The 72,089-nt window shown below is 43.9% G+C and overlaps 1 long non-coding RNA gene, 1 other non-coding gene and 1 pseudogene across 2 annotated transcripts; 1 reads left to right on the forward strand and 2 right to left on the reverse strand.

Annotated features, from left to right (window-relative positions):
* The first annotated feature begins 8,183 nt into the window (after window positions 1-8,183).
* Gm22978 lies at window positions 8,184-8,343 on the forward strand. Its single transcript, XR_003952482.1, has one exon. It is a non-coding gene; the product is annotated as a U1 spliceosomal RNA (small nuclear RNA).
* Window positions 8,344-19,920: 11,577 nt separating this feature from the next.
* Gm17830 (predicted gene, 17830) lies at window positions 19,921-28,402 on the reverse strand. The gene is made up of 5 exons (NR_033486.1): window positions 28,066-28,402; window positions 27,328-27,398; window positions 23,671-23,846; window positions 21,571-21,649; window positions 19,921-21,086 (listed from the first exon to the last, which is right to left on the reverse strand). It is a non-coding gene; the product is annotated as a predicted gene, 17830 (long non-coding RNA).
* Gm18067 (predicted gene, 18067) lies at window positions 46,209-46,939 on the reverse strand (annotated as a pseudogene).

Below are 72,089 nucleotides of genomic sequence, written 5' to 3' on the forward strand. Positions count from 1 at the left end.
GAATTTGAACTTCTTATTGAGCCACACAGTCCTGGCCAGGGGCATGGACTCTTGAGACTACAAGTCTCGAGGTGGCTCCAAGCAGAGGGAACAGGGTAGTTATAATGGTAAAAACCACACACTTCCTGCATCCTATTGGCATAGCCGTGATAGCTGGTAGCAGGCATGACAGGATACGTCCTGTCGTGACATAACTTTTAATAAGAACAGGGCACATTTGTGTCCCCATGGAATTTCTATTGGTCCGGGAGGAGAGCAGAAAGCCTTGCGGTTACAGAGGCGGAACAATGGCAGATGAGTTATGGGTCCTGCAGAAATACGACTCATACCTATGACCTCAGTTTTAGCCCGAGGTCGGATCAGGAATTAGCAAATATGCTTTTCTCACTTCAGTTTCAGAGCTGAATATTTTCTCCTATCTTGACTTCCGCCACACTGTTCATAGAAACTATTCCATCTTGAGTTCCACCATGCTATCCATGGAGGCTATCCCTTCTAGTGCTCTCCCTCATCAAGGCTTCATCATGACTGCCTATGGCTGTAAGCCTATAGCTCTCTTATCTCATCATGACTGCCTATGGCTATAAGCCTATTGCTCTCCTACCTCATCATGGGAGACCAACAGACGCATGCTTATTTGATCATGCAACATGTGTGGCTTTTAATCATTCACTATAAAAAATCCCACTAGCCCGGATCCTTGTCTTTGTGGAACTCACATTCTCCTGGAGAGACAGACAATAAACACAGACGTCATCTGTGCTTAGAGGCCTTATTCACTGAATGTGCCCCTTATCCATCATTCTATCACATGGACTATATCACCAGAGCCAGACTCACCCTCTTTCTTCCTTCTCAGAAACAGTACTTGAGTTTGAGGTCCAACCCTAGCCACTTCAGCCCTCCAGGGCAAGAGGAAAGCTATGCAGATGAATCAACAGAATATGACCTATGGAAGCAGCTCCACAGAGTAAGAACCAGATGGACCCAAGACCCAGTCCCAGCCCTGTGACCCTGGATAAAGTATCTATCAATATTCTGATGCATAATATTAAAGGAAAAATTAAGATTAAAATCGTAAACCCAAAATGATCACAATTTAAATTTAACTCGTTACTTACTAAGGGAACCAGTAAGATATGACAACAGTTGAAGAAAGAGTTGAAAGACAAGTAGATCCGGGCTCTGAGTAGCTAGTTCCTCCACCTGAAGCAGTAGTATCTGGAGGAGCAGAACCAGTTAAGCCCTTGAAGCAGAAGCTCCAGATGCCAGGTATGGATCTACAGATCTAGTGTTTGCCCTGCGTGGTTTTGGTCTTGCTTTGGTCCAATCTTTCCTCCCCATGGCCCCATTCCTCCCTCTTGACATGGTACTATGCCACTGTATTCTGGAAACACACGACTAAACATTTCACAGGCTGTCATAATTAAGAGACTGTCTTGAGTCTCATTTAAGAAGCTTCAGACCATGGTGTGTTTAAGTGTACCTCTTTCTATATATATATCTCTATCTCTATCTTCCTCCTCCTCCTCCTCTTCTTCTTCTCCTCTTCTTCTTCTTCTTCTTCTTCTTCTTCTTCTTCTTCTTCTTCTTCTTCTTCTTCTTCTTCTTCTTCTTCTTCTTCTTCTTCTTCTCCTCCTCCTCCTCCTCCTCCTCCTCCTCCTCCTCCTCCTCTTCCTCCTCCTCCTCCATGTCTCTGCCTTTGTCTCTCTGTGTCTGTCTCTCTGTCTTTCTCTGTCTGTGTATGTGTGTGTGCCTGTCTCTCTCTGTTCCTCTCCATGTCTCTGCCTCTGTCTCTCTCTGTGTCTGTGTCTCTCTGCCTTTATCGCTCTCTGTCTCTGTGTATGTGTGTGTCTGTCTCTGTTCCTCTCCATGCCTCTGTCTCTGTCTCTCTCTGTGTCTGTGTCTGTGTCTCTGTCTCTCTCGCTCTCTCTCTTTGTGTGTGTGTGTGTGTGTGTGTGTGTGTGTACCATTTTATTCAGAAGCTTGCAGGGAGGAAGAGTATCAAGGGATCAACCCAATTTGATTTCCTTGGCAGGGCAGATCTTAAAGCTAGACTTTGGCACTATTAAAGACCACGAGGACTTTTGAAGTTAGACTAAATGCATTTTGTGGAATGAGCTGAGTCTAGGGAAGCCAGGGTGGAATGCTGTTGGGTGAATGTGAAATGTCTCTCACAGGCTTACTTTGAACACTTGGTTCCCAGTGGTGATGATGTTTGGGAAGGGCTGTACACCTTAGGGAGGTGGAGCCTTGTGGGGATGGAGGGCATCTAAGGAAATGCATTTGTAAGGCTGCAGATGCTCTTCAGTAAACCTGAGGGAGAGAAGACTTCTCATTGGAACTGCCTTCCAGTTGTGCAGAGAGCTCCTGAGAAGCAGTTTGCATAGGTCTTCACTCACACTGGGATGTGCTCTCTGCAAATAGAGCTCTCTCTGAGCCACCCATGGTCTTGCAAGGTACCCCAATAAATTCATTGGTTCGCCAAGCTAGTCTGGAGTATAATAACTTTTTTTTGGTCTGTTGTAGGTGTCCATATAGAATGAACACACTCCCCCTGCCCCCCGCCATTTCTCTAGAAAGTAACACAAAAACAGGAGATCAAGAACACAGGAATAAATTCAGGGCTATCTGCAGAGGTGTTCACTAACTCCTGGGTAATGTTTCACTGTACCTTCATTTGCATTTTGAAAAACAAAAGTCATTTGCATTACTATCAGTTTTCTTTGAGACTCACAGAGTTGTAAAATAGCCCAAAGACAGTGTGGGGTCCAGGTCCCAGCAGACCCGGGGAGCCTGGCAGGCACTGCAGGATGAATGCTCTGCAATCCTGCTTTCATTTCAAAGTCTTTTACAAAAGTTTATGATTGAAGCACAGTCCTCTTTGCATTGGAGAAAATAAAACACTTCGCTCAGTTTTCGGCCTCTCCTGGGCATAGACATTTAGGAAATTCTTAGCTTGTTCTTTCAGTATGATCAAGTCACAGGAAAACATTGCCTTTCGACAGATGCTGCTGAAGAGGTGTGGAGAGAAGGGCTCTGTGTCCAGAGATGACCGTGTCCACATCTGATGAGGAGGGTCCTTGCGGTGGAAGAAGTCCCCACTTCTGATCCTGTTTCTTGTTCCAGCAGCATTCACTTCAGAATACATCTTTAGGTCACAGGTCCCACAGCACATGTCTGTCATTTGATGGCTTCTGGCTATGGCCACTCCAGGATCAGGATCATTCACTCACACACACGCGCACACACACACACACACACACACACACACACACAAACGTGTGTGTGTGTGTGTGTGTGTACGTGTGTGTGTGTGTGTGTGTGTGTGTGTGTGTGTGTGTTATGTGTATCCACATGGATGCAGTGCCTGCTGAGGTCAGAAGAGGGCGCTGGAGACCCTGCAGCCACAGCAACAGGTGATTGGGAGCTGGAGGTGGTGCTGAGAACTGACCTCAGGTCCTCTACAAGAGCAGTGTGTGCTCTCAACCACGGATCCAGCCCTCCAGCTCTTATTTATTTATGTATTTATGTATGTTGTTATTTATTTTTAATTATGTATATGCAAGTGTTTCTGTGAGTGGTAGGGATGCACATGTGTTTTGGGGTGAGGTGGAAGCCGGAAGAAAGCACCGATTCTGACTACAGGGGGTTGTGAGATGGATGATGTGAGCACTGAGAACCAAATTCAAGTCCTCCAGAAGAGCAGTAGTCACTCTGATCCCCTGAGGCACCTCTGCAGCCCCACCCCATTATGAGGTGAACTTCCCAGTCTTTTCCCAACTCTTCTCTTATAGAGCTGTTGTCTGGGTGCTGAAGGACCATGGCTTCTCCCAAAAGACAGAACCTAGAACCAGTCCAAGGCAGTGGGAAAAGCTGGACCAGCCACCTGTAGTCACTGCAGCGTCTACACTGTCCCCCCTCTTATCCCAGAGTCTCAAGGTCTTCCTCCTCTGGGCCCCCATGTGTTCTCTCCTTCCCCACTAGAGCAGAATATCTCAGAATGCCCAAGCTCCCCAGGCTAGCCCTCACCTCGTACTTCCTGTTTGACTTAGCTGCTATCGGGTAAGTCAGATCACACGGCTTTCCACCCAGGACAGCCCAGTGGTTTCCAATTGTACATAGAATTTTCCAGAACAGGAGGATGTGTATCCTCTGTGTTCACCATCGTTGGAGAATGAAGTGTAACTTTTTATTTCAAACCTTATTGTTAATGATGGTTCTTAAAAGCCGTAACCTCACATTTAACCCACCACCTACCACTAGTAGTAGTAGAAAAGAAAAGATACAGGGGAAGTGGACTTGTTTCAAAAGGCTCTTTGGAACAACTCCCGTCTACATTGTCAGTTTACAGGTTAGCAGCGGCAGCTCCATCCACGCTCAAACACTTCACAGATACACACAAGCAGTCCAGTTCAATAGAGTAGGGATAACAAGCGTAAATCAGCAGTGGTGGCATGACCTAGCAGAGACAGCCAGGCCTCGGCCTCAGCACAAGTCAGCAGGAGGGACCCCGAAAGGCTCTCAGTTGTACCTTTCTCAGTGAAGCAAACATCAGCAGAGATGGGAGACCAAGAAGTGTTGCATAGCTAGCTGTACCAGCAACCCAAACTCAGCTTCTGCCATTGTCTGTGAAGTCCTATTTATATCCTCCAAACATCACGTGTCCTCCACGGGTCTTGCCTCGGCATGTGCATCTGTCTCAGCTGACATCATTCTACCAATTAGCCCAAGTCCCTAGAAGTAGCAAGAAACTGCAGCATACCACTGGAAGTTTCTTGGCGTGTTTCTCTCTATGGAGTCCCAACAAATACACCTCAACTATGCAGTGTAAGGGGGACCAATATGTCTGTGTTGTTAGCAAAGAATCCTCCATCACATGTCCTTTCACATGCTTGCTTTAGCAGAACATTCTCTCTCCTGTGTCTGCTTCAGTGAAATGTTCCTTCACGAGTCTGCCTTAGCCTTTCACACCCGTGTCCACTTCAGGAAAACATTCCTTCATGTGTTTGCCCCAGCAAAACACCCTCCAACTGACTTTCCAACGAACCCTTAAGTGTCTACTTCAATAGAGGGAGGGAGAAGTTGAACTACGGTATAGCTCCAAGCAAAACCACAGCCATCTCCAGAAGTATGTTGGACCACATACTTCAGGGAAACCCCCCACTTAGAGGTCTTTTCCAGCCACATCCACCCCCACCATCACAGACAGGAAGGTCTTTTCTCTCCTGACCCCCTCCTCATCGCTGATAAAGCCATGCCACACCAGTAGACAAGACAATGTGGCCATTGTCTTATAAAGTCTGATTTCCCATCTTTGCATCAATTAAATATTTCCACGTTCCCATCTACCAGCTTGACGAACAATATTAGTTCAATGTATTAAGGGGAAAGTAATTAAATATTTGTTCTGGGGTAATTGTATATAAATTGCATGACAATTGAGTTGGTGGTATAATTAGTGAACCTTAATTGGAGGCTCTTTTACAATCAATGTTTAATTTACTAACAACTGTTTTGGCTTAAATGTGAATTAAATGCCTGTCATTGGCCATCCACGTCCATGGCTTTCAGACCCAGCCCTCTCCCTGAATGGCTGCTGGTGAAAACTTCTCTGTTGTCAGTCAGTGTGGGGACCTCCAGTGAGTGCTGAAGCCTCTGGGGAACTTATATCTTGCAACGTAGGAGTGCTAGGCAGAATGGTGGTGACTAATGTCTATTGAGAATCTACTATGGTCAGGATGCTGTTCTAAGCATAAGTGGGTCATGCACTGTACCTGGGTAGTTCATTTTGGTCTAACCCTATAACAAGATGGCTGCTTTATCATCTTCATTTTATAATGGAGAAAACTAAAGCCCAAAAGGAAGGGGACTCAGTTTCATAGTCCATTGGGTCAATCAGTAAGGCCTATCTACTCTTATTTTCTCATTGTAATTTCAGGCCCCAGTTCCTTAGCTATTCAAATCCTTCCATGAGTTATCCTATTTGGTCCAATATCCTCTTTACTGTCGACTTCCTGGATCTGACCTTTCCTCATTTGTCCCACTTCATGACACAGATATATCAGTCATATACTATACTATATTGCTATAACAAACAGTCCTGAGATGTAGATGGTTTACATTTGAGGTCTATTTCCCCATGATGTTCTACATCCATCAGGCAGTTATAGCAGTTGTAAATAGTTATTATGTCCTGATTGCTGGACATTCCAACTATGTACTTGAGCCTCTGTTCTAAGCTGTCTTCATTGGATGAACCAGGTTGGCAGAGGGAGCCAACTGTGTCAGATTCAGTGTCTCTAGAAGGAGATCTGGCTCTGAAAACTTTCTCTTGGAAGCATAGAAGTTTCTCTGGCTCACATTTGGTGTATGATAGCAAGTATTGTATTAAAGGACCACAGCATTAGGAAGTTTGAGGAATACTGACTTAGAGAGAAGCATGTCTAGTCCAAGGATGTCTGTTGATCTCAGGACAAAACAAGCCCACCCAACACAACAGCAGCATCACTTGCACCTGGATCTATACCTGTACCTGCACCTGCACCTGCTTCTACACCTACATCTGGACCTCCACCTGCACCTGCACCTGCACCTGCACCTGCTCCTGCTCCTGCACCTGCACCTGCACCTGCACCTGCACCTGCACCTGCACCTGCACCTGCACCTGGACATCCATCAGCACCTGCTGCTGCATCTACTCACCAGGATAAGTGTGAGGAAGAACACACAGAAAGAGACGACTGCAACATAAGCCACCTGTTTGTAGCTTTCCCCCCAACCTTCACTGTAACCAGAACAATAATTATTACTAGCGTCTCCCGAGTTCATTCATTATTTCACTTCCCTCCTACAAACCACCCATTTCCCTACTTTCTTTTTTAAATCTCCTTCATAACTGTTCTCCAATCGCTTCTGTTTTTCCTTCCTGTCTCCCTATCTTATCTTTCCTTATTAAGAATACTCTGGAAGGTACACAGTAGGTACTCAATTGTAGTTCTTTAAATCGGTGAGTCTGAACGAGAGAATGAATTTTCCTCAAAAGGCTCAAGTTCTGCATTCATATGTGATTCTATAAAGTTTCCACTTCCAGAGTGTTCTGATAAGGCAGAGACACAAACTCAACGGCAGTAGTTGTGCGAGTGATTTTCTACCTAATTGACACACTAAATGTAGATAAATCACCAGGAGCAGATGGCATTCACCAGAGGGAAGTAGAGGAACTCAAGGGTGAAATTGGGGGATTGTTGGCCAAATATGTAAGTGTTCATTACAAAGGGATGTGATGGCCCAGCAAGCTAGAGAGAGAGGCAAGCTATGCCTCCCATGGGGCCTTGGGGGCACTGCTGACCAGAATGGCGAGATGGGAAGCCAGGCCAGCTGACCAAGTTTAGAATAAAGAGGACCACCTCACAACAAAACACTATTTGGGGGGGGGGGAGCTTTTTGGTTGCATAGGGAAAACATTCCTGCTTCAGTAGTCTAGAGTTCTCTATGGGGCATAGTCAGAGACAAAGACGAGGCAGGGGCAGACATGAGTCTAAACTTTCAGATTTATCTACCAAAAGAAGTTCACACACACACACACACACACACACACACACACACACATACACACCCACACACATACACACAAACACACACACACACCCGGAACCAAAAATCAAATCATCCTAGGCTAGCTGTCTTTGAAGAAACTCTCATTTAAGATAGGCAAGAATATATAGCTAATGGTAATTTATAACCACAAAGATTGCTTTGACTTCTCAAGGACACTTCAAGAAGATTACTTTTGTGCTAGATGGCCACGCAATCAGACTGCTCTCATAGTGTTTCATCTTTGATCAGAGAAAAGTTATTTTAGTGTTTGTGTGTGTGTTTAGTTCCCACGGAGGCAGAGAGGGCATCAACTCCTCCAGAGCTAGAGTTACAGGCAGACGTGAGCTAACTGATATAGGTGCTAGGAATCAAGGCAGGATCCTCTGTGAAAACAGCTGTTGCTGGCCTATTTCCCCATATCTCTCCCCCCCCCCCAAGAGGGTGAAAGTTAATACAGAAACATGTAACTGGTCAGCATGCTGAGAAGTACCCAGTGAGTGTTCTAACTTAAACAAGGTATCCATAACCCCCTTACAAAACCCGTACAAACATCACAGGAGTGGTGATAGAAAGACTGTGAGAGCCTACTTTCCTGGCACGGGAGATACCATGATCATGAAGGTGGCTATCCAAGGGCAAGACTATCCATTGCCCTCCAGATGTGCTGACCCCTGCAATTTCTGCAAATGTCAGAAACTTGCATGCATAATTTGTGGTAGTAGAGAGCTGCTTTCATGATCTCCCCCACTCCAAACGAAAGCCTCTATGAGCCAGAAGGAGGACTGTGAAACACTGTGTTCTGGGTATGATCTGGGGATGATATGGCCCCTGCAATCATGAGACACACAGCATCTGTGGCTAGTTGTATAAGATATGTATGTGCATATATTGAGTCATTGCTCACACCAGAACTACAAAATAATATGAAATAAATAACTCTTTAAAAAATATCTTTAGGCTTTATTCCAATCTCCAACTCCAGCAGGCATCCTCAGCCATCCCAAAAATTACTCGTGCTAGGGAAGCAGGTAGACTGCCTGCAGATCTTCACCTCTCCTTTTGCTCCTCCAGATCCAACTTCTTATTCTCACCCTCAGCTCTGTAGCTGAACACATGCTGCAGTCCCCCTTTCTTTTCTGACCCCATCCCCAATGGTTCAAAAAGATCTCCACCAACCATTATTCCACCAAATCATGCCAGTATCCCAGCCTCTAAAACCAGTAAGCATTCCCTGGGAACACACCAGCTGAACAGGCCAGGGAAACAGGGCCACCACAGAAAACTTCATACCAGGCAACACACAGCCATCACATTCTCTTTAAATCCAGACAGGAAAAAGAAACCAAGGAAAAAAACACCCACCCAACAAAGCCCAAGCCAGATACCAGTTCCTAGACCTGTAACCATACAAATCCCAGATGCCTAGCACTAGAATAAAAACACAATCGATAACAACCAGGTCGATATGTCTCAACTAGAGCCCAGAAACCTGACCACAGCAAACCCTGACTATTTCAACAGAGCTGAGGCATAAGAAAAAGACCTTAGAACAGCCTGTATGAAGATTATAAAGGTTCTTGAAGAGGATGTGAATCGATCCCTTAAAGACATCCAGGGAAATGGAAGCAGACAGTAAGAAGAAATAAAGAAATCCATTGAAGAAATGCAGGAAAACACAGACATTGGAATAAAACTGATCAAGACCTGAAAATGAAAATAGAATCAATAAACAAACCCCAAATTGAGGGAATTCTAGAAGAAGAAGAAAAAAAAGGATTTCAAATAGAAACTAGGGAAGCAAGCTTTACCAACAGAATACAAGTGATAAAAGAGCAAATCTCAGGCATTGACGATAATTCAGAGAAATGGATACACTGGTCAAAGAACGTGTTGGATAAAAAACAAAAAACAAAAAAATACCCTGGCACAAAACACCCAGGAAATCTGGGATACTATGAAAAGACAAAAATCTAAGAATGATAGAAACAGAGGAAGGAGAAAAACCAGTTTAATATCCCCAGAAAAAAAATTTAACAAAATCATAGAAGAAAATTTTCTAACCTAGAGAAGAAGATGCATATAAATGTAGAAGAAACAGAACACCAAATAGACTAGGCAAGAAAAGAAAGTCCCCTCACTACAGAACAAAAAAAAGAAGAGGAATATTAAAAGCTACAAGGGGAAAAGGCCAAGTAACATATAAAGGCAAACCTACCAGAATCACACTTGACTTCTCAGTGGAGACTCTAAAAACCAGAAGGACCAGGACAGATTAGCTGTGGACTCTTAAGAGAGCACAGATACAAGCCCAGACTATTATACTCACCCAAACACTCAATCACCATAGGTAGAGAAAATAAGATGTTCCATGCTAAATCCAAATTTAAGCAATATTTATCTACGGATCCAGCCCTACAAAAGGTGGTAGAAGGAAAACTCCAACCTAAGAATGGTAACTATGAAAAGAAAGGGAATAAATAAGCTCAGACAAGAAAAATTAAAAGAAGGGAAACACACACACACGCACACACCATCACCACCACCAAAAACAACAAAATAATACGCATCAGCAATAAATGGTCACTGATATCATTCAATTTAAATGGTCTCAATTCCCCAATGAAAAGACACAGACTAACAGAATAGATACAAAGACAGGAATCATTCTTCTGCTTTATCAAAAAAACACACCTCAACGTCAAAGATAGTTAGTTATCACTTCAGAGTAAAGGATTGGAAAAAGATATTCCAAGCAAATGGACCTAAGAGACAAGCTGGTGTGGCCACTTTAATATCTAACAGACTATACTTTAAACCAAAACCAATCAGGAGAGATAGGGAAGGATACTACATACTCAAATAAAAAATCCACTAAGAGGACATTTTAATTCTTAACATCTATGCCCCAAACACAAGAGCATCCAAGCTTGTAAAACAAATACTACTACAGTTCAAATCACACATTGGCTTTCACATACTGGTAGTGGGAGAGTTTGATACAGTAGACCAGTCATCTAGACATTGACTAGGTAGAGAAAAGCTGGAGCTAACAGAGGTTGTAAACCAAATGGATTTAACATATGTCTATAGAACATTTCACCCAAACACAAGAGAATATATCGTCTTCTCTACACCACATAGAACTTTCTCCAAAACTGACCATATGCTCAAACACAGAAAGCAAGAGACAACAAATGCAAGAAAATTGAAATGACTCCTGTGTCCTATCTGACCACCAGGGATTAGAGCTAAATATTATCAACAACAGAATCAACAGGAAGCTTACAGATTCATGGTTCGATAATGAAAATCAGTAAATATAATTAAACTGAAAGAAAAAAAACCCATGATCCATCCTATTACATACAGAAAAAGCCTATGACAAAAATCTAACACCCCTTCATCATAAAAGTACTGTAGAGGTTAGGGGTCCAAGGGATTACCTAAACATAATAAAGAGAGTGTACAGCAAATCCACTAAAATCAGGAATAAGACAAGATTGCCTACTCTCTCTATATCTACTCAAAATAGTACTCAAAGTCTTAGCTAAAGCAATAAGACAACTGAAGGAAATCAAGGAGATAAAAATTGGAAAGGAAGAAGCCAAAGTATCTTTACTTTCAGATGATATAATAACATACATAAGTGTCTTAGTCAGGGTTTCTATCCCTGCACAAACATCATGACCAAGAAGCAAGTTGGGGAGGAAAGGGTCTATTCGGCTTACATTTCCATTCTGCTGTTGATCACCAAAGGACGCAGGATTGGAACTCAAGCAGGTCAGAAAGCAGGAGCTGGTGCAGAGGCCATGGAGGGATGTTCTTTACTGGCTTGCTCAGCTTGCTCTCTTATAGAACCCAAGACTACCAGCCCAGGGATGGTCCCACCCACAAGGGGCCCTTCCCCCTTGATCACTAATTGAAAAAATGCCTTACAGCTGGATCTCATGGAGGCATTTCCCCAACTGAATCGCCTTTCTCTGTGATAACTACAGCTGTGTCAAGTTGACACAAAACTAGCCAGTACAATAAGTGACCCAAAAATTCCACCAGGAAACTTCTACAGCTGACAAAAACTTTCAGCAAAGTGACTGGAATATAAAATTAACTAACAAAAATCAAATGGGAGGGAAACAACATCTTTTAAAATAGCATCAAATAATATTAAATATCTTGGGGACATTCTAACTAAGCTTGTATGATAAAATTTCAGGCCTTTGCAGAAAGAAGTTGAAGAAGATATCAGAAGATGGAAAGGTATTCAATGCTCATGAATTGGTAGGATTAACATAATAAAATTAACCCTATGAAAAGTAATCTATAGATAAATCAATTAAGTAAGTAAGTAAGTAAGTAAGTAAGTTTAATTCCCATCAAAATTTCAACACAATTCTTCACAGATCTTGAAAGGACAATTCCCAGCTTCATACAAAAACACAAAAACTCTAGAATAGTTAATACAATCCTGAATAACAACAACATCAACGACAATAATCTGCTTGGGGGGGGGGTCTCACTAGTCCCAATTTCAAGTTGCAATACAGAGCTTTTGCCATAAACATCACGGTGTTGGCATGAGAACAGATATGTTGATCAGTGGAACTGAATTGAAGAGCAAGACATAGATTCACACACCTATGGACACCTAATTTTTTTTTCTTCTAAACAAGAAATATACACTGCAAAAAAAAGCCAGCATCTTCAACAAATGGTGCTTGTCAAACTGGACAGCTGCATGTAGACAAACCCAAATCGTCTCATACTTATCAACCTGTGCGAAACTCAACTCCAAATGAGTCAATGAACTCAACATAAAACCAGATACACTGAACTTGATAGAAAAGAAAGTTAAAAAAAAAAAAAGCAAAGCCTTGAACATATCAGCACAGGAAAAGACTTTCTGAACAGAACACTGTCAACACAGGCTTTAAGATCAACAACTAATAAATGGGACCTCATGAAACTGAAAAGCTTTTGTATGGCAAAGGACGCTGTCATTTGGACAAGGCAGCAGCTGACAGAATGGGAAAAGATTTCCACAAAGTCAACATCTGATAAAGACTAATATACAAAATATATACAGAACTCAAGCAACTAGATATTAAAAAACAAATAATCCAGTTTTAAAAATGGGTTACGGATCTAAACAGAGAATTTTCAATAGAGAAAATTCAAATGGCTGAGAAACACTTAATGAAATGTTCAACATTCATAGCCTTCGGGGAAATGCAAATCAAAACTACTTTTGAGATGCCATCTTACCCCTGTCAGTATGGCTAATATCAATAACACTACTGACAGCTCATGTTGGCAAGGGTGTGGATAAGGAGAACATCTCTCCATTGCTGGTGAGAGTGTAAACTTGTACTATGGAAATCAATATGGCAGTTCCTCAGAAAACTGGGAAGATTTCTACCAGCTATACTGCTCTTGGGCATATACCCATAAGACACACTATCCTACCACAAGGACACTTGCTCACCATGGTCACTGCTGCTCTATACTCATAATAGCCAGACATGGGAAACAACCTTGATATCCCTCAACAGAAGAATGGATAAAGAATTTACACTTACACAATGGAGTATTACTCAACAGTTAGATAATGACATCATGAAACTTGCAGGCAAGTGTATATAACTAGAAAAAAAATCATCCTGAGTGAGGTGACCCAGACTCAGAAAGATAAATATAGTATGTATTCACTTACATGTGGATATAAGCCTTTAAATAAATGATAACAACCCACAGGCTCAAAGAAGTTAGGTATAGAGGAAGGAGATGCATGGGTCTCTCTGGGAGATGGAAATAGAATACATTTTCTGGGTGGACTCAGGATGGGGAAGGGGATGAAAATGGTAGGATTAGCTGGGGAGGGGAAGGGGGAATGGTGTTGAACCTGGATTTCAAGGAGAGACTTAAGGGACATTTGGGTGTGGTATAGAAACCTAGTACAGGGAAACTTCCTAAAATATAAGAAGGGCACCCCAGTGGAGTCTCCAAATCATGCAGGTCGTCTCCTATCACCAAATGAAGCTTCTAGTACTGGGACTGGGTTACATCCAATTGAAGTGCTGGCCAAATGAATCTCGTGGAAGTTCCCAAAACAACCCAGCCTAATGGCAAGACAATAGGTTGCTCTTCACAAACCAACACCAAGGCTCCATTGCTGAAGACAACACCTACACAGCTCACTAAACATGGAGCAAAATATGCTAAGGCAATAGTGGTGCAAAGCTTATGCAGGCAACCAACCAATGTCTGATGGACTTAAAGCCCATTCCACAAGATGGAACCCAATACCTGAGACTGATTGGGTGACCAACACCTGAAGACTAGATAGGCCAGAGACCTAGTACAAAACCAAATACTAAGAGAGAGAGAGAGAGAGAGAGAGAGAGAGAGAGAGAGAGAGAGAGAGAGAGAAACAGTAACAATAAAATGACTCCTAATGATAATTGTGTTATATTCATACATTGGTGATCTATTCAGCCATCTTGGGGGGGGGGGTTGTTCATCCTCCACCAGTTGGAAACAAATAGAGAGACCCACAGCCAAACATTTCACAAAGAAACAGACCTTGGAACACACAGCTCTAAATGGGATATGTCCATCAAATCCCTCCGCTCAGACCTCAGGGAACCCTTCAGGGAGTCTGAAGGAGTGTGGAAACCAGATGGGATGGAGGGCACAAGGAGATCAGGGTTCTCTAAAATCAACTGAGCAAGTCTCATCTGAACTTGCGGAGCCTGAAGCAGCATGCACAGGACCTGCACAGGTCTGCACCAGGTCCTCTTTGGACATAATATGCCTTTCCATTTAGTTTTTATTTATTCATTCATTTATTTATTTATTTTTGGTTTTTCGAGACAGGGTTTCTCTGTATAGCTCTGGCTGTCCTGGAACTCACTTTGTAGACCAGGCTGGTCTCGAACTCAGAAATCCTCCTGTCTCTGCCTCCTGAGTGCTGGGATTAAAAGTGTATGCCACCACACCTGGCTCCCATTTAGTATTTTTAATGGGACTCCTCAGTGTGTGAATGAGTGGGCCTGATTCTTATGCCCTCTCTTGGGGCTCTTCTCCTTCTGTTGGTTTTCCCTGTCCAACTTTGATGCGACGGGGTTGTTGTTTTATCTAATTGTATTTGGTGTTTTAAAAAAACGTTCAATGTCCTTAGCCATTAGGGAATTGCAAATTAAAATTAGTTTGATGTCCCCTCTTATCCCAATCACAATGGCTCTTATCAAGAAAGAAAGAAAAAAAAGAGCCATGCTAGCATTAAAAAAAAAAAGCTTAAGCAACCCTAAGTGACTGGGTCAAATTACATTTGGAGACAGATGTTTGAGACTGGTGCAGTGGCTAACCCCAACAAGGGGTAGAGGAGGAGGCGCCACGGAAGCTGCAGTGTGTGGTGATCCCCTCAGCCCTGCCAAGGGACTCTGATTCTCCAAGTCAATATTATCCTTTTGCACACACACACACACACACACACACACCCATCCTTTGCAAGTGCCACCTCCTCTCTTGCAATAGCTCCTCCTTTTTAAAACGAAGCCTGGCTCAATCCCATTCATTTTCACATCAGTGCCGCCTAGGAAAGTGGTAATGATATAGGCATTTTCCTGCTACTTGGGCAGCTTCAAATGGTTACTAAGATAGAGGGGATTTTAGTATTTTTTTTTAAAATTAGCATTCTGCCTCCTGGAGATGGCTAGCTGATTCCTGAGGGGTCCTAAAAGCCATCTGAAACATAGCACCAGCATGTGCTAGTGCAAGTGCCTACAGCGTCCACAAGGGAGCATTATTCTGACACATTGGCGTGGAGATGGTCAAGTAAGCAAGGAGGGCCTTGGTTCAATCCCCAGAACCATGTAGAACAGCCAGATGCTGTTATGCATGCTTGTTCCAGCACTGAAGAAGTAAATAGGTCTGTCCCAGGGTCTTACTGACCAGCCAGTCGTCTACTGAATAAGTAAGTTCCAGGTCGCTGAGGAACTCTGCCAATAAAACATGGGGGACAAGGTCTGAGGCTCCGCAGCCAAGGTGGTCCTCTGGCTTCCACATACATGCGCTAAACATACACACACAAACACACACACTGGTACACTGGAGAAGGTACAGACATGGTGACTGGGTTCCTATCGTTTATCCCCTGTGGGTGTGGACAGGACAGAGGAGACTGGAGAGATGATGAAGCAGTTTCAGGAAATCACAATGCCCTCCTTTAACTGGCCCACGTGGGGCTCTCTGCACCTCAGAAAGGAGCAAATAGATGCAGAGGCACATACATTGAGTGTAATTACATTGTTACTTATAGGTTCAATTAAATACTCTGGACATTTTTATAATGTAATTTCAGGTGGGATGCATTGCAGCAGCGGCATTAACCTTTAATCACAGTTCTTTCCCTTTGAAATGCAGTAATGGCCCCATTAATTAGTAACAGAACGGAGTAGAAGCAATCAGGTGATGAGCCCCCTCCCTCTATCCCTCCCTACACTTAAATCTGCCCTTTTGACTTTCTTCACCAAAGAAAACACATGTCAGGATGTGGCATGTGTATGTCAAAAATGGGCAAGGGGCTGCAGACTCGTCTTCCCCTTTAAGGGCCCAGGCATGAAACCTAGGCAGAGTGAGCATCTAGTGCCCTGGGATCTGCAGGGTGTGATCTGAGGATATCTTTTTATCCCTCAGGGTTTGATAATTACCCCTCAGGAGACTATTATGTGGCTGCCTCAGTTCCTTTTACACCCTGTTTATTTTGACTCACAGTTTGAAGGAACCCTGTTGATCATAGTGGAGAAGGTAGGACAACAGGAGCATGAGGTTTGCTTGCCCACATCTCAGAGAATCACCAAGCAGAGGAAAACCACAGTCAGAAGCAGGGCTCAGCTGCAACCCTTGGAATAGTTACATTTCTATCGCTATCAACGACCACGGCCAAGGCAACTTACAGAAAGAAGAGTTTATTGAGGCTTATAGTTCCAGAGAGATAAAGGTCCAACACCACCATGTCGGGGAGGCATAGCAATGAGCAGGCATCCCTGTCATGCTATGGAGATGCAACAGCAGGCAAGGACCTCGATCATGTAGGGGAGGCATAGCAACAGGCAGGCACTACCATCCTGCTGAGGAGACACACCAACAGGCAGGCATGGAGCTTGGAGCAAGTTGAACTCACATCTTGAACGGCAGACACAGAGCTGCCAACATCATGAGTCAATCAAACTCTCAAAGCCAGCCTCCAGTGGCATATTTCCTCCAACATAGCCACAGCTCCCAAACAGCATCACCAAGTAAGGACCAAGTGTTCAAATACACGAGTTTATGAGGGACATTCCCACTCAAACTTCCACAAACTTCAAAGCCCACCCTCCAGTGATTCCTTCAAAGAGGTCTCAACTCTAAAATGTTCCACAGCCTCCCAAAACAGCGTCACCAAGCACTGAAACACATGAGCCTGTAGGAAATACTTTATGGCTGAACCATGCCAGTGTGACTACTGAATGGTACTAATGTCAATCCTTTATTTTTGTATGTGTGTGTGTGTGTGTGTATTTTATTTCTTATTTTTATTAGATTTTTTTATATACATTTCAAATTTCAAATGCTATCCTGAAAGTTCCCTATACCCTCCCCCAGCCCTGCTCCCCTACCCACCCACTCCCACTTCTTGGCCCTGGCATTCCCCTGTACTGGGGCATATAAAGTTTGCAATACCAAGGGGCCTCTCTTCCCAGTGATGGCCAATTAGGCCATCTTCTGCTACATATGCAGCTAGTGACACGAGCTCTGGGGGTACTGGTTAGTTCATATTATTGTTCCACCTTTAGGGTTGCAGAACCCTTCAGCTCCTTGGATGCTTTTTCTAGGTTCTCCATTGGGGGCCCTTTGTTCCATCTTATAGATGACTGTGAGCATCCACTTCTGTATTTGCCAGGCACTGGCATAGCCTCATACGAGACAGCTATACCAGGGTCCCTTCATCAAAACCTTGCTGTCATATGCAATAGTGTCTGGGTTTGGTGGCACCAAGACCTTGCTCAAGTCAGCTTAGCCTTCAGTGCTTGCTCCCTGTTTCTGAAGGCTCCCAGGATCTCAGCATTGTGGAGGTAACTCAGCAACCCCACTCCCTGTCATATTTATGACTGCACAGTGTGCTCCCTCACCATCTAAGCACCCATTCTTCTCCCCTGCTGTTTATGGGGCTCCAGCTCATGAGAAGAGCTGCAGGAATCAATACAAATATTGTTGCCTCTATCAAACACTGTTCCATCAGCTACACACTGTGCACAACAATGAGTTGATAATTGCTACATTGAGAGAGTGTGGTGGAGGGGATACTTAGAGGAGGAGGATGCACCTGGGTGTACATGGCATCGACCATGGAGGCCTTCCTGGAGGGGTGACAGACAAATTGTCTTTTGAGATAAGTGATGTTGGCTACTTATGATATTAGCAGGACATGGAATTTGATATGTTATGAGAAGGGAACCACCGCCTCTCATCATTGCTCAAGGTCTCTGATTGGCACAGACTGTCATCACCACCTGTAACCATAAGTCATATCCCAGGGTTTGTTTGCATGACTACCGACCCGGGTCCTTGACTTTAGCTTTTATGTTTTGTCCTCAGACCCAATGTCTCTGGACAGAACCACACAGGGAACCTCAGTGACTCTCACCAAAGTTCTGTTTCCAAGGTTCTTTGTTCTCTGTTTCTTTACCCACCTAACTCCTATCCAACACTAGCTTGGGTCCAAGTGCATCTTCCCAATGTGAAGCAACAGCTGAGGCCACAGCACAGGCTTCTAAACACAAACACGGGGTTCTGACTCAACCCAGGCCAAAGCTTCCCCCATGTACATTATCCTTGTGTCAGGAGTCAGCCTGACATTTCCACAGGACATATGCCTCTCTTACTTTCAGAACTCATCAGATAAACAGAGAAAGCTTCTGGTTTCAGTTAAAATACAAATCCAGATTTCTTTTCTTTCTTTTTTTTTTTTTTAATTCAAAGACTGAATACTAATGGCTCAGGAAACACAGGAATCTATTTTTCTCTTGTCTAGCATTCTGAATGGGTATGGCAGGTGGCTCCATGACCACCAAGACTTCTTTTATCTCTGTGTTCTCCCAGCCTCCACATGACCCACATGGTGATTCTAAATCCTGTCAGGTTTAAGAATGAAGACGAACCATCACAAGATACAAAAGGGTTGTGGAGGGAAATTCCTAGAAAAGGTGACGTGGGTGGGTTTATTTTGTCTTCTGTCTGTGACAGAGGATGTTTGACACTGAAGGGAAGCTGGGGGTGGGGAGGACAGGGGATGGAGCAGGGAGGAAGGGGAAGCATGGGAGCAAAAGGAACAAGGACTGAAGATGGGCTAGGAGGCTGGGGAGGGAAAAGAACCACAAAAGACACACAGAGAGACAGAGAGAAAGGAGAAAAGGGGGGGATGGAGAGGGAGGAGGGAGAAGGAAGAGAGTGGAGGTAGGAGGAGGAGAGGGAGGGAGGAGAGGAAGGAGGGAGTGGGAACCCCTCCCTAGGGTGGGGAGAAATGACCCTGTCAGTAACCCTGTTGGATGTCATTGGCTAGGAGCAGTCTGTTGAGGCAAATAGCCAGGGAGAACTTCCGACTCTCACAGGCAGATTCTAGAGGTCTAGAATTTTTCTGCCAGACTGTCACCATCCTCCAGCTAGATGTATGCTCCTGGGTACAGGAGGCAGTACCAGTTTCAAACTTTTATGCTTAACTTTTATCTGACAAATTAGGGAACAAGATCAGACAGGTTAAGAGATGAGCCCAAATCAACACAGCTCAAAAGGGGTGAATTCAGGAATAGAAGCCTGGTGTATTGGGTAATAACAGTCATTCTTCCAACCCTCCTGCTAGCTCCAGAAATGTCCAACTCCAAGACAGTAGACTTCTCCACAGCTGCCCAAGCCTTGTCTTGTTTATTGACCTGTTTTCTGTTCATTTTTGAAAAAGTGCTTGGCTCACTGTAGGACCCAATGAGTCTACTCACCTGTCCTTGCATCTCTTCTATCCTCCCTTCTTGTTTTTCATTGGCCTGCCTCTAACCAGCCCTTCTTCTCCACCTCTCATTTTCTGGCTCCATCTCACCTTTCTAAACCTCTCATTGGTTGGCGTCCTTCTTTCCTTTCTCTTCATGCCTCTCATTGGCTAGCTTCCTTCTTTCCCTCCTCTCCATGCCTCTCATTGGCTGGTTTCCCTCTCTCCCTCTTACTTGTCTGGCTTCCCTTTCTCCTTCCCTTTCTTCCTCCCCCTCTCTGTTTCTCCTATTTTTTTTTCCTATTCACCTTTTCATAAAACCTTCCCTCCTTACCCCCTCTTCCCACTAGTTCCCTCCCTTCCTCCCTTCCTCCCTTTCTCCCTCCCTCTCCCTTGGGGCCTCCCCCTCACTGGCCATGCTCTTCAGACATCTCATTAAAGTAATTGTTGACCTGAATTCTGATTCCAGTGCAGCTATAATTATGCTCCACAGGAAACCCCAGGGGATTCAAAACAGAGTCTTAATCTATTCCACAGGAATCAAAAACAACTCCCAGGGAAGGAGCTTAATAGTCATGATTAGCTGAAGACTGCTCAGCCATCCTTGGGCGATGTTACCATAGCCCAGCCCTGGCCATGGTCTTCTCTCTGCCGTCCATACTCAGAGGCATCGATTGGCCTCTCCAACACCACTGAGACTTTAGACTTTTTATTTTAAAGTTAATTAGCTAAATGATAAGGCAACTGTCGAGCTTTGTGAGACAGGCCCCTTGTCACCTCTTACTGTTTTCTGGGTTTGACATACAATGATGTCTGTGTGCTGGACTATTCCATGTCTGTCCCTGCCTGTCCTTGGGGGTTGGAGGTGAGGTGGTGTGGAGTCAAGGACACAGACTCTGGGAGCAGGTGAGAAAAGCTACAGCAAGCTTGCCTGAACACTGTTGTAAGCGCCTTTAATACCCTCCACCAGAGCCCCATTGGTCCCAAGAATGCATCTCTTCTAACCAGCAATCCTTGGTCTCTCAGGCAGTCCTCAATTAGGTCCTCCTGTAGAAGATGTTTTTGCAGCTGTGCTGCTCCCAGTGCTTACGTAGATGTCGCCCTGCCCCCTGCCATGCCTGTTGCAATACCCATCAGACTTCGGACTCTCTACTTTTCTCAGACGCCAGGGCAGAAGGCACAGGGGACAGAGGGCAACTCTGGTCAGTAGCACAAATCAGGTTTGTTTGTATAAGTCACACACCAGAAAATCTCTATAACCAGAGTGAGTAGGTTATTGCCAATTCCACAGAGGGTTCTAATAAATGTCGGGGTATCAGCTGCCCTGTGAGTATGGAACTCTCCCTGGGCCCACCATCAAGAGGACAACATAGAAATCTGGGACAGGTCTCTGCCCCTAGATTCTAAATTCTCTAAAAGCTTCTTGTCCTTCCTCTTCATGAAAGTAGCTCCTGGGGAGTTTCTCACAGCCCTGTTTGAAGTAGAGCAAGCAAGGAAATTACCCAGGGTGCTTGGCAGGACCAGGGAGTCTACATTTATAGAGGTTCTCTGGTACACTTGATGTTCTTCATCAAGGCTTTGACATTGATCTTCAAGGTCTGCCCAGCATAGCAGCAGCATGGAGACCAGCTGAAAATGCAGATTCCCAGGCCCCACCCAGACCTCCTGGGTCAGAAGCTACACCTTGACAACCTCTACTATAGAAGTTTCTACTAAGCATGAGTGGGACATGTAGAGAGAAACCTGCAGACACATGAACAGGAGCCAGTGGTTGGAGAACAGCCTCCAGCCAATCTATTATTTTCCCTCTTCCTACACATCACAGGCACACTAGGCATCCCATTTTCTCTTCTGGTAAGGTCCAGCCTGGGACAGATGGTCCCTAGGAGATGTTGTAGATGGGAATACCCCACATAACTGCTGCTTCATATTTCTGATCCCTTAGAGTCACTCACCTGCCACACTGCTCCAACCTCAGTTACTCATCCATTTATCCTCAGACAGGGCCAGCTGGTCCTCCCTCAGCTCTCAGGACTGGTTAGAGAGTAAGAAGACAGTTTTGTCTGTCATTATGCAATAGCTGCCACCACCAGGTCAACTCATCATGTATTGCACACTAGTCATTCATAGCTGTGCTTCTCTGCAAAGGAGAAGCCATTCCCTCCATTTTAAAGAACACAAATAGATCAATCAGTTTCTGTACCAGGGCTACACAAAAGGTCCTCTTATCTTTGAGAATCTGCTGTTCGTAGGAGCATATGGGCAGGTTAAGGATCCCTCCCAGTTCCCCTGACAGTCCCAGCAATTCCCAGTCACCTGGTTGTGCACACTTAGGGCTACGTGCACATTCTTAGGTTCGGTTTCTATTGCTGTGACAAAGACCACGACCAAAAGCAACGTGGGAGGAAAGTGATCACTTCATCTTACAGTTCCACACAACAGTCCATCACTGAGAAAGTCGGGATAGGAACTCAAGGCCAGAACCCAGAGTCAGAAACTGGTACAGAGGCCATAGAGGAATGTTATTCACTGACTTGCTCCTCCAAGACTTGCTCAGCCAGATTCCTTATAGCACCCAGGACCATCAGCCCATGGGTGGCACCACCCACAGTGAGCTGGGCCCTCCTACATCAATCATCAGTCAAAAAAAAGTGCACTACAGACATAACTACTGGCCAATCTGATCGAAATGCTTGCTCAGTTGAGGTTTACTCTTCCAAAATGACTGTAACTTTATGTCAACTTGACATAAAATTAACCAGGACAGTGCCTGTTAACAATTAAGCCTCAATGACTGTGTGTTATGTGGCTAAGAAAACTATATAGCAACAACTTAAGACTTACTGTACAATTACTGCTCCTATATTTTTTATATGTTAATTCATTGTCTTTGGGTTTTCATTGCTGAGAAGAGACACTATGACCAAGGCAACTCTTATGAGGGACAACATTTAGTTATGGCTGAGTTACAGTTTCAGATGTTTAGTTCATTTACCATCATGGTATGAAGCATGGTAGTGTTCAGGCAGATATGGTCCTGGAGGAGCCAAGAGTTTTACATCTTGATCTGAAGGCACTCAGAAAACTACTGTCTTATAGGTAGCTAGGCGGAGGGTCTGAAAGCCCATCCCCACAGTGACACACTTCCTCCAACAAGGTCACACCTCCTAATAGTGTCACTCCCTGGGCCAAACATTCAAACCACCACACTCATTGAAAGGTTGTAAGTATGTAATAAACAAAAACATTGTCCTTACCCGTAGAGAAATCAAAGCTCATTAAAATCATATGACATGCTCAAGGCCATTGTGTCATGTGACTAGTAACATAGACAATTCCCCTTTAGGTACTGCACTGTCCCACCTCCTAAAACCTGAGAGTTAGAACATGCCTATTTTTATCTCAAATCTCTTTTTGCCCCATCTTCCACCAATTTGCTCTTCCCAATCTCATAAACCAGCTGTAGGAGGCTGAGCTGTTCCTAGAGCTTAAAGAATTCCATAGCTTATTCCAAAGTCATTACCACAAAGACTGAAGGAGGAAAACGTATGTGTATATATATATATATACATATTAAATCAGTATTAGTTAGGATTCTCTAAAGGAACAGAACTTACAGAATGAATCTATATACACATAGAAGGAGGATTTATTAGGATAACTTACAGGATGTGGTTCAGCTAGCCCAATAATTACTGCTGGCTAGGCCTGATGCTGCTTGTATTCTATTGCCCATACTGGTTCCTAAAGAACTGATTGCCCCAGAAACAAGAGAGTCCACACATAGACACAAGTAACACTATGTGATCTTGCCCCCCCCCCACTATTTCTGATTATTTCTGATTGGTCAATAAAGATGCTGACAGCCAATAAATAGGTCATTGTATCCTTCTAGAAACTTAAAATAAAATGGCATGGACAAATACAACAAATAGAGCAGGTATTATTGGGAGGTGCAAAGCGACTGTCATGCATGGAGCAGAGCCAAGGACAAGCTACTGATGATGGAGACAGAACCAGAGTGTGGCCTTTTCAAGGTCCTCCATTGTCCTCACTTCTGAAGGTGCTTGACAGACACTTGCTGAACATGCAGGATCAAGTTGTTGGCCTCAAAAGTTTCACATCTCAGCCGTGGAGGACGGCTTTGGTATTTGAGGAGATAAACGGCCACCTTGATTGCAGGGAGCAGGAACCCGGAAACAAAGGAAGCTCAGGGAGAGAGTTGCAGTTCCTTGAACGAGAAGGAAGTAGTAGTCACAGACCCAACGGTCATATTACTATCAGGAAAAACTGAAAAGTTATTACCTGCTACCTAAGGGTCAACATTTTGTTGTTGTTGTTGTTGTTGTTTTGTTCTTGGAGCATCTGATCTTAGGGCAGGAGGATTTAGTCAAGTTCACCTGCCACCAATCATGGTGAGCTGAGGTCACCCTTCATTTTCAATGACCTTCGGCGCTCTGGCCTGAACTTGCAATTCTGACACTCCTGGAAAAGGCTCCACACTCTGTCAAGCCCTCAGGACCTCAAGTTCCTAAACTGGTCCAGGTGAGAGCACTGATGGTCGATGTGACTCCTGCATCTCTGGACCATTCCGTTGAGGAGGTCGGGAAGAGGGATGCTTAAGTCAAATTGTAGGCAATCATTTTTAACTCTGTTTCCCTCTTCATGAAATAGTGTTTATTTGGGGCCAGAGAAACACCCCCCCACCCCACCCCCACCCCCACACACACACCAAACAAGAAATCTTGGGCTCATTTGAGGAGCAAGTTCTTAGAAGATAACACGTTTTCTTAGGTGACACAATTCTTGGAACCGCTTAAATCCCGTACTCTGGTACTCTTTTCCAAGGCCCGTGACATAAAACAAAGAAGCGGGGGTGGGGGACTGGAAAACTAGGATTATAGGCACACCAGATGATAACTAACAACACAGAAGCTGAAGGCTAAGATTACAGGTGGACCTGACTTTCAATTAAGGGATGGCGACTTCTGTCGAAGAGGCTGTTTGTGTGGTGGGATGATTGGCAGATCCAGCCATCCAGCCTGGTTGTAAAATCTTCAGTTTCCTTTACAGCTATTGGTTACCTGCCAGGATAGGGGCGGGATCTAGCTACTGATTGAGGGATAGAGAGAAAGGAGAAGCTGTGAGAAACCAGCAGCCCGGCAGCTCACCCAGAGTGCTTTGGGAGCAGAGGTAGGCGTGAGTCTCCACAAGCAATAAAAACAGCATGCTCTGGCTTTGTTCCAGAAACTTGATAGGGTGTCACCTTCTGCTGGGGATTGCATTATAAAAATTAAAAGAAAAAGAGAGAAAGTGTGTGTGTCTCGTGTGTGTAAAACTGTGTGTGTAAAACTCCCTACAGCAGGAGAGCCCTGGAAAAGCGAATTGGGAAAGGGGTGGGAAATCTCCATTATCTTCCTGGGTGATTTTTAAAATGCAGGCCAGGGTTTTAAGTATCGTTCCTGCCTCATTTCTGGCTAATGGTGTCAACTTGCCGGGTGCTGACATTTTCTGTTTCTTAGGGTTTTCTGGAACTCTTGTCTCTGCCTTTCCTGCACCATCATGACTTGGTTTCAATCCGAATAACGCTTTCTTTGTAAAAACAAACAAAACAAACAAACACAAAAGCAACAACAAAAAAAAAATTCTCACAGCTGGGGAGGGAATACCTTCAATTCTTGATTAAGTAGTTAAAACAAGGCACTACTCTATCCTACTTGGGAACACTATCCTCCTCCAAAGGATGACCTTTCTCTTAACAGTGAGGATTCATCGAGGCCTGACGGGTGGAAGTGGAGCTCGGGGCAATCTCTTTAAACTCACAGTAGCTTTAAGCTTTCCTACTTAAGGAAAACCAACAACAACAACAAAACTAGCTTAATCAGGCTTAAACTAGTAGCGGAATTGAGCAGGTAGCTTTTCTACCAATTGGGCAAGGAGTTCCCTCTACTTTGAAAGAAGAGTGGTCTGGATTCAGATGACAGGTGTTTTGGGAGGAGAGCTTTCTTCCTGTTTTTTCTTAGGAGTCCTGGTGTTCTGTTTGCCTTAGTCTGCTAAAGAGTTCCTTCCTCATAGATGCGATCAGCTGGGCTGCTAGGGAAACCAAGGAGGTGATGAGCTTAAAGGTGTCTTCTGCATTCTCAGCTGAAGAGAAAGAGTGGGGGCAGCAGGGGCATGTATGTTATTTAGGGGATTGCTTAAGGAGCAGTGTTTTCCATTACTCTTCTCCTGGAGTCATGGCTAAGTAGTTTCAGAGAATCCTGCGTCTAAGATGGTCACACACACCTCTGTTCACTTGAGGGAAAGAGGGCTGGAGGAGGTAGCATGAGGCACCAGCACAACCTCTGGGATGCTTGCATCTTCCTGTCTCATCAGCTTCAGTTGCTCTTTAATGTTCCCTAAAAGCCAGTGTTCTTTGGGACAAATGTAGGGACTGACTCCTGAGTATAACCTCAATCCAGAGTGGCAGGCAAAGTGGATTCGGGTGCAGTGCACAGATCAAAGAGCTGTGTGGTCTGGAAGGGCCCTGGTATCAGGCTGAATGAAGGCTTCCAAGAAGACCAGAGTCTCCTGGGTGACTTCATTTCTGTGGAAAACATAGTCTAAAGAGTTCCCATTTACCTCACTCAGATCTGTACCTAAAAGCATTAACCTGCTCAATGGAGTCTTGGCAAATACAGCCTCATTGCAAGTGGTGGGCAAGGCGAATCCATACCCCAGACAAATATCCGTATCAGGCAAAAGAGGGGTTCAGGACGGACATAGAGTCTGCATAACCCACGCAGGGAACACTAGGAGGGGCAAGAGGTCAAGGCACTATGGATGGGTCTGATCTGAGAGAAGGCACCTGAGGAGGGCTCAGCCTCTTAGTAGACTGAACCAGAGTGAAAAAGTAGGCAAGTCATGCCAGTATCAGTCCAGCCCAGGTGTGAACCAGAGAGCCCAAGGATAAAAAGCTTAGATGAAGCTCCCAGTTTAAGTGCTTCAAGGATTTGGTTATGTCAGTTCAAATTGGAGGTGAAGGGATCAGGGTCTGGGTGTGTGTGTGTGTGTGTGTGTGTGTGTGTGTGTGTGTGTGAGAGAGAGAGAGAGAGAGAGAGAGAGAGAGAGAGAGAAGTGGTACCTGAATTAGTAGGTGCACTGCTGACTCCAGCATCAGTTGTAAGAGGCTTACAGGCAAGTGTAGCTGCAGCTCGTGGAGTGATACAGTTTATGGTCCGGAACTCTCTTTGCTTAGGCTCTGGGTGTGTCTCTAGATCTGAACATGGGTTAGTTCCTTATCACTAAAAATGTCTTGCTCTCAGACTCGGCATCCCTTGAGGCTGAAGAGTGCAGAGCCCGTCACACAGCCGGTGCTCAGGGAAGTTGGTGAATGGGAATTTTGTTAGGTCTTAATTGTGAGACTGAAGCCGTATGGGATTTTGCTTTCCTGGGGTTTCTATGACTGTGATAAAACACCATGATCAAAAGCAGCTTGAGGAGAAAAGGGTCTATTTGTCTTACATCTCCCAGGTTACAGTCCATTGAGGAGAGCCAAGGCTGGAACTGAAGTAACCACCTCAGGGAGAACTCTGCTTTACTGGCTTGTCTCCCTATTCTTTCTCAGCCTGCTTCTTTACACAGCTCAGGACCACCTGCCCAGGGCTGGCACAATCCACAGTGAGCTGGGCCTTCCCTCAATCATTCATCAAGAAAATGCCCTGCAGACTCACCTACAGGCAATCTGATAGAGGTAGCTTTGCAATTGAGTTTCCTCCACCCAGGTACTCTAACCTGAGACAAGCTGGGAAAAAAAAATAGACATTTTTCAAAACCCAACTTCCCACCACAATCCAAATACCAAATATTTGCTGCAATCAGACTGTTCTAGAATACTATGAACACTTGTCTTAGTTAGGGTTACTGTTGCTGCGATGAAACATAGTGACCAAGAACAAGGTGAGGAGAAAGAAAGGGGTTTACGGTGGCTTACACCTCCACACAGGATAAGCACTCAAACCGAGCAGGAACCTGGAGGCAGAAGCTGATGTAGTGGCCGTGGAGGGGGTTGCTGCTTACTGGTTTGCTCATGACTGGATCACTCTGCTTTGTTGTAGAACCAGGACCACCTGCCCAGGGATGCCACCACCCACAATGGTCTGGGCCCTCCCCCACCAGTCACTAATTAAGAAAATGCCTTACAGTTGTACCGTATTTTCTCAACTGAAGTTCCCTCCTTTCAGATAACTCTAGAGTAAGTGAGGTTGACATAAAACCACCCGGCACAACAGTCCAGTTTTGGTTTTGTGTTACTTTCTAGATTGCTAACGGGAGGCTTCAGGGAAATATTCTGACACCGCAAAGGCATCTATCTGAATTCGGTGCCTGTGGGGACCCACGCTGCCTTTTCCTCACTGAGCAAGGCACAAGGATACCAATATACTGGCAAGCAGTTCTTCCCTAGTGTTTACCAGAACGAGTCCTGTCTGTGCCTCCTGGTGTGTAGAATTCATTCTTCTCAGGATGAGTCCAGCATTCTTGTTGCCTCTGGGCTTCAATGCACCACACAAAATCTTTGATGAAAACACGTTGTTCCTTATTTTTTTCCAAGGCAAACAGGGTAGCTAGGTGGATGGAAAGGCAAGCCAAAAAGATCAGAGTTTGGCTTGTTATGACCGATGCTTTCTGCGTCTAGACCTTTCTGCCCTCTTTTGGGAAAGCCTGGAGGGGCTAACTCTGCCTTAGTCTGTAAAGTACACAGACATGGGCAGCACATGGGTTCAGTGGTTCCCTGTACCAAAGCTGGAGGGGCTTCCCAGGAATGTGTGGGTGTTTTATAACGAGCCCAATTAGTCAGGATACCAGAGGACTGGGCAGAGTCACCCAGCCACACCTGGGCAGGAGCAGGAGGAGATACCAGCAGAGCCTAGCAGGAACTGGTGACTTCCTCTCTTTGAGCAGGTTCAAACCCCAAGAAAGACTAGGTTAGGAAACTCAGAAGGCAGTGTCCTGCCTGGGAGATTAATACTCTTTCCAGGTCTTGGTATAAACAGACACTACAGATACACAGCATTTTAACTTCTTTCTCTGGTGGGCTATTATAGTGGTTTAAATAGATGTGACCCCCATGGACTCATGTGTTTAAATGTTTGGCATGTGGGAGAGTGGTACTATTAGGAGGTGTGTCCTTGTTGGAGGAAGTATACCACTGTGGAGGCAGGCTTTGGGGTCTTCATGCTCAAACTGTGCCCACTGTGGAAAGAGATCTTCCTCCTGGCTGCTTTCAGATCAAGATGTAGAACTCTCAGCTCCTTCTCCAGCACCATGTCTGCCTGCACACTGCCATGTTTCCTGCTTTGATGATAATGGACTGAACCTCTGAAACTGTAAGCCAACCCTAATTAAATGTTGTTTTTTGTAAGAGTTGTCTTGGTCATGATGTCTCTTCATAGCAATGAAACCCTAAGATAACTAATATGTTTACTAATCACCGATTAAAGCATACACACACACACACACCAACATGCCCTCTTTAAAAATTACTCTCTGTAAACCTACTGAGTTCAGCTAGTGTGGGCAACTGAACACAGGTGTGGGGTCATCCACTGGGGTATGGCCAAACAACCCTGCCCAAAAGAAGTGACAAAGTGACTGTTCCCCCTCCCACATACAATCATCAACTGCCAGTATAGTAGCTCACTACATGTGAGGCCTATGCAATACTCTGCCCCAGCCATACTGACTTACAGAGACAGACAGCTTGATCCTGTGCAGGTAAACACTCCTGAGGGCATGTGAACAACAGGCAGGTTCTGTCTAGAAGACAGCATCTCACAGCACTGGCACTCTTTCTGACCTCCCTCTGAAGTGTTGCCCTGAGCCCTAATTGATACAGATGTGTTATCTTTAGCTGAGCCCTCCGGGTCACTTATTCTTCAAACATTGAATAGTTTGAGGTCACTGTATTAAAAACTACCCATTGCAATATGACCTCAACCTCAGTTGAGTGCAGGACATAAGCATGCACTTCTAGAGATGGAGAAACAGCCTATCAGACATTGTTGACTGGATCCTGCATCCATCTTAGGGGCAGTTCCAATTGTTCAGCCTCCTGAGCCCTCTCCATGAGGCTGTGAAAGGGTGTGGGCACAGAGGTCTTTTCACTCGGCCTGGAGACCATGCCCTGGTGGATGCAGATCACTATGGTGCCAAACTGTGGCTTGTCAATGATAAGCATGACCATGGTGTTGCAATCCTCATTATTGGGTGTCTATGAGGTCCTTCAGGGTCATGGGCACAGACCTCTCAGCAGCAATACCTTAGGTGCTGTGCTCCTAGCTTTGTGACGGTGCCTGCCATGTTGTCATTTGGAAGCTCTTCCTCTATTCCATATGGGCAGTTTGCACTCATGACTGCATAGAGGCAGGAATCTTGGAGGATGCAGCACTGTTTATGACAGCCTGTATCCCTTGAACCAGTACTTTTGAGTCATGTGTGCCAGCATCTGGTTTGAGAGGATGAATTTCTGGTCCTTGTACCACTTGCTAACCTCCTCCTCATCTGGGTCATTCCTGAGCTCCAAAGTCCCACACCAAAAGTCACTCGTGGAAGAAATACTTCTGAAAGCCTTGTCATGAAAGGGACAGGCCACCCCTTCCAATTCTGTCACCCAGTAGAGGGCATCTATGCATAGCTCATACATGCTCAACTTGGGCATAATGTCATTGAAGGTGAAGATCGTCCAGAAGTGAGGCTTAAAACTGTCTTTCTACATAACTCTCATTTTCCCGCTGGATCTCACTGTATCGGACCAGGATGGCCTCAGACTCACAGATCTGACTGCCTCTGCTTCCTAGTGCCGCTATGAAAGCCACAATCTAACATGCTCAGTTAAGATTCAAATTCTCTCTTTTTATATTAAAATCACCTTATTTAAAGGAAAGGGATAATGATCTCCTATTGTGTCATTTATAACACACTGACAAGAGAAGCTGAGAACGAAACCAGGTGCCTTGGCTCACACCTGGAATCTCAGCACTCAGCACATAGGAACACAGCCAACGTGTAGACGCCACCTTGGACTACTTACAGAAGCACAGTCTCAAAATAGCTATATCTCTCTTACATATTGCAAATGCTTGATAATAATTAACTTTGTGTATGTGTCAGGGGGTAGAACCTTCCTGAATTTCCAGGCCTGGTGTCCCTCCAAATTCTCAGTCATCAACTGTAATCACAGCGCTCTGGGAACAAAAGTAAGCAGTCCCCACCCCCTCCCAACACTTATGAGTGTCAGTTGAATTCCCAAAATGCAGATGATGGGAAGGTAGTGTCAGCTCCACTGTTCACCGGACTGAAGATGAGTCCATGCTAAAAATAAACCACCAAAGGTTGTCACTCCAGTGAGTGGAATGACTCCTCTCTCTTCTACAGTGTCACTGACATGAGATATCAATCGGTCATACTTCACACACCAAGCGGTTCTCCAGTGCAAGCAGCTGGGTGCTCCCCAAATCCCATTTGGTTCTGACCCCCAAATGGAAACAGCCACAGCCTACAGATCAAAGTCACATCACCGCAAGACTGTTCTCATCTCCTGCCCATTGCCGGGCGCAGGACATCATCATCTCTATGCCCAATTGGCTGTGATTTAGCCTCTGCATTCTTCGGTTCTGTTAAACAGATAGAAATGCTCCTAGAACCAGCAGATCCTTTACACCAATACTTTGTGCTCTGACCTTTGGAGCCCTCTATCTAGCCCTGTTGTAGGAGCTTCCTTACGTAGGTATGTTGGATCACAGCATTGGCCATTGACAATTCCCTTACTGCTTCATTTGGCGTTAATGGTGTGGGGTTCAATGCCAAAAGCTTATCTTTTTTTGGATTGGTTATTTTCTTTATTTACATTTCAAATGTTTTCCCCTTTCCAGGTCTCCCCTTCAGAAATCCCCTAGCCCATTCCCCCTCCCTGCTGCCTCTGAGGGTGCTCCCCCATCCACCCATTTCTGTCTTCCCACCCTGGCATCCCCCTATACTGGGGCATCGAACACCCTCAGACCCAAGGGCCTCTCCTCCCACTAATATCCAACAAGACCATCCTCTGCCATATATGTGGTCACCGCCATATGTTGCTCCATATGTATTCTTTGGTTGGTGGTCCAATCCCCAGGAGCTCCAGGGGGGTCTGGCCTGTTGACACTGTTGCTCCCTCCATGGGGCTGCAAACCCCCTCAGCTCCTTCAGTCCTTTCTCCAACTCCTCCATCGGGGATCTCAGAGCTCAGTCCTATGGTTGACTGAGAGCTTCCTCCTCTGTATTTGTCAGGCTCCAGCAGAGCCTCTCAGGAGACAGCTATATCAGGCTTCTATCAGCAAGCACTTCCCAGCATCCACAATAATGTCTGGGTGTGGTGGCTGTATATGAGATGGATCCCCAAGTGGGGTAGTCTTTGGATGGCCTTTCCTTCAGTCTCTGCTCCACACTTTGTCTCCGTATTTCCTCCTGTGAGTATTTTATTCACCCTTCTACAAAGCACCGAAGCATCCACATGTTGGTCTTCCTTCTTAGGCTTAGTATGGTCAGTGACCAAAGCTTCTAATCACGCTTGTTCTTTTCTGCAATCAGTCTACATCTTGAAGCTACCAAGGGATTCCTAGTCATCACTTTAGCAACAAAGGCAGCTCTTATTCCAGAGACCAAAAAGCATTCTTAGGAGTTGTGCTAAAAATCGAGGAAGAGCCAGACGTTTTACATCCACACAGCTGTAGGGGAGCAGCACCCGGTGAGTACTTGTTGAGGACTCTCATAACTCGTGGTTCCTTTCTGTTAATCTAAGTCTAAGGTACTTCCAGGGAGAAAGCTTATATTTCTCATGTCACCACAAATACCTCCAAGCCAATATGCTTCAAGACAACTCTCTTAAAGTTTATGGGGCAATTAACTTTGTGGAATACCCATCTCCCAATGAGATGTTATCATTCCTTGGCTGTGAAGTTGTACAGAGACTCAGGTTGGTCAATGAAAGATATTGGGAACCCACGCTGTGGATAACTAAGTCATATGTAAAAGGGTAGAAAATGGACTCCAAAATTCCCCTCAGGCAGCATAAGTGCTGAACACACTTTTCCCACTGGCCCGTGGTTTGATCCTGATGACTGACATTACAGTGTCATCTTCCTGGGATGTAAGGTGGTCTAGCTGGGCCCATGCAGTGTTAATGCAAGTCAGTGGATGGACACCAGTGATTTTTTTTAAAGCCAAGCACTTTAAGATGAGAAATGACTCTCACTCCAATCCAATCCTATTCTTGGTTGTATTGGTTAACTCAGAGTGATATGAGGAGCTTGGAGTATACCTGTGTGGGTTTGAAGGGGGCCCTGTATTACTCTGGATTCTCCCAGGAAACCTGACCTTTGACATGGGCAGTCTCTGTGAATGAGGTAGGGAGAGTAAAGCTAAGGCAATTGTCACCAGCATCCCAGCTGGGGGTCCAGCTCTGTGTACCAATGCCCTTGGTGCTTCACCTTAATTCTAGATCATTAGCTTTGGATCAGGCTTGTGATCTTGCCATCCTGCTATGCTTTTACCATTGTATCAGAGCCTCAATTCTTTTTTTTTTTTTGCAATATTTTATTTTCATTTATTAATTTTTAGACAGGGTCTGTCTACATAACCCTTGCTGTCCTATTGGAACAAGCCATGTTAGATCAGGCTAGTCTCAAACACACAGATCTGACAACCCCTGTCTCCCTAGTGCTTGGATTAAAGGCATGCTCTACCATGCCTAACTAGAGATCAAATCTTTTTTATTTCTATTTCTATGAAAATCACTTTATCTAAAGAAAGTAGTGGAATGAGCTCCTATTGTGCCATTCATTACACAATGACAACAGAGACTCCTAGTGAAGCCAGGCATCTTAGCTCACACCTGGAATCTCAACACTGAGAACTAAGAACTATAGCCAGAATGTATGGGACAGCCTGGGCTACATACATTTAGACTCCATCTTGGAAAAAAACCAGACTGGGTGTAATGGCAAGTGCCTGTAATCTCTACTCTCTAAGACAGGGATGAAGGGGAGTGTCAAAAGACTCAGGATAGACCCTCATATAATAAATTAATTACATTAGGCCTTGACTTGGGCATGATTAAGTCATCAGGTGAAGAGACTGTTCAGCCCCAGTTCTGAATGGCAAATCAGTTTCCATGGACGAATGCAGGCCAAGACCTGGGGTAGCTCTGGACAATGACATCTTTTGGGATAGACATCTGTGCCCCACACTGCACTGCTGGGTTTAGGAACCCACAAAGCCACAGGCTTGCTCTCTCAATCCTTGAATGAACTGTGGGAGCACTCAAGCCAGGTAAAGCTATCCAGCCAGGCTAGCTCAGTTAAAGCAGGTGTTGTCCTCAGAAAGCTGATTGTCAGCTAATGTGTGCAAAAAGGAGTCCATACCGGGATGTGGCCTTTGCATCTTCAGGTAGCCATTCTCCCTACCCCATAGACTCAGAAAGGTCCTGAGCTCTGGCCCACAGTGTCTCCTCTTTCTTGGCACACTCATGTCTTAAATCAAGAGTTTTTCAAAGTAATTCAGTTGTGCGAAGGGCTCAATGACAACAGCCTATGACACTGACTCTAGACAGGCATCCAAGGCATAGAAGTCTTCAATGAAGAGTTTGTCATGGACATCCTCTGATGCTGAGATTGTGTTTGCTGATGGAGTTTTGCTTGGGCTTCCATTTGCCTTGGTGGCTGTTTCTGCAGCTGCAGCTCAAGGGTGTGCTGGGAACTGGAGCTTGAGGCTAGACTTTGGCTGAGGCTAGACTTTAGCTGAGGCTGGACCTTTGGCTGGGTCATCCTTAACCTTGCCAGAGATAGATTCTAAACTTCTCCAGAAATCTTTTTGGGTTTTCTCTTTATGCTTCTTCACAGTTTTGAAAATTCTAACATCCATGAGATATTTAGGGATGGTTGGATATTCATGGTCAACATGGTAAGACTGTCTCAAAAGCAAACAAAACCTAAACCCTTAAATCTGTACTATAAACTCCTTTAAGCCCTTTTCCTGTTTCCCATTGCCAAACACCTTTCTGATGTTGACTGTTGCTATGATTTTGGAGTATTAGAACACAGGAATTTTAATTTTTAGTGGTGTGTTGATTTAAAAGCAAAAACAAAAGGTCAACTCAGAGAGCAAAGGCACCCCTGACAAGTCTGAGTTGGTTCCCAATGACCCATAGGATAGAACGGGAGAACCAATGCCATATGTGGTCCTGACCTCCACACACGCTGTGGTGTGTAAGTCCATGCACACACAGGCACAAAATAAATGATGGCAAGAAACTCTGAATATCAAAGGCTTCTCTTCCTCTTATCAATGTGCCTGTGCCTGAGAATGGACCAGGCTCTGCCTCAGTAGGTTGAACACTTGCCATCAATATGGCAAAGTAGGATGAAGGTCTTCAGCATCCTAAGTGTAAGATCATCTTAGATCATTGCAACTGAGTCAAGAAGACTTTCAGAACCTGAGTTTATGGACAAATGATGCATGTGCTTGTTAGAAGGGATTTGTGTTGCTGAAAAGGATTATAGGATAACTGTGCTAGGCCAATAGCTTCAGAGTGTCCAAGGCAGCTGATCAGTAGTAAAGACATCACCTTTAGTGCGATGACTGTGACTGCCTATTCAACTGACTTTGTGGTGCCACAGAAGCCATCCTAGTGATTCAAGCAGGTGACAAACAGCCCCACCCCTGGTATATAATTAAATTTAAATAGTACTTGATTTGGGGCCTTGAAAGGGACAAGGGTAATTTTAGAGGCTTCATCTGGGTGCTTTGTACCTTGAAGGTGATTGCTCCAAATTTAGGCAGAGCAGCATGAAGTAGCTCAGCAGTAGCCACGTCTTGGTCAAGTTCTATCTTTGGACTCCTATGGGAATCTATGAGGGCTGCCTTCCTAACTGCAGATTTGAATGAGAAAAATAGTCACAGGATGTCATCATAGCAACTTTTAGGAATTTCTTGTCATCTAGCTTCCACACACTTCATTGTATCAAAGGGACTGACATGGCTAAGGTCTCCTTTGACATTAGTGGCAGTCCAGGTTCTCCATCAAACAGCTTATCCAAAGTCACCAGGTGCCTTTCCTCCGTATGTACAGTCACCATATATTCCCATGGAAGGGCAACAGGATATTTGTAGGCTTTGATTTTTCAAAACCTACTTTTAGTAAGGGTTCTCAAAAGCTTCCACCCCATTTCTAGCCCACCATCCAAAGGTGGGAGAGAAAAGATGGTAAATAGGACAAAGGGGTGTGGACCTGTTTAGAAGTAGTCCTTTGGGGTTATTCCAATCTCTATTGTCAGGATTCCAGTTCAGTAGTGTCAGTATACAAAACAGGAATCAGCAGTGGTGGCACGATTCAGCAGAAACAGCAAGACCTCTGCCAAATCCACACAAGTCGGTGGGAGTGACCAGGACCAGCATGGATGCCAGAAGACATTCTCTGCTGTGCCTCATTCAACAAAAGCAAAGATCAATGAAGGCACAGGACCAACAAAACATTGCAAAGCTAGCTATGCAAGCACACCATCACTGTCCATGGAATCTTATTTATACTCTCCAAACATTACATGCCCTCCCATGGGTCTTGCCTCAGCAAAACACCATGTAAGTCTGTATCACATGACATATCCAGAAGTTTCTACTTCAAATATTTGCATTTGCTATGATAGTAGTATAAGGCTTTCCTGAATAGGTCTATGTCTCTTTCCCACTTCTGGCTTCTCCACAGAAAACTGGGTAATTGAACCCTAATAGACAAAAAAATCTCTGAAGCAGTGCCTTGCATCATGGATCTGTGGGATATCCAATCAGTAAATGGCTAAGTGATAGGCCCAAGCAAAATACTCCCTAATAAATCCTCTGTGCACAGCTTGCTCTTTTCCTCCTATGGGATGTTCCACTCCCTGTTTGTACTATTTACTTTCCTAAAGCTGTAATAAAACACTATGGCAAAACAAATGTCTAGAAGAGTTTATTTGGGCTTATAGTCCTGGGGGCTTAAAGTCCACGAGGGGGAAACAGGCGAGAACAGAAAGCTGAGGGCTAACATGTTGGAGTTTTTGAGGGCTCAATGTCTTCTGCACTGCCCCGTATCTCACCTTCCTGGAGATTCAATAGGCAGTTGCCCCTTGATCACTGTTTATATTTCAAACTCATGACAAAGTTTGTTCAGCAAGGCCATACCTCATAAAGCTACTCAAAAATTTCTACCAACTAAAGATCAAGTATTGAAATGCCCTAGACTACGGAGACATCATATCCAAACTGCTGCTCCTTGTGTGCACTGACTAGTTCCTAAAGTTCTCAAGGGAACTACTTCTGCCACAGAACCCTTTTCCCACACATGGAGATCAGACTCTGTTAGCTGCCTTTAATTGTCTATTTTTAAAAACTTTTCTAGATTTATTTATTTTATTTATATGAGTACAGTGTCACTTACTTCAGACACACCAGGAGAGGGCATCAGATCCCATTACAGATGATTGTGAGCCACCATGTGGTTGCTGGGAATTGAACTCAGGACCTCTGGAAGAGCAGACAGTTCTCTTAAACACTGAGCCATCTCTCCAGCCTTAATGCTGCATTTTGATACCATCTTATCTGAGGAACGGCACAGTAACTCAGATTCTGGTTATCTTGATGACTAAGGAGCTCCAAATTCTGCTCTATTTTCCTCATCTCTGAAGATCCACTTGGGCATTATTTCAGCAATCTCTTCAAATGCAACCTCTGGCTGGCCTGTGGTAGATATAGTACCCTTGTCAACTTGACTAATAGCTGCCCAAGAAGTGAATGTTCTCAAAGCACAATGGTTAAGTCTAATACTGCCATCTTGAACACACAGTTTGAATGGGTAAAAATAGGCTCTGGGGATTAGTAAAACACACAGTGTTGTATGCTTGTGATGCGGTCTCCAGAGAGAACTCGGTCATGAGGGCCCTTACCTGATGAGTTATTATTATGATATGATTGGGAGATGGCAAACAATAGGAGGGGCCTATCTCGAGGAACAGGGTGCTATGGGTGTGCCTTTGCCAACCGTATCCTGCTCAGGTCTCTTTCTCTGTTCATTTCTCTTCTTGGACTACTGTCATGCAAACTGCTTCACCCTGAAGAGGCTCTGAACTTTGCTAGGGAATTTTCTAACCTAGGATTTGGGATATGAACAGATATCAGATGGCACCTGACTAAGGAATCTCAAGGAAGGTGACCCCAACTCTATCACCTTCGCCTGCATTGCTAGTCTGACCCAATGTTGCTTATTCCTCTTCTTTGTCTGTGGAGGTTTGAATAGGTTTGGCCTCCATAGACTTATGTGTTTAAATGCCTGGCCCACAGGGAGTGACACAATTAGGATCTGTGTCCTTGTTAGAATAGGTGTGGCCTTGTTGGAGGGAATGTGTCACTTTGGAGGTAGCTTCACTCAGGGTGGAAGAGCTAATCTGTCCTAGCTGCAGTTGGATCAAAATGCAGAACTCTCAGCTCCTTCTCCAGCATGATGTCTGCCTGGACACTGCCATGCTTCCGGCCATGGTGCTAATGGACTAAACCCCTGAAACTGTAAACCAGTTCTAATTAAATATTTGCCTTTAGAAGAGTTGCCTTGGTCATGGTGTCTTTTCACAGCAATAAACCCCTAACTAAGACAATGTCCTTCATAATCTTTGCTCCTGTGAGCATCAGCAGCTGACTTGGATAGTCTGACCAGCCTGTCTCTGGAGCAGACCGTTCCTGTTCTTCAAGCCTTCTGTGGGCCCTAGGCTGAGGACTACAGGACTGTTCATTTAAACTTAGGGTTCGGGCCTTCTGTCATGATCACGCCCTTGTGGCTACTTCCTAGATAGTCTGTCTTTGCAGCATAGCCTTTAGATGATGAACTTTTGGCAGAGATGCAGGTCTCTGAACCAGCTGCATTTCTTCAGCATGTTTCTGGCAATGTTCATGCTTCCTACATGCTTGGCCCTAAATCTTGGTGATATTCATTCGTGGAAGGTTTCTCAGGCTCTCCTTGATATTTCACCTTCCTGGAAAAATTCTCTAATCTCTGGAAGAGACCTCATGTTCCCATGTAACTTTGGGGCTTCGTTTTGATGGTACATTGCAGGGAAAGTTGAATTCTTGAACACCTCAGCTATTTCATAGTAGTCTTCTCTTAATGAAGACAGGTTTTCATTTAACTGTGGTTTCTCTTTTGGTAAATTCTAAATAAACTTCTGCTTTCATAGCTCCGAGAGCCTGTATTTCTTAGGACCTTGGTCAGCTCCTCATAGTGCTCTGGGGACTTTGTGCACATCCAGGGTACCTTGTGTGTGTGTGTGTGTGTGTGTGTGTGTGTGTGTGTGTGTGTGTGTGCGTGTGCGTGTGCTGCATTTCTCTCTGTAAGTGCATAAACCAGTCAGGACTTTTGGGTGAAGTGGGGGGGGGGTGTTGCTTGCAGCTTGTGCTTTTGTGGGAATTTTTAGTATCACCTTGTTGAGCGTGGATAATTTCCTCAAGTTGTGAGAAATTCCTCTCAGAATTAGTCCTGAAAGACAATTTAGAATTCAAGTTTTCTTAGAAAATTGGAAAAAAAGTCTACTTCCTCACAGTCTGGATGTGTCTGGAACATTGCAAGTGTGGATATTCGCTAAGGATTCTGGGGCACCAGCTCTCTTACTCACTGGGTACTGCCATGACCTCAGGCTATAATGGAGCAATATGTTCTGTGTTGTCTGAATGGCTGAGCCTTTTGAATATATTATGACAGAGTGTGAAAGAGATCTGCCCCTGGGCTATACTAACTATATACAATTCTCTGTGAATTAAAATTGTTCTGATCATCTTGCAATTGAAATGAAAATAGATAGTTTATTTCATCATTGGTCATGTACCATGTGTAGAGTTTCTGATGGTACATTTGGCTTGGAGTGATCAATGTTCCTGCAAATAACCTCAAACTCACTGGTTCAGCAAGCTAGACTAGGTCAAACAGCTTCTTTAGCCTGTTCTCAGTGCACTATGATGAATAGATGTTTGTTTATAGTCCCCTAGAAAGTCTCAACAGCCAGACACCCAGTAGCACAAAGTCTTTGGCCTGCTGGAGAGGTGATTCAATCTCCCAGTTCCACTTTTCCATTTTATACCTCACTATTTTTATTTCCAACTGGAAAATATGGCTGCAAACACATTTGAAGGCATGAGACCTCTAAGAGTTAACAGCTCTGAGACAAGATGAGCTAGAGTAGGCAAGGTAAGACTTCAGAAACCAGCATAAAAAGAATAGCTGGGGAAGGCTGGGTAGGAGCAAGCACAGGCTGAAGAGCCATCTATGGAGCCATGGCATTGGCTGCTGAGATGGCTCAGTAGCTAAGAGCACCAACTGCTCTTGTGGAGGACCTCGTTTGATTCTCAGCATCCACATGGTAGACCCCACCAGACTGTAAACTCCAGTTCCAGGGGGATCTGATGCTCTCTTCTGGCCCTCATGGACACTACATACGTGGTGTACAGATACACAAGTAGGCAAGACATGCGTACATATAAAATAAATGAAAATTAAAGCAATAAAGCAATAGCAATCTCTTAGCAAGTTCTGGGAAAAGAACATCTACAGAGGACTTCCTCAAAACTTTATTGCTCTTTAGCTTCCTCCCATCGTGAATGTGCTTCCTGTTCCCTGAGAATGGCAGCTGTTCAAGTACCATAATGGAGTCCAAATGTATTGCCCATGTAGGATGTGATGGCTTGTGTGCTCCCCAAAGTTCAACCAAGTTCTTGAAAACAAGGCAAAAAGCCTCTGTCTGCATTGGTCTTAAGAGATGAGTTCCTCTGGAGTAGGATCATGTGTTTCTATGGAAGAGATGAGAAAGTTCAGGTGCTTCTGATTGGTGACATTTTCATAACTAAACCAGGTGATGGACAGGCAGTGATGATGGTAGTTAGGAGTTTTTCAGAAATGACTTCCCCATTGCCTGATTTTTAAGGTTAGAAGAGATGATTTCACATGCGTACTGCATAACAAATCAGTCAAAGTAAGGATCCTCCTGGTAGGGCTGAAGGGCTGGAAGGAAGGACTGTGGCAAGCATTTAACAAGTGAAGCAGGCAAGAACTGTGCTATGCTGAAATATAAGAGGGTGGAATTTATCAAAAGCCACTAGAAAGATTCCAAGCAATGGAGCACCATGATGCTTTTATTTACTGCAGTCTGCCCCCAGAGCAACTGGCATGTGCAGCTGGAATGCAGACACCACACTAGAAACAAAGATGTCAGAAATAAAATGAACAGGTTGCTGTGAGTGAATGATTCGTGTCTTCAGAACTGATGGTAGCTTTGCTCAGATACGACAGAGCTAAACTACAGCTTTGGACAAATCTACGTATGCAAAGCTTGAGATACCTCAGTAAATCCTCATGTCAATGTTGTAGTTACTTAGGTGAGAGTTGGGGGCCTAGGAAAGATACTCAAAGCAAGGACTACACTTGGGTGATGGGTGTGTCAGCTACTTGTGAGTGCTGTGGTAAAATACCACAACCCAAAGCAACTTGTGGAAGTTTATTTTGCTTACAGTTCTGGAGGGAGTGTTCATAATGCGAGGTAGAAATATGGAACCAGCAGCCAGAGTAGGAAGGACAGAAAGATCACATCTCCAGCTACAAGCAGAAAAAGAGAGCAAACTTCAAGTGGGCCGAGGTTATAACCTCAAAAGCCTTCTCCCAGTGTGGCACATCCTCCGGCAAGACCTCCTAAAGGTTCCATAAACTCCCTGACACTAATTCCTGCGGTCCAAGTGCTCAAACACACAAAACCTAAAGGGGATAGTTTTCATTCATGCGGCTACAGGTACCATGTTTAAAACACCATGTGTTATGTAGCAGCTCTCGGTGGAGTTCATGGTCAATCCCAAATACACAAGAGATGTTGCTTCTCCACTGGGCCTAATGATTGACAGTATTTGAGACCAACATCTGGATTCCTGGTTCCCTTGTCCTCGTTGGATCCTTTAAACGTGTGCTTTGACTTGATGACAACAAGCTAATGAACATAGAGAGCAGAATAAGCCAACCTGGATCAACAGCCATCTTCATCAGCTGCTTTCAGAGAGCAGGTAGGGGTGTTAAACAGGATGTAAAGCTTCTTACTGGTTTAAGCGAATAAAGATGGCATAGATGCTTAGGTAACCAGCCTAGGAGCAGTCTGTGGTTAATCTTCACTTCCAGTTTGACCAGATGAGAGCCATTTAGGATATTGAACATACCTAAGATTGTTTTCCCCAAGGACTAAGTGATGGGAAGAGGCTTCTCCTGAAAGTGACTGTCACTGTTGTATAGACTGGACACTCAGATGGAATAAGGACCAAAAGAAGCAAAGCAGAGAGTGTCCACTCTCCTTTCCTTCCTCCCTAGGCCCATCATGATGTGAACTGACTAAGCTGTCTCACTTGCGTCCCTCCATCATCATGAACTGGACCTTCAAACGTTAAGCCAAAATAAATCTTGCCTCTAAGCTCCTTGTGTCAGGAAATCTGTCACAGAAAATTGATATCAGAAGTGGAGCCCTTGCTGCAACTAAATCTGACCGTGTGGCTCTCAGGCATTTGAAACTAGTTTGCAGGTGGAAGTTTGGAGACTTGGAGATGTGGGTTAGGGAAGCCCTACAACACAGGAAGAAAAAGATAACAGGTGATTGTGGAAGGAGCTTGGAAATCCTGAATGCTGACTGAAGTGTAGGCAGTTAACTGCTCGACTTGTGAGGTCTTAGGGTAGAAAGGAGGACTCTTGGGAGACATACAAAACATTGACAGATTTTTTTTTTTAATTTTTGCCAGCATGTGTACTATAAATGACACTCTAGCACATGTCTTGAAAACTTGAGAGGCAAAGTTTACAGGTGATGGAGGAAGGTTCAAGGCAGATATACAAACTACGAAGGTATGGAGTCACAGAGGCACCCACCCAAGAGGCCAACAGAAAGCATGGGATGCCAGTCATTATAGACTAGGGTCAGATTCCCACGTGTGATGGATGGAGATGTGAGGTGAAACCTAAGATAAGGAAGAGAACTCAGGATGTGGGAGGTCAGGAATGTGGAATGTATGCTGAGAAAAGCTGCCAAGTGTAGCATTATTTTTTTAATTAATAAATCCTGGTATTGGGTTCATTACTCACCTCAATGGTTTAGGTTCCCGAATGCTTTCACACACACACACACACACACACACACACACACACACACACACACACACACACAGCTTTTATATTTTAATATGCCTTAGTCAGCTCAATAGCTGGGCCACTGCCTAACCTCCACGTGGCTAATCCACCTCCTGCCAATAATCCTGAGTGATTACTTACTAAACTCTATATTCTATCTTGGCTGCTCGGGACCCAGAGGGCTACCTAATTGGGCCACCCTCTGTGCTGTGATCTCTTGGCTCCTTCCCATGGCGGCCAGGCCTCTCGTTCCTGCACTCTTCTCAGGCATGGCTTTTCTCTTATCCTCCATACTCTCACAGCATGGTGGATCCCTCCTTCCTCTCCCCTAGTCTCAAGCCCAGAAATATTAAAGTCCTGCCTCTGCCCTGCCCACCAATAGGTTGTTGGCATCTTTATTTACCAATCAGAACCAACTAGGGGCGGGTTCCCAGAAGCTACATACTCTCTCATAGAGTTTTGGGGAAATATAATTAGCATTCATAATACAAGCAGCTATAGCCAAGTATTGGAGTCACCCCAAGAGAGGCTCTGTGACTGTTGATGGCATACTTACAGCAAAGAATGCCTGCCCAAACTTATTGGAACTCACAAGTTGCCCATACATCTCAAGTACAAGGCATGAAAGCAATAGGATTTAATGTTTGCTGTGCTGGATTTCAGACCTACTTTGGCTCCACCCCTATTTCCTATGCCTTCTTCCCTCCTGTTGGAAAAGCAAGTGCTTATGATACCACATTTGTATTAGAAGCACATGATTTTCATTTTCCACACAAGTGCTCACAGTTCTACACTGCCTTGAGTCAAAAAGAAGAGTTTGAACTTAGTCTAAGAGTTTGAACAGTTTTTCAAAGAGCCTATGGGACTCACGCACAATATGAGCTGACCATGAACAAGGTGTTAGGGGCAGAATATCACTACTCAAGGAGGATATCAGTGGTCAAGGAGATGTTTGCATGTCAAGCTGATAAGGGCGGGCTTGTATTGGTCAATCATTATCAACTTTGCCAGTTATGAATGGCTTAGGTTATTAAAGCATACATATGGTGATGTCTGAGAGCACTTCAAGAGGACTCATGGGGAAGGTTCCTCATCATGAATATGAGTACATCATCCTTTTTCTTTTGGTTTTCGAGACAGGGTTTCTCTGTGTAGCCCTGGCTGTCCTGGAACTAACTCTGTAGACCAGGCTGGCCTCGAACTCAGAAATCCACCTGTCTCTCTGCCTCCCAAGTGCTGGGATTAAAGGCGTGTGCCACCACTGCCTGGCGAGTACATCATCTTAATAGCAAGATACTTAATGGGATGAAAGAGGAAAAAGAAATCTAGAGTGTAGCTATTCATGCCCTTTGTATGTTTCCTGACCTCCCATGATTCCTCTTAAGTTGTCTATACTAGCTTCATGTTTTCATAGCAATGGAAAAGTCACCACAATGGTCCCGAGGAGGAACTCTTCTAAAAACCATGGAGAAAGCAGCAGAACTCAGGCCAGGACACTGAATGCAGGCCAGGTGTCTTAGTTAGGGTTTTATTGCTATGAAGAGATACCATGACCAAGATAACTCTTATAAAGGCAGACATTTAATTAGGTCTGGCTTAGAGTTTCAGAGGTTCGGTCAATTATCAGCATGCTGAGAAGCATGGCAGCATGAAGGCAGACACGGTGCTGGAGGAGCCAACAGGCAGCCAGGATGAAGATCTCAACTGCACTGAGTATAGGAGACCTAAAAGACTGCCTACACAGTGATACACTTCCTACAACAAGAGTGTACCTAAACCAACAAGGCCACACACCTCCTAATAGTGCCACTTCCCATGGGTTAAGCATATTCAAACCACCACACCAGGCATAAGGAGGGTACTGTGTATATACAAGTCGAGTCAGTATTTCTGCTGCTGCATTCTTTCTGTGAAAATTGTGGGCCATATTGATGACCTACTTCTCCATTAATGCTCTACTTGTAAGGCAAGTAGCATGACTCTGTGTGACATGGAGCAAGTAGAAGCCAACCATGTCCTTATGTCCTTGAAGTTTGAAAGGATCCACATTTTAAATGCTATCATTCCTGCCCTGTAATAAGCACTGGTAAACCTGGAAACACTCATGACCAGACTACTTTTCTGTGTACTATTGAATACCTAGGTATAGGGTAAGGCTGAGTTAGCTACCAAGGACTGAGATTAGCAGAATACATACAGAGACCTTGAGTTAAGGGTGAGGGCTCACAATACTGGTGACCAGTGTATAGGACAATACACCGGTTTCTTGGTCACCTGGAGCAGAAGTGATGGTTGGTCATACCTTTGGAGTGTGGCTTTCCAAGACCAGGTAGTTACCTGCTTGTGATTTGAGTGAAGGTTTTTGGAGGATAACAACCAAGAATCAGCCACTTATACTTTTTTTTTTAATGTTTCAATATTAAATACATCTTGGTGGGAGATTGCCAATAAGTTTATTATCTTTATGGAAAAAATTCTTAAAATATTGTTTTAGCTTTCAGCAGCCCATTTCTGAGCTCTTAGGAAGCTTGTCTTATTTGGGGCAACATGATCTTTCTTCTATACAAGGGACATTTGAGACAGGATCATGTCTTCTTCATTTCTCTCTTGGGCTTCTTTTTATAAATTGGTCTGTGGTGCATGGGGCCATGTTACCAGACAGGCATAAGAACTGGCAAGGATGGGTGAGCTCAGACCCCAGGAATCTCAGAGATCTGAGACTGGTAGGAGTGGAGCTGTTCCCTTTCTGTCTCTGTGCCTGCTCTGGGACCTGTAACCATGACACCCAACTGAGAGGACCATGGGCAGTCAGTCATAGTAAGTAACACCTGGAGTTCTTCCTTCTTCTCCAGGCTAATGAGGTGTCTAGATAGACTTAAGCCTTTACCCAGTGAGCTTCCCTTCCTGGGTATGCCTTCTTCCAAAAGGTATTTAATCTCTGGTTCCCCATGAATAAAGTTAATGTGTTTACATCACCATTAAATAAGCAATATGAACAAATAACCATCATCTCAGAGGGCCGCTTCATTACGGAGAACCTGCCACAGGGAAACCCTTCAACTAAAGAGTGGTGCCTAAGACTCCCAAGAAGGCTTTCTCTCCTCCAGTCCCTCCAGGACTCTTGGCACTTGCTCTCAATTAGACCTGATTCTGCTTGTTCCAGACTTCCCTTCTCTGCCTGCCCTGCAGATGCCCTCAGGGGAAAGGTAGACCAAGGACCCCTATTCCTGATTTTCTCTCTCTCCCAATAGTACCTAGAAAGGAGACCAGCAACCACCATGGACTTGACCTTGACTCCTCCTGGTGGCATGCCATCAGCACCTGGGCACCCCCAGTGGAAAGGCAGAACACAGTATGATGGACTGGATTCTCTCAGATAGCAGCATGAGCTTTCCCATACGTCTTCTCCATCATGTCTGAAGTTACTGAGATAACGGTTTCATATATATATATCTTCATCTTCCTCCATGAGGTAGCACATGCCAGCTGACACATTCTGACCCTTGCTGTGCTTGTGATGTACTCCTGCACTGAATTCCTTTCTTTCAGAGTCATAACCAGGAAATCATTTGTTACTATGAGCAGTAGACGAGCCTCCATCCACAACTCCCTTCAGGCCCTCCACCCCCCAATTTTTATTGCCACTTATAGTTCGGGCAAGACCTGCATCCAAATAGCAAGTGAAGCCACCAGCCTGACAATCTATGCTTTCCACATTGTATTCATCTCCAGTCTCCTGCACTTGGCCTTCATAGATCTTGTCCATGTCAATCCTATTGAGAAACCTGCAATATGGTAGGCTGTGCATAATTTTGCCAGGGCAACTTTCTCACTGTATTTTGGCAGTTCATGTGCATGTGCTGCACAGACTACCATGTCCCCTTCTATACAGGCATATGCAATCAGACAGATTCTATCTCTTGTTAGTTACACAAACCAGCATCCTGTATTTGGGCATGCAGTACTTACTTCTGTCCTGGATGGCCAATCGTTTCTTAGTGGTTAGTTTTACCCTCTCACCACCTTCTAAACCTCACTTGGTATCTCTTAAAGTAGGTCTTATTCTTGACAACTTTCACAAACCCTATTCTGCAGAATAGAAACCCGGCTCCACACAGACCTTACATGAGTCTTTAATAAAGCACTAGAAGGGTTTTCCTGGAGGATCAATTTTTCAGATGCCACCATAATTTAATTACTAGGTAAAGCTTTGACAGCCTCAATACATTTCTTGCTGTTCTCTGGTGTGTGATTTCTAAGGTACAAGCGGCCATGATTCCAACAAAACAGCAAACAAATAAATGCTTTCTTTCTAATATGAACTTTCCTAACATAATATTTATATTGTTTAGGAGCTTCATACAATGCACTCTGATCACACTCGCTCCCCATTCATTCCTGGTCCACGTTTGTGCACCCCTCCTCACACACCAAAAGGAGGAAAACCAAACCAAACAAAACCAAGTCCAATTTGTGTTGCCCACATACTCACTGAAGTATGATCAAACTCCCAGTGGCCAGACCCTTAAAGAAAACTGAGTCCTTCTCCATGACTCCCCCATCTCCACCAGAAGCCATCAACTGTGAAGAGCTGCACTTAAGCTTATCTTCATCAAGATCTTTCAGGACTTTCTTCAAGAGCTTCCCGTCTGGACTGTGTTTCCCCCTTGGGGTTGGAGGTTGCCACAGAAGCTTGCAATGTCTCTCATTCTCACTTACCAGCTTGAAGTCATTGATGTCACTGCACAGGACAGCTTCATTGTCCTTACCAGCTGGTGACAACACGGATCATGGACTTCCACATGGTTTCTGGCAGAAGCATGGATGGTGGACACACAGAAATCTTTCCAGGAGACTAAATTCAGAGAATAAACCATTCTTCATCTTGTATATCTTGTTGTTCAGAGTCAGGGTAAATCTGTGATTGGGCAGCATGTCAGCAGACAGGACCTGCCATAGCTCCATGTTCTCCTCTCTCCGGCAGGGCAAGCATCAGTCATGGCTCCATGCAAGACACAGGAAGCAGCTCCCATACCTGTCACCAGTCTGCTTCTCTCTATCACGCTGTCACTCTATCCTACAATCTTTTTTCAGTTTCATGAAACCACTGTTTAAAAGCATCTTCCCATATGACCTACCTTCCTTTTAGCTGTTCTGGAGATGCTGTGTACTCTTGCAGGCTCATCCTTTGCTGCCATGTCTTACTTGAAGCCTCTGTGGGTCTCTCAGGCTCCTCAGAGTAGTACCACAGCTCCACAGATAATGGCAGCCACGGGCAGCTTCTCAAGTATCTTAATATGGAACTTTCTTATGAAGAAGTTTGAAGGAATAATTAAAGGCTTGGGCATATGTTGTATGAGAGACTTTTCCTGAGAGATATAACACATACAAACCATAAAAACATAAAAACACATACCATAAAATAGAAAATGAAACAGCTCCAAGTATGCATGCTGATAAAGCCCAAATTTGTGAGTCAGTGGGTTTTCTTGGAATTAACTACAGGGATGAGGGTAAGATGTTTCTTGCAGGTAGAGAAGAGACACAAAACAGCTTCATCAGAAAAAGTCTACCCAAGTGTACAGCAGCTCCTGACTTCTGAAAATCTGGAGCACACTGCAAACCTTCAGGAAGCTCCACAGGTTGAAGAGTGTCCTCTCCCGGTGGTTCAGTTGCTCTGAGCCTCTTCTGGGAGGTATGGCTGGTCTGAGTTACTTCAGGAAGCTAGGCTGTTTGCAGATCTTTCTGGTGGCTTGGCTTGTCTGAGAAGAACCATCATCAGTATTTTCTTTTGATATCCCCTTCACTAGGGTGAAGGCGTAGTGATTCTGGTCAGTCTCAGGGACTTCCTGAAGCTACTTAGAGGTGCTTATTTCCTGTCTAAGTCAACTTCCTGTCAGGATGGAATGTTTCCATCTCCAGGAAATTGCTTCAGGAAAACACACTCTTCAGCTTCTCTGTTTAATCTTCACTGGGAAATTTTGAAGTTGAACAAGTAAATAATGAAAACATTTCCAACATTGTCACATTTTCATAATTTCCACTTAGTATAAACTCTTGATGTTCTCTCATTTCAACCTTTCTCAAGGATTTTCTTTCTCAAGTTCCCCGTGCTCATAGCAATTCTTCTGTGAAGCCTTAAGAGGTCACAGTCTCTGCATTTCTAGGGCTTCTTGCCAAAATGAGTTCTCTGGTGTCAACTGGGTCCTATAGCAATTTTTTTCTTGCATTTCCTGCATAGGTGTGGTTTCTCTCCACTATAGTTTGATTTTAGCATAAATTTGTGTCCAGTCTCAAAGGATTTACAGTACTCTGTATTTTTGTACCCTCTTCCCCCAGGTTGGATTCTTGGGCTTTGATGTTTGAACAGAAACGGAAACATTTGTCAATCGTTATGTTCACAGAGTCCTTCTCTGATTTGCCCACTTTTATGTCTGTTCAGGTTTAGTGATTCCATGAAGAAATCACTGTGGTTACCCATCTGAACTTGGTGCAGTTTTCTGTGGTATTACCTGTGTTAAAAAGTATGCATTGGGAGGAATCGTTTTCCAAGCTCAATCCATTCGTAAACTTCTCTTGGGTAGTCACATGCTGATGGGCAATGCACTTTGAGCCTTGATCCAAGACCTTGCCATATTGGGCACACATACAACCATTCTCTGGAAAATGAGCAAGCACACTTAAGGCAGTGGGCATTGGAGTCAAGAGACAGAAGTGAGCAGGGACCCAAGAAGCAGCCATTGCTCTTCTGTTTCAGGAATGAAGTCTGGAGCTCTCCTTGACATTTCTCTGTGTTAAACTACTAAAGTAAGTGGTTCCTTTGTTTCTATTTTATTTCTCTTCACCTCCAAGGTTCTTTGTTCTGCTCTGTGGTGGATCTGTCTGACTGAGCAGTGTGAGGCCTGGCACTTTTGCAAAAGTCTCCTTTCTCTACCTGTTCCAGTCCTTTGTTCTGCTCCACAGGAGAACAGGTCTGCCTTATCAGTGAACCCTAGGAGGTTTCAGACCCACCAGGCTTCAGTTCCCACCACTGCACTTTTACTTGGTGACTTTCCCAGGCTGTTCCTGTTGGTATGAGGAATTTTCAGGACATTACAAAATCCAGGTCTGTGTCATTGTGCCCTGGTTCTGGAACAATTCATTCCACTGTGGCCTCTGGAAATGGCAGTTTTTCTTTCCTGCTTTTGGGTCCTCTGTCAAATCAGCCACTTGTATCTAGAGCTTGACAACTAAACTCTTACCCATCATCCTGGAAATCAAATTGGTTCAGCACTCAAATGTTGCCAAAGAACTGATCCTTGATTGAAAATCAAGTGATTGTGCTTCTGGTAAAATCTCTTTGACCTCTTGGATGCCTTCATGCCAAGTGTCTTCCCATCAGTGGAGAAGTTCATGATGCCTGCTCTGGCTAATTAGTAGGAATAAATTTGCTTATGGTCTGCTTCCAGATAGACTCGTATTTGTGACTGATTGCACAATTACTAAGATACCTCTTTTTGCTTGCCCTAAACATCAACTCACACCAATGGAGAAAGCAGTTTAATGGCTTACTTGTGAGCGAAATCATCAGGTCATAGTTGAAGTTTGGTCCATTCAGGAAACCAGGGAGGGCCAAACAGTTTAAAAGAAAAACCGCAATGCAGAAAAACCGCAATGCAGACAATGATGCACAAAGATTTGAGGAGCCGGAAGAATCTATAGTCACAGCAGAGATTCACGCTTCAGGCTGAGAAAACAACGGGTAAAGGGGAGTTACTAAGCTCTCCTAGAAGAGGCTTTCTGGAGGAGTTTGGGCCATCTAGAGGGAACCTGGAGGAACCCGGGAGAAGAGAGAAAAAAAATGTACAAAACCACAAACCCTAGTAGTGTAAATAAAAAGAAATACCCTATTGGAACTATATGGATTAATGCAAAATTCTAAAAGTATGTTAAAATAACTAGTTTTGAAAGGACAAGTCCCATCCCAATGCCATTACTATAGTGACTTGAACCTCACACGAAAAAATACGCTTACAAGCCAGGGCTGTCATCTAAATCAATTCCTGATGTTGGAAGCATCGCAAATCACTAAGAGCACAAGGACTGCTCCACATTTGAAGGTTACGACTGAGTGATTTGGAAAGGGGCCCAGCTGTTCTCCATAGCATGCGGTAGAATAGGACATTTAAAACTGGAGTGTAAAAAGGCCAGAGAGATTTTAAATAGTAACATTGATCATGCTTCTGGGGGAGGAGCAGTTTGCTTTCTGAACTTTGTCAAAGACAACCTAAGATCTGAGAGATTGATGTTCACCTGTGTGTGCTAGAGGCAGGGGAACCAGGCCCAGCATGAACACTGGGGTGTTCAGGCCATGCTTCAGACACAAAGACTCCAGAGGCCTCAGTGCCTTTATGTTTTGAAACAGGACTTCTCTGCGTAGCTCTAGCTGTCTTGGAACTCACACTGTAGACCATGTTGACCTTGAACTGGGAGATCTGCCTGCCTCTGCCTCTGAAATTAAACTGGAAGTAAAGGCATGAGCCGTTATGCCCAACCTTTTTACTTTTGCTAAAAGTTTAAAACAATTTTTTTTTGGTTTGGGTAGCAATGATAGCTGTGTGGTTTTGTACCAGGTAATTACATACCATCATTGATCTGAAAGGAACATGGATTCTTCTGTACAGTATCTACCCAAGGTCCTTTTAAAGCTAAATGGTCTTTGGGTATCATTATGGTTTATTTCAATGTCAACTTGGCACAAGCTAGAATCACCTGAGTAGAAAGACTCATGTCAAGTGTTGTAATAGCCTTGACTGACATGGGAAGGCCACCCCAACCCCAACTGTGGGATGCACCTTCTGTTAGTAGCCAAGATGGAAAGGCAGAAGGAAAATTATCCTGCCTTTTGATCCCTGGGACATCCCTTTGGCCACTGAGTTGATTTACCCTATTGGTGCCTTTCTGATTTATCAGAGTTATCACTGTGGAACTTCCTGGACTTCTAACAAGATCGAGACTACTGAGGCACATACCATCTTGGAAACTGAGTTAATACAGTGGGGTTTCAGCTTTTTTGGGGTGGGCAGGATTTGGCTATCATTATTTTAAAGGTCATCTCCTTGGCTTTTGTCAAGTTGACATAAAACTAGTCAGAACACCTGGGTTACCAAACAAGAAACCTGTCTCTGAAAAAAGAAGGGAAAGGGTATTAAGCCTTATAGTACAGGTTTCCAGTATCCACAGGTTGTAAAAGTTCAACAGGGTGTTTTAATGGAATCTGAATTGTAGCTCAAAAAGGGAAACCATAACAAGTTGGGCCACATACAAAAATATCATCAGCAAATAAAACTACTAGAATGAATGTTCCATCTTGGTGGGCTACACTGGACTTGGCCTCCTCACACTCAATATTGCTCTAACATGCTAGGATGCTTCTGAGAACCATTCTGGCACTATCTACCATTAGCAGGCCTTTTCTCACTTGCTCCAGTAAACCCTAGCATTTGATTCCGAGCAGCCTAGTTATGGGAGAGAAGTATTTAAGATGTATATGTGTGTAGCTTGGAAAATGCTAGGATACTAAATTTTTAACCATGCTCTTATTGAACAGACCATAGGACATAATTACCTAGTGTATTATTCAATCTAACCAGCCATAGGGAAAAAGGCTAAGTTGAAAACTATGATATAGAGACAGACCAATTATAACCAAATGTATGCAATTAACATAAAATATAAATGCTAATTGTTTATATTAAAAGTGGTAACGTACAACTTCCAATTTTACTGTTTAGTGAAGAAAATAAGGCACGGATTTTAGCATATTCTAGTTTAGCATATTACTGATACCACAATTTAGGTTGTTGGTTTTTTTTTTTATTACAAAGTCAGCTATTCTGTTACCTCTAAATTCCCCTTTAAATACTTATTAAAAGGTCTTGGAGGAATGTGACATATGTGTTCTTTTCTTATGCTGCACTGAGATTTTCTGAAATTCTTGTTCTAAAGTGACTAGAAAGCTTAAATACGACATTCTGGCCAGTTGTCACCTCATTCATAGATGCTAATCGGAAGCCTCATCATGGTGACCAGACTATAATCAAAATAGCTCAAGGGACTTGGGTAAGAGGCCTTTGCAGGCTGGCATAGTCAGCTCCTCCTGGTGGGTGGGAAAAGCCTAATGTGGCATCTGTAACGTAAGGTCCATTCCAGATTTCATGCCAACAGGGTAAGGTCCTTGGTTGCCTTCACAACGTGAGTTTGTAAAGAATGGTTTGCTCTGACTTTCCTAGAAAACAATGCATTTCAACACAGATTCCCAGCAAAGAGGGTGATACATCTGACATGTCTTTTGAACTGGTCACCTTGGCTCTAAGGGATTGTTGCTATATCTTATGGGGAAGCATAGGCTCTGATGTCACCATCTTGAAAGATAGCTTTAAAATATTGATACGGTCTTGATGGTTTGAGGTTAGCTAAAGACCTAACTGATTAAGAACTGCCTGCAGACTTGGCTTCTTAGCATACGAGTATCCTCCATCCCAACCATTCGTCCTCTAACGCCATATTTAAACTTCGTAGACTATGACTCCTGTGTAGCCTACAGGACTTGGCTGTTGGCTTTGTCATCTCCATAAGGCATCCAGACTTGACTGCTGGATTGCTTGGATTGCTGCCCAGATTCAATCCAGCAAAACAGGAGGCTAGAAATAGCCCCCATTCTCTTTGCCCATTTCCTAACCGTTCCTGGCATAGACTCCCATGCCTGCCATGAATCAATTCCATATCAACCAAGACTCCTGTGTAGCTAACAGGGCTTGGCTTTTGGCTTTCTATCATCTCCCCACAACATAGAAACCTGCCTGAATTGCTGGTCAGACTCACAGATCCCTGAACCATAGTAAATTCCTGTGGGAAATGGAATGCTCAGGGAACCAATTCATGACTATGGAGATTCACAGGCATTTGGGATGCCAAATCTTCCTCATCAGTCTACCCGAAGAACATTTGGAGATTAGTTAGATATCCTTCATTCTGCTTACATTGCTGTTTTACACAAACACAAAGTAGCTCTGGATGACTTTGAACTTGCCATGTAGACCAGGTTATCCTTGAATTCAGAGATCCACACACCTGTCTTTCAAGTACTTGGATTAAAGATGTAGACTACAATGCTAAGCTGATGGATATTTTAAAAGAATCTTTTAAATAACCATATAGTTATCTAATCTATGCTAGAGTGATGTTGTGTGGTGAACAGACATATCTCAGACATCTCCCTCCCTTAGCCAGAGGAGCCATTATTATTATTATTATTATTATTATTATTATTATTATTATTATTATTATTATAGTCTCTATCACAGAGGCCTTACTTGTTAGAAATGCCATTCAATGGGAGGGTGAGTCTTAAAGACTGGAAGAGTAACCATTAAGGAGGGAAAGCAAAAGTGATTTTTCAAAGATATTTTTGCAAGGATCCACTTTTAAAAGGCTTATTCATATTTGGCCTAAGTCTCTAGCATGCAACTTAAGTGCCTAAAGGTTTGTGAGGTTAATTTAATTTTTCAGCCTAGTTCTACCATATCAAATGTATAAACTCCTGCCATTTCTGGTTAAGTCAGTGTGCTAAAGCTTGTCATGTTTTCCTTGCCTTGCGTTTTTAATGTTTTGTTTCTTGGGAGAGATACAGGCATCCCATGGTGAACACTGGAGGTCAGAGGACAACTTGTGGGGATGGTTTTCATTTGCTTAGACTGAGATGGTTGCTCAGTCTAAGAAACAAGATGCATGTGCTGTGGGTGGTGGAGACAACACATATGTGCTGTAGACAGTGGAGTCAGATGTCCCACAGCCAGTGCTTTGGAGCATGGAAACCATGAATGCCGTAAGTGGTGGTGTTCCTCACACCAATGCTTTAACCACCATGCGGCTCACTATTCCATCTCACCAGTCCATCTTTCCTTGTTTTGTGACTTTGAAGTTTTAAAAAAATTATTTGGAATTATGTTCATGTGGTGGGGTGTTCTTGAACATGTGTGTGCTAGAGTTTGAACTTAGGTCTCCATGTTTGAGTGACAAGCACCTTAGCCCTGACCTCCTGCCTTTCATTCATGAGTGCTGGGATTGTGGGCATGCACGTGCCAGTTTATGCAGTGTTAAGGATGAAATTCAGGGCTCTGTGCATCCTAGGCAAGCCCTCTAGCAACTGAGTTATATTCTCAGGCCTTTTTATTCCTTCTAAGAATCTGAATTACCATGTCGTCCTGAGATGAATGATCAGTGGCAGATGTTTGAGCAGATGTCCTGTGAGCATGGCATTTGTCAATGAATCTCAACCCATCTGACTTTCTGCTCCTGGAATCCCACAATTTGGGTCTTCTATGTCCTATCTCCTCGTGTTCTTAATTTGGTTTTCCTGTGTTGCAGAACATAGTCCCCACTGCACATACAACAAAAGTTCTAGTGCTCATGTGTGTTTTTGAGCACAATGTGATCATCTGATGAATACTTGAAGGCAGACTGTTCTCCTTCCATGCGTGACCCAACGAATAATTCGGATGTCAGTCTTGGGAACAAACACCTTCTTCTGCAAAGCCATCTCACCAGCCCAAGTTTTAGCTTCTCATTGGTTCCTCCACAGTCTGAAAATTTCCAGTTTTTAAAGAATAAATCATCTCTTTTGGAACAGTCTTACCTTTTCTACTCTGACCACAAAATTACTACTGAGTTCTCCATTTTTATTTCCCAGCTAAGTAAAGGATGCCACCAACATCTTCCAGTGCTGTCTCCTTCAGATCATCAATTTCCTAAGCATCTTATATGCAATGGAACCTGCTATCATTCATCTATAGTCCAAGCAACCCCTAATGTCTTTGATCATATATGTTTTCATAATTTGGGCTTACATCATTAACATACTAGGACACTTCTCCTAAAGTCTATGAAGAAAGGCCAGGAGAGGCCATTGCTAAAGGCTCAGTCCTGATATTGAAGAGGTAATGGAGCAAGACTGAGGCTTGGCACCGTGTGGCAATGTTAGAGACCCTGAAGAAAGTCCAAGAGATGCTACTATAAAGGCAACCCTCAGCTTCAGAGGAGCTCTCAGCAGATGCCAGTCCCACTAAGATTATCAGCAGCTGTGAAGTGGGGCAGACTTCCGTCTAAAACAGAAGATACATGTGCTGTGGATAGTGGAGACAAGACATACGTGCTGCAGATGGCGGAGACAGACTTTCCATAGCCAGTGCTTGGGAGCCTAGAAATCATGGACGCCATAAGTCTTACCATTGAGCTTCACACTGTTGGACTTCAGTCTTGCTCTGATAGGATTGTCACTGTGCTATCTCAGAGTAACAAAGTAGTAACTTATTTTATTGTACAGGAGTCCACAGTCAAGAGACATTTGGGGCTGGGCATTAGTAGCATACCACTTTGGTCCCAGCACTCAGAGGCTGAGGCAGGCTGATCTACCTAGTCTACAGAGCGAGGTAGTCTATAGAAATAGTTCCAGGACAGCAAAAACTAAGAAACTCTGTCTTGGAAAAACAAAACAAAACAAAACAAAACAAAAAAAGTTGGAAGGTTTTCTGTTGTTATATTAATTAATATTAACATGTTATATTAATTAATATTCATTCTGAAGACCAGAAATGAAAGGCTATCGTTTAATAGTGATGTTTACATGTCATGATGTCATGTTAACAATGGGTCAATGGTGTTACTTAATCTTATGTCAACTTGACACAAACAAGAGTCATTTGGGAAAAAGGAACCTCAATTAATAAAATGTCCCCAGCAGACTGGCCCGTGGGCAAGCCTGTGGTGCATTTTCTTGATTAATGATTGACATGGGAGAGCCCAGCTTACGGACCTGGATTGGTGGACTGGGAGCAATAAGAAGGCAGACTGTCAAGCCAGTAAACAGCACTTTTGGTAACATCTTCCCTGGTCCCTGCCTTGACTCCTTTCACGGTGGGACTGTACTATGAGGAGTTATGGACTGAAATAAACACCTTTCCTCTTCAATGCTTTTGTTCATAGGGTTTCTATTGCTGTCAAGATTGTTGTCTCTCTTATTCTGTAAGCTTATATCTCTTAAATCTTCTCTCAGTTTTAAAGGCAAGCACCTCCTTCCTCTTAAGGCCCTGTTCTGTTGTTTTAAATATTATACTGTGTCTTTTCTAATGTTCACACAGAACCCTGTTATGGTCAAGGCCATTTCTCTTAACAACCATGTTGGTTAGGTTGGCTCCTTTCCCCAACCAGCAACCATTCGGCTTCTTGTCTCTTATCTAACAATGAACTGCTTGGTCCTCACAGCATTGAGAGACCAAATCTTTTGGGTTCAGACTCCATCTTAGAGAACACGAGCTAAGGTTGAACTCAAGTAAACTAACAGGCCAGTACCTAGCCCCAGTTTCCAGGTTACTCCCTAGCAAATCTGTACCTCCAGGTTACAAGCCTGTCCTTGGAACTTCGATTCCTAACAACCACCAATCAGGAGGAAATCAGAAGTTACGTTTATGGTTTCGATCCCAGCACCAGCCAATTATGTTAAAGACCACAATGGCTCCCCAATCAGATGTGTACCAGGCTAGATACCCCTTTCTTGTCTCTATAAATGCTTGCCTAATACTGGGCTCAGGGCTCCACCTTCCTGCTGTGCCATAGTTGGCTGGGAATCTGAGCTCAAGCTTGAATAAAGAGATCCTAATCTGATCACATCAGATTTGGCTCCTTGGTGATCTTTTGTGGGCCACAAATGTTTCCTGGCACAGCATTTTGGTGCATTGGTCAGGAACGCCAAGGCCTCCTCCAGGTCCCAACTGAGAGGGTCTCAATATTGACAATGTCTGTCTGAGTCTGTGCATCTGCCCATGTGTTTATGTACAGTAATTCCTGTCTGTACCTTTGTCTGTTCATAAACTCCGAGTGGTGCCACATCTGTAATTCTGTTCTGAAAAAAAAAAAAAAAAAAAGCCTTAAATCTGAATCAGTTGCCAGAGGCCATGAAAACAGATGTGCTAGGCACTGCCTTCTGGTTGTTTTTAAGGTGGCATGTGGCAGTGCAGAGTGCTTGGGAATCTTTCTTATGTTTTGTCTTTGTTGTCTATGCTATGGGGTGACTTTCTGATGGATGTTTAACATGGGACAGGCACCTCCAACTCCTTATGTTAAAACTAGGGGACAGTATCTTTCCATTAGGACAACTTTTTCTCCCCAGACAACAGGCAGCCCCACCTTATTCAACCCTTTATGCAGAACAGCAGCTTTCCCACAGGCAGCCCCACAGGGGAAGGGGAGATCTGCTGCAGGGACAGGAAGTTTCAGGGGGCTGCCTTCCTAGCCTGAGTCTGTCCTCCTGCCCTTATGTGCAACAGGGCTGGGCAATAATCAACGAAACCATCCTCATCACTATTGGCCTGTTGCCCCAAGTGATCTTTGTAACTGGAGATTAATCTCTTGGAGACAGTCCTCTTCAACCACCAGCCCACTTGGGATGACTGCCAGTAGCTTCTGCAGGTTCTTTTCACTAAAATAAAATAAAATAAAATAAAATAAAATAAAATAAAATAAGAGAGAGATACTAGTCAGAGAAGTAAACTTCCGAAGCTTTCTTAAAAAGGCTCATAGGGATATTCCAAAGGGAAATCGGCATTAGCTTTAGCTTTTATCTATCACGCAGCACCAGATATTAAGAAAAAGCTCCAGAGGGTTGAGAGGTTAAGAGAAAAGGGTCTGAGAGACTTAATAATAATGGCAGAAAAAAAATGTTTAATAAAAGAGAAAGTGCAGGAAAGACAGGTGAAAGAGCGGAGGCAACAGACTCACAACCTGACAAAGATACTGTTGGCAGCCATGGCCAAACCAGAAGACTGTAGGAGATGTCTGGAAAAAAAATGGCTTCTTGAAACCAATGTGCTTACCCTGGCTCTGGCACCAGGCCTACCTGTGCAGGAGATGTCTGAAACAAATGGCTTCTAGTAAAAGAGGTAAGGGGAGGTCCTAAAAATCAAAATGCCCCCACTTGGAAAAGAAAAAGATACTCAGAGCAACCCTAAAATTAAGAGGAAAAACCCACCAGCTTCCTGGATGATAATAGAGCGTAACTTTCTGTCTTTCTAAAACCTAAAGATAAAGTCTCTTTGACAGTTTATAAATGGCCTCCTTGGTGCAGCAGAAAACAAACAGAAAAGCCTAGAGGAGACCCAGGATCTCTTGGGAGCCCTGGGAAATTTGAACTATCGAACCTCCACTAAGAAGGCCCTACTCTACCAACCACAGGTGACCTCTCTAGAACCAGGGGATCTATATTAAGAGAAGGTCAGAGGTAGTTCCAAAGCCAGAAATAAATTTCTACACCAGCTTTGATGTTGCCAAAAGTGACTAAGCCTTTTCCATCTCTTTATGGATGAGAAATCTAAGACAGTAAAAGGGATACTCACTCAGACTCTCAGTCCTGGCACCAGTCAGTGACCTACCTGTCAAAGAAATTAGACCCAGTTGCCAGAGGCAACTGTACATCATCACAGCCATGGACCTCCTAGTCAACCATGCTGACAAACTGTCACTAGGCCAAAGCCTGGCCATCACCAAGGCTAGAATGATTCATTACTAGTCTCTCCTCTTAAATGCTCCCAGAATAACTTTTCAGGACCCAGTTGCCCTAAGCCCAGCTACCCTGCTGCCTGACCTAGACCTCCATGTGCCTCTGTATGATTTCTCAGACATTTTGGCCCACTTCAATGGGACCAGACCAGATGTTCAGGCTGCCCCCTTGATAGATGCAGAGGAAACTTGGTTCGCCAATGACAACAGCTTCATTCAAGATGGACAGAGGTATGCTGGGTCAGCAGTGTTCTCAAACATCGAGATCACATGGGCGGAGTCACTCCTGGCAGGGATGTCAACTCAGAAAGCTGAACTGGTAGCTCTGACCAGCACTAGAGCTGATAAATGACAAAATCATCACCTACATCTTTCTGATGTGACCAGATATACTGGGAAATCCCCTCTAGATGCTCATTAATTTAATAAATCATAGAAAATCTGAGTTCTGGGCAGGAATCTGAAGTAGATGCCCTGTTAACTAGAACAAGTAGACATTTTAAATTGCTAAGGGCTACTGTGTGACACACTTGGTGGTGGGGGGACCATGTTTGTAAAGACAGTTTCACCTCACAATGAACCTTCCAGTCCCTTTGACTATCTGAGAATTCAAAGAACATGTTCCGTTGGTACCTGCCTAGGAAGGAGGCACCAGATAGCCCTGGCTCATGTATTTCTTAGTGAATATACAAAAACTCAGCTATGTTGGTTGCTTTTCTTGTTGCTATAACCAGATACCTGAGAAGAAGCAACTTAAGGGAGGAAGGGTTTATTCGGGATCATGATGTAAAGGAATCACAACAGGGAAGACAACAGAACAGGAATAGGTGGCTAGCCACATGGCGTCAGGAAGCAGGAGATTCTGAATGCTGGTCTTCAGCTTGCTTCTCCTCTTTAATTCAGTCCAGGACCCGAGCCCATGGGACAGCACCACCTATATTTAAGGTGAGTCTTTCCATCTTGATTAACCCACTCTAGACGGTCATGAAGTCACTGAGACTGTATGGCTCTCATGTAGTGGGTATCTGACTCACCTGAGCCTGCCAGTCTACCTTCAAGGTGGCTGGGAACATTTCATTTAAAGAGCCAAACAGAGGCTGTGAGATGATGGCTTAGCAGGTAAGGCCACTTGCTGCCAACCCTAACAATATAAGTTTAATCCATAGGGCCCATATGGTAAAAGGAAAGAACCAGCTCCCACGAGTTGTCCTCTGACCTTTCCATTTGTGCATGGTATATATCTCCTCCTCCCTACATATACAGTAAATATGTGATAAAAGCTGTAAAGCCAAACTTGTGTATCATCATGTTTCCATTGTCTCAGGAGCTATCACCACACATTGCCCAGCTCTGTCTGTATTTCTCTTTCTATATCCAGTTCATTCTCCAATGTGAAGGATCTCAGACGTGATTATAACACAGGATCTTGTTCTCTCCTTGGATCTCTAAAAACCAATAGAGCAATGCCTTTCCCAATCATTAGTGGTAGTGGAGGATGAGCACGGAGGGGGTAGATGGATCAGTAAGTAAAGGTGCTTGCAGTGCAAGCCAAGTGACCTGAGTTCAAGTCCCAGATCCCATGGGACGATGAAAGGAGAAAACTGACTCCCACACTTTGGTCTCTGACCTCCGTATTCACTCTATGGGATGCATGCGCCTGTACTCACACATACTTTTTTTTTAAGGTCAACAGGGACATTTCTGTATTGGCTCTTGTTCCCCACTTGGGGAGAAATGCTATGAAGATCTAAACACAGCCTTCTGCACTGTGCATGTACATGTACTGAATTTCAGAGAGCAACCCTGGGGGCAGTACCTCACTGGAGACCAGACCCTGTCTGTGAGTCCAAGCTTAACTTGAGGCTTCAGCTTACATGATCAAGGAACAGAAGATGAAACTGGAGATGAGAGTGCCTGTGTCATAGCCAGGGAACAACGCAGTAATGCTTTCTTCAATGCCTGCTACTGACAGCTCTTCCTGAGAAAAAATAGAAACCACCCCGGAAGTTTGAGAAGAGAAGGAAAGATTCGATTTTCAGCTCCCTTCTCCCCACCATGAGTGGATACCTCTGTAGCATCTCTTTTTTATATCCCTTCTGCATAGGAATGGGCTCTGCATGGGAGATCTAGGACTTGCTATAGAAAACCTTATATAAACAGGCAAACTCAGATAGTAATTGAAGTGATAGCATGCATATACTGTGGCCCATATCAGAGGATGTCAATCAGCCACTGGGGCAGGGGCCCAGGGCCAGGTGAAATGGGATAGCTCAGGTGTGACTAAGTGCTGTGTGCATGATAGATCAAACAGGCAAAGTTCAGAACACTGAAGATATGAACAGGCACTTAAAATGACCTGAGGGATGCCCACAGACCTGAGGGACCCACATAGGTCTCTGAACTCAATATCTTCCTATTTTTTTGTTAAATATACATTTTTATTTTCTCTTCTTGTGTGTGTATGCACACATGCAAGAGAGATTGAGAATCTGTGTCTGTCTGTCTGTCTGTCTGTCTGTCTGTCTCTCTCGTGTGTGTGTGTGTGTGTGTGTGTGTGTGTGTGTGTGTGTGTGTGTGTTGTACAGCTCATATGTAAAGATCAACCTGCAAAAGTTGGTCCTCTTCTTCCACCATGTGGGTCTTACACATTGAACTTGGGATATCAGGTTTGACAACAAATGTCTTTGGGCTGGCAGAATGGCTCAGCAGATAAAATTCAACATCTCAAACTATATATTCTCTAACCTGTGTGAAGTACGTACAAATGACTAGGAGGTCCATCAGAGTTTATAGACTCCTAGGCATTTCATCGCCTTGTCTTCTGTGGTGTTTTCCCTCCTAGAAACCAGGGTCTGAGAAAACTTGAGTACCGGAGGTTTATTTTGGAAGCCGGCCCAGAGTAGGCATAATGAGTAGGAAGAGAGATAAAAATAAAAATCAATAAAAAGAACATTGCTTAGCTGGTTCTTGCTATGGACATCTGGGCCTGGATCTCCTGGATGGATCGCTGAAGATAATTGTTTGGTTGACCCTCTGTAGGATGGGAGGTGACCTGCATCCCACACCTCCCCTCCCCTCATGACTGATAGTTTCCCAAGGAATGTTAACTACCAATATGAAGCTTCTCTGTAAATTGGACGAGCTCGTAGATTCTAGAGAAAGCATTCCATGGGTGCACACAGTCTTCTCTAGCACCAAAATCAGGTGGACCCAGAGAAAGGAATCCGGCCACCAGAAGGACCTGCTATATATAGCTACCACCCTCACTGACCCAAATAAGACTTAGTTCCCTCCTTCATCTCGATTGACTCCCACATGCTTGGAACTTTGGAAACATTGAAATTCTTCATGAACGATCAAATTGACCTGTAAATGAGTGTGGCCCAGGAACACACGTCAATAATTGCTCTAAATCCAACTCCAGATACAGGAAGTAGGGTGGAAAAGGGAAGTCAGCCTATTGTTAACATTTTCTGTTACTGAACTAGCAACAATTTTTTTTCCTACCATCAAATTTGTTTTTCCCTACTTCTTTGGATGCTCTGTGTGTATGACATTGAATACATAAGCTAGCAGATTCCTTTGGGACGCAGTGGAATGATAGAGTCTTCAAAACCAAATATTCATCTCATAATAAACTACCAGTGTGCTGAACTCCATTAGCTCTCTCAAGTCACACCCCATCAGTGAGCATGGGTTAATGTCAGCTGCCAGTCTCGCATGCCTGCCCAATTAAAAAAAAAGCCAGGTAAAAGCCCTTTCATCTTTGTGTAGGTCTGGCTAAATGACTTGTGCTCTTCTTCAGTCTTTGGAACAGATTTGAAAGAGTGATGGCCTGGACTACATGTGCAAATATCCCAGTACCATGGTCCTTGTGATTGGCGGTGCTGATTGTCAGGATGACAAAATCTAGAATCAACGGGACATTGGGCATGCCTGCGGGGGATGGTCTTAATTGGATTAATTGTGCTAGGAATGCTTGCTCATTCTGGATAACACCATTATCTGGACTGCATCCCAGAATGCATAGAAAGGGGAAAGCTAGGTTCTTAGCAATATGTCTCATTCTTTACTTTCTAATTTAGATTGGATTGTGAGCAGCTGCTTCCAGGCCCTGCCCCTCTGACTTTTCCCAATATGATGAACTATGCCCTTGAAAATGAACCAGAATACACCTCCCTTTCCATTAAGTTGTTTTTGTTGGTGCTTTATCACAGAAACAGAAAAGTAACTTTCTTAGGTAGGGTTTTACTGCTGTGAACAGGCACCATGACCAAGGCAACTCTAATAAGGACAACATTTAATTGGGGCTGGCTTACAAGTTCAGAGTGTCAATCCATTGTCATCAAGGCAGGAACATGGCAGCAGCCAGACAAATATAGTGCAGGAGGAGCTGAGAATCCTGCATCTTCATACAGAAGGCTGCTAGAAGAATACTGGCTTCCAAGCAGCTAGGATGAGGCGTCTTCAGCCCACACCCACAGTGACACACCTACTCCAACAAGGTCATACCTCCTAATAGTGCCACTCCCTGGACCCAGCCTATGCAAACCATCACAGTAACTGTGCTCATCCTTAAATGGGATAGTTTGAGAACTCGTCCCTGAAGTTTAATTCTAGTGGTGATTGCATGGATATTGTTGCATACTATGTTGCCTTCTCCCTGGCTCCTCCTCACTGTTCACCCATTTCCTAAGGAACACCCATTTCTCTAGCATCTGCTGTTAAGCAACATTCAAACCAAGCCATTCTAAAATAATCCTATAAGGAAGCAGGACCTTGCATGGATTTGTACTAGCATGATAGGACATGCTTGGAATTCAGCATCCAGGAGCCTGAAGCAGGAAGGTCAAGCGCTTGAAAGACTGAAAGTCACTTTGTCCATAATCCTTAACACTTGGATGAAGTGAACAAGTTTCCACGGAGAAATTTACCAAATAGAAATGGAGCTCTCTCTATAGCCATGAGAGAAATTAAGTCAGGCTCAAACTGATTCATAGCTAATCTTCCTTTCTGACACTTTCCAGAGTAAAGGCGAGGAGTTTAATAAACCATGTTAATGTTAAAATAACTTTATTTATAAACTAAGGGCAAGCCATTGATCTCTGATTTCCACAGACAAGCGCACGCTCGGGGACACACACACACACACACACACACACAGGTATGTGCACACATACCCTGAAGGAAAGGCAAAACATCATCCATAAAAGATAAACAGTGAGGACTCGTTGAAGAATTTAAGAGCAAGGAAAAGCACAACATAGAAGACGACTGTCAGTGGGGGACAGAACAAGTCTCACCCACACAGATGCAAAATTCATCACTAAAATACAAGCATGACCTCTTGTTAACATAAAGTAGTAAGTTGTAAGCTTCTTCCAGGAATGTAAGCTTGACTTAGCATTGGCATATCTCTTAAGGTCTAATCAGCAAAGCAAATTCCCTCCGCTTGGACTAGGCGCGGAGAATTGATTTTGTGTGTTTGCGTGTGGGTGACGGAGGACTGAGAAACTAAACAGGAAAGTGTGGTGACACAGATTGGCGATGGTGCATATTTCATGACCCCGTGTAAATGGTTACAGAGCTGTCAGAACTCATCTACAGTGAGAAATCAGAGCCATTGTTTATTGAGGTAGGTGGAACATTGCTCAGGTTATGAGAACTTTCAGCCCCTTAACCGGAAGCCTGGCTGTGGGCGGTGTCAACCTGTCAGACACATGACCTTGTGAATCACAGGATCTCTCCAGAAGCTCTAAATGCTTATGTTGTTTTGTGTCCCATAAAAACCTTCCCCGTTGTGTCTTTTTTGTCCCTTAAGTTTTTTTAAATGGTTCTTAATCATTTATGAAGAATGACCCCGCCTATACCTGCAGAGGTCAGGGGTTAACCTCATCTATCATCCCATGTGAGCCACCCACTTTGTGTTTGAGGCAGTAGCTCTCACTGGGACCTGGAGCTTGCTGATTAAGCTATGCTGGCTGGCAGGATAGCAAGCCTCACAGAAACACTTGTCTCTGCCTCCCCGGGGCTGGGACCACAAGTGCATGTTATATCCAGCTCTGTGATACGTGCTATGGGAATTGAGCTCTGGACTTCTTGCTTGCATAACAAGCACCTATCAACTACACCAGCTAGCAAGCCAGCCTTTTCTTACTAGAGCCACATAGACACCATTCTATTTTTTATTAAAGTGAGGTAAATTTTTTATAAGTGTTTACCTCTCATCTTTCAACAGTCAATTATAAATGAGCTAAATGTCCAATTCCACATGTCTAAGTTATAGATCTATCAAATAGCTACCTCACTGCTATCTATATTGCCCATTCCTGCCATAAGTTTCACTTTTTATATCTTTATGGAAAAGACAAACAAAAGCAAAATGTCACATCCCAAGAGTATGGGGAGGGACACTGACACTCCTAAAGGAGACAGAGGTGGCTATATGTACCCATAGCACCATTTAGTTCACCAATGGGTACAAAAGCAGATGGGTCTGGTGTGTGCTGGGTCTACAAAAATCTATCTGTGGCTGCTGTGGCATTGACCATCACAGACAGGGCAAAGTGACCTGGCTTCAGGTATGTGGTAAGCGACATTTACACGGTACATTATGCTCTACGGGTTTGCATGAAGGGCTTGCTCTAGATCTTTTTTAAATTTAACACTCTGAGATTGGCCGCACTTGTTAGACCTGACAGCTCGTGGTTTCCAACTACTGTGGGTTTGCCTCATTTTCTCTTGACAATCACCTGTTCCTTAACATTTCTTAACATTAAATGAATAGCCTAAAATAGTCACCTTAAAAAAAAAAGAACGTGAAATATTCTGGGAAAGATTTAGAAATATAGTTACTAGGTCAAGCAGTTACTCTTCTTCGCATCTTCCCCTAACTGATGTTTCAGTGTAGGAAAAAGTATGAAGATTTGTGGTAAATCGATAATTACACATTAAACTTTGGACCCTGTTAACCGGGCACACATTTCCTCAGCATCTGTGAAAAAATGAATAAAAATCAATTCTATACCAGGCCAAAGAATATCAAATTTCAAAAAGCTGAAATTACATACCCATGCAGAAAAGAGGACGTGATTTCAAATAATTTCCCACACCCTGTTAATTTAAAATACTCTGCTTCCTAATTACTGGGTCAAAGAATAAATCAAATACCCAGAGGTAAATGTATAACCTTAAATACTTGTCTTTTTGAAAACATGTGTTTTCGAAAAACATTACAAAATACTTGAGTTTAATTATAGGTCTAGTCAATTCCATAAGCTACCTTTTTTTTTCCTCTTTAAGATTACTAAAGTATAAAGCAAGAAAGGTACAAAGTACCAGACTATCGATGTGAGAGCAACTTCTTCTGGGGGCTGGAGAGAGTGAGGAGCCTACGGCAAGTCCTTGATTGCAATGGAATAGTCAGGTTTTGCTTGATGAATGACAGGTTTTAGCTCCAGAAACTTGGCTATCAACTGGTCACTTAGCTTAGAACCAACTGCTTCTCTCCTTTCTGTTTAAGCTTACTTCCTAGCTAAAGTCTAGTGAGCCTGGCTACACAAACTGCTAGCATTAAGCTAGTCTTGGTAACCAGTGAGGCAGAGCATTTGTGCTCATTCATGTTAAGGGATGGGTAACCAAGTCTAAGGTGATACCAGGTCCCTCCCCACCTTAGTGCATGGACACAGGAAGTCATTGCTGACCCTCCCTCACTGAGATAGGAAGTGTCTGTGATCTGAGGTCTGTCTGTGATAGTCACCACGCCGATCTGTCCAAGGAGTCTCACAGCACTGGCCGAAGCACATCTTTGGACTTCAGCCAAAACATAGCTATGTTATTTATCAACTTTTCCTCATCCCCCAAACACTGACATTTACAGTAAATGTTAGCACAACCTTGGACCTGGGATGCAATTATAGTTAAACAGTTATCCCTTCAACATGAGCATCATTCTCATTTGCTGGCCAGCGCACTGTTCTAATGAGGGAAATAGCAACATAAGCAGTAATACTTTCCTGACAAAATTGGGTTGCTTTCCATGAATCATCATAAGAGGGTGAGGTGGGGGGTCAGGCAGCTCGGGGGATTCCTTAAATCAAGTTCTAGAAATTTCCTTTCAATATCTTAACCTGACAAAATTTATTCATGACCTTGAAAAGCTATAAATGTTTGCATAAGATCTGAGCTGTGGGTTTTGCCTTACCGTGTTAATGGAGTAAGTTATTGATTCCCCTCCCCCTATATTGATCTACCTTGCATTTCTGAGACACCCTACTGGGTCCCTATCTGTTACTCCTTCACTGCATCGCTGGGCTTGGCTTTCCACTATGTTGAGACTTCTTCAGTCCATATTAACTGATGGTGCTCATCCACATTTGTTGAATCAGACTATGGTAGCTTTGGGAAACAGGCAGCCTTCCTTTTCCCTTTAGAAATTCTCTAGGAAATGGACCTTAGCATCAAGGAAAGTTTTCTCTGGTACAACAGAGTAACCTGGTTCTAAGCTAAGTGACCAGTTGATAGCCAAGTTGCCCCTCCAAGGATCTTAATGCTCTTTGAAATCTAATTCCATCAAGTTATTTAGTAACATCATCTGTTTTATCAACTCAAGGAATTTAGAGTTTGGCTCTCTGCTAGGAGATGACAATCTTCTCTTGGTTTCCTATGTGAATTCCTAGTCACAAAGGGAATTTAACACATGTGAGCTATCCTGAGGACGGGAGGTGTTAACTGGCAATAGATGTTAAGAAATCAACAGCTTCAGGCAGGAGAGACTGTCCAGCATTAAGAGATCTTGCAAAGGACCCAAGTTGTCTCCAAGTACCCATATCGGGAGGCTTCTACCTCCACGCTTTCCCTGCCATGTTGGCTGATTCTTTTGTGAACCCTAAGGCAGAATATATGCTACATCCTCTAGTTGTTTCTTGTCAAGAAGTTTTGTTAAGGCAAAATAAAAAGTATCTACCCCCAGTAACGTCACACTTAAGTCTGCATTTGACAGTTAAGAATGCCTTTAAATTTTCCTTATGATTTCTATGGCTGATTTTATGCCAAGAGTAAAGCTAGGTTATGTCCACCTCCTCCAAGGATCTTAATGATCTTTGAAATCTAATTCCATCAAGTTATTTAGTAACATCATCTGTCTTATCAACTCAAGGAATTTAGAGTTGTGGAGAGTGTTTGGCTCTCTGCTAGGAGACGGCAATCTTCTCTTGGCTTCCTCTGTTGTAAACAAAAACAGCACCTTGCACCAAAAATGCTTTCTGGTTTTTACCACGAATTTGTATTTTGACCTATGGATTATATTATAAATGAGTCTCTTATCTTCCAAATAACAGAATGATTTTTCAATATTTTTTATTGATCTCCACTCATTTTAACTGGAGCTTATTCAGTATAATTTGCTTTGAACTTGCTTTTTTTTTCCCTTGAAAAGAAGGCATTCTGTACACTGCTGTGGCTATATGTATACATTTATTAATTGTGGTGTCCGGTGGTCAAATCAATATCATTACTGCTTATACTTTCCCATCAGTTGCTAGAGAGGTGTATTAATGGCCCAATACACTTAAGGCCTTTTGTCCTTTTCACCTTGAACTATAAAGTTTGGTTGCTATAGTCTAACATGAGGTTGTGATATACATTCAAGGTAAACAACTGATTTCAAAATGATTATCTCCAATACTGCTTCTTGGCTTTGTTGGTCTTACCTGACTTGCTAAGATATGATAGCTGTGACATCCTCGATTTGGCTTAACTGGTGTCTTTATGTAAACTTTTCTGTGCTGTGTTTTGGATCTACTGTTTGTGTGCCTACATCTTCCCTAAGGCCTCATAGAATTTTTATGTGTGCATGTCTTTGTATGAGCCACATGTGTGTCAGTCTGCCAGTCTGCCAGAGAGGGAAGAAAACCTAGCAACCCAGAAGACTGTCCAACTGGGTCATGCTCTCCTGGCTCCTTCACATGGCGGCCATGCCTCTCTGTCCTGCACTCTTCTCAAGCATCATGGCTCTCTTCTCCTCCACACTCTAGTAGATCTCTTCTCCCTTCTCCTCCTCCTGGTTCCAAGCCTGGGAATCCTATAGTCCCGCCTCTGTCTGCTCTGCCCAGCCATTGGCTACCGGCATTTTTATTTACCAATCAGAACCAACTGGGGGCAGGTTCTCCGAAGCTACACGTGCATGTTCTCATGCAAACAGTGTTTGGGGGGACATAATTAGCACTAGAACACAAATAGCTACAGGAAACATTTCATGTTTATCTACAGTGTTTAAATACGAAGCAGTACTGGAAGAAACTAAATTGAGGAGTCTGATAACAAATAACTAAAATGGGAAATTACCCTCCATTATTCAAGTTGAGTCAATACCCACTTAAAGAAATCCACAGTGTCATAGCATGTATGTCCTTTCTTAGGGACTGTACTCTGGGAAATGAACAGTGGTCAATTATTCTGGTGAGATGCTGGGGGTGTTCCTGGTATGAAAGGCTCGAACTATTGATAACCTTTCTATTAGAATAAAACCTTGTGGTCAGTGGATGCAGAGACTCACTGGGGACCATCAGATGTTCAAAGTGGACCAGCTTTGTGGTCAGATCAATTTCTGAATGTCTGAACGGCTTGGACAGACTTAGAAGGTAAGCTTACATCATTACCTTCATCTGTAGATCAAATTAAGAGTTAATGAAGTATGAAAGACCAAGGAGAAGCTACATCCGTCAGCCAGTCTCAGACACTGTGTCTGGATGGAACAAAGGAATTTCCTGTCTACTCAAACTTGGAGTAGGTTTCTCCCTCCATCTCCTGTTTAGCTTGGCTCTATGATACTAGCAGGAGTCAATCATTGTGATTGATAATGGAGCCAATATGGAATCTGAGAGATGATTGCTCTTACTGAGGTTGCCAGAGGCTGCTGGCCTACAGATCCAAGGACCACTCCTTGTCCAAAGCTGTTTCATCAGCCTTGGGGCCTTGGACATTTAGCTCTCTCAAATGTCCATGTCACTTGAACCAACAGCCAACATTTGATGTGACCAGTATGTAGAATATAGATACTATTCCAAGCACAGAAAACTAGAGGTGGACATTTTTTACCTTTTGGAAAGACATACATGGGAAATTTGAGTCACATTGACATAGTCATAAATATTTTAGATTCTGGTATGGAGAAGGAAAGAAGGATATATTTTTATACAAAGGGATAAAGAAGAACTCCACCAAAGTTAGTCCTGCAAGATTATCTTGCAAAAAAATTATCAAAGATGAAAATTGTAAATGATGGAATGCTGGTAGTCAAGTGTCAAGCCAGCTGCCACATGAACCCCAGCAGAAGATTTCCTGGGGTTCACTAGATAACACTCAGTGCCCCTGTGGAATGTGGAAAGTAGACATTTGAGTAGCCATAGTCTGGCAAAAAGATTGCTAACCAGGTCTCATATAGTGGAGGTCTAATGATAAGGATGATGTCTGGGTTTGCCATCAAACAGTAATCTGGAACCTACAGATGAAGGCTGAGATGAAAGAAATCTAGAATATCCACCGATAAGCACAGTACCAATGGTGGCCTGTTATGGGTTCTTTACTTCCCAAGGTGATTACCGTTGATATTTAGGGAATGAGGCATCACACCTGTGAAAGAAATGTGGGTGGTTTGGGTTGGACGGATATAGAAGTCAGACATTGAACCAGGCCAGAGAATCTTCATCAAACACAGCAGGAGACCTCTGATTTGAGTATTACCACTATAACAGTCATATGTGGGGCCCCAGGGATCAGGTACATCCATGATTCTCCTTTTCACTCAGTCATCAAGTTTAGATTGCTCCAAGAAAAACTGACCTGGACCAAGAAGAGTCTGGCAGATATAGACCTTGATGGTGATAGTGAACCTCAAGATTCCAGGCTAGGTAACATGCACAAATACAAAGTTCTACTATTGGCCTAGTATGACCAAGCAGAAGTGAGCTGATGCTGTCTGAGTAGAAAGCATGGCAGGAGGGTTGGCCCTGCCCTGGATGGCCTAGTGGAAGCCTGGGATGAGCAACTCAGCTACCACTCCGTTCCAGATCCAGGGCTTTGAGTTGCTCCACCCCAACATCTACTTAATCTATTAGCTGCTAGAGCATGTGAAGGGCCCGATCCTGCAGGAAAGAGCTGCAGGATCTCCATGTTCTTCTCTGGGCAACAGCAGTATATCCAAGAGTACCAGCAAGGATCCAGGGAGGCCTTAAGCCAGACCAATGACTCATTGCAGTGAACATTTACACATAAAGTTGTTGGGTAAGCAGGTCTACTGTGAGACACACTGCAGCTTCCAATGCCACTATGACAAAGGAATATGCGATGGAGAGGTGGGAGAAAGATGGAGGGGTAGAATGGTGCTTCCACGGTGGAGAAAGGCAGAACTCAGGCACAGTAATGGTGATGGGTGTGAGAGAACACTGTGGGGGAAACATGTCTTTGTTGAGTAGAACTGACAAGATGGCAGTGGGCAGTGATCACCCTGGCTCTTAACAGTGACAGGATATTCAAGATGAAGAATGGTTCATTCTTGAACCATTGAAAGAGATCCTTGGCATGTGCTGATGCTGGAGAGCATGTGGATGTCCATGATCCATGCTTTTGCCAGAAGCCATGTGGAAGCCC

The sequence above is a fragment of the Mus musculus genome, chromosome 17, assembly GCF_000001635.26.
Source record: "Mus musculus strain C57BL/6J chromosome 17, GRCm38.p6 C57BL/6J".
NCBI lineage: Eukaryota > Metazoa > Chordata > Mammalia > Rodentia > Muridae > Mus > Mus musculus.